Source organism: Arachis stenosperma, chromosome 6 (assembly GCF_014773155.1).
Source record: "Arachis stenosperma cultivar V10309 chromosome 6, arast.V10309.gnm1.PFL2, whole genome shotgun sequence".
Taxonomy (NCBI): Eukaryota; Viridiplantae; Streptophyta; class Magnoliopsida; order Fabales; family Fabaceae; genus Arachis; species Arachis stenosperma.
In genome coordinates, this window is record NC_080382.1 from 94,079,858 (window position 1) to 94,140,805 (window position 60,948).

The window sequence follows — 60,948 nt, forward strand, 5'->3', positions numbered from 1 at the left end:
TAAAGGCATAAAGAAAGAAAACAAGTAACAGAGTGCAGAAATTAAAAATTCAACAAGTAACTTGAACTGAATTAACAAAACAAGAAAAATGCTCAATCTAGTTAACTTCCAATTTGAGAATTGTCAATCGAAAACCAATCCCCGGCAACGGCGCCATAAACTTGATGTGCTATAAACTTGATAGCTACAATTTTAGGAAATTGCACGATCGGCAAAAATTCCTTCCGGCAAGTGCACCGGTTATCGTCAAGTAAAAACTCACAATAGAGTGAGGTCGAATCCCACAAGGATTGGTTGAGTGAGCAATTCGGATTAGAAGTGTGTTCTAGTTGAGCGGGATCAAGATTTAGATGAGAATTGCGGAATGTAAAATTGGCAGGAAACGTAAATGGCAAGAAATTAAAAGTGCAGAATCTTAAATTGCATGAATTAAAGAGCGAGAAGCTAAATTGCTGAAATTAAAAGGGGATCGGGGTGATTGCATGAATTGAATTGCGGATTGTAAAGAGAAAGTGATAGATCAGAAATGGGGAATTCATTGGGTTTCAGGAGATATTGAGATCTCCGAATCAAAACATTTTTATCCCTTCCTCAACCAATGCATTCATTGAATTTTGCTTGGCAATCTTATATGATTGGATCCCAATCCCTTGGCTCACCAATTCTCTCTAAAAACAAACAAATTCCCAATCCATTGGTTTAAATGTTCATAAGAAGAGATGATGCTCGATCACTGATTATACCACACAGTGTCATGAACCACAATTTGGTAGGATTACATGTCACAATATCCATCCAAACCCCAATCCAATTCACTGTGAGAAAGCTTCTCTAGCATGAATCCTCCATTCCTTTCCCAAGGTTCCGAAGGATTCCAATTATGGATAGTTTCTTTCCTAAGACAACTAACCAATGGAATTAGATCGAGAAGCTTTCTAACAAAATTCAAGAGAAAAGATTGAAGAAGAAGATAAAAACTATTATTGATTCATTGAATTACAATAGAGCTCCCTAACCCAATGAAAGGGGTTTAGTGAGTCATAGCTCTGAATTCAATTACAAAAAGATGAAAACTAGCAAAAATCAAAAGTTCTCCGATCAAAAGTTTTCTCAAACTTAAATTCTATCCTATTTATACACTTTCTAAATTGAGCTTCTGTTGTGTTTCTTGGGCTTTGAGGCCTTTTCCTGATTTCCTTTTGCCTTGGGTTTATGATCCATAATCCTGATGAGGCTGCTGATCCAATTCTGCAACATTCATTGAGCCAACTTAGTGATAATCAAGTAATGACACATGACTCAACAAATTGAAATTCCAGACTCATCAATTCTTCCGGCCCAATCCCATAAACCATGATATTCAATTGGGTTTCATACCAGAGTATGTTTAAGTTAATGTTTGTGCTCAAATGCTAACTTAAACTGCAATATCTTGGCCCAGAAACCTTTTTCAATTAGTGGCGTTTAAGTTGAAGTTTAAGCTTAAACTTCAACTTAAACGCCAGACACTTCCAGGAGGTAAAATTGTCGAACACGTTTAAGCTTCAGTTTAAGGTTAAACTGAAGCTTAAACGTGGAAATGAAGAAAGCAACCCCTGGAGGAAAATTGGGTCGAACACGTTTAAGCTCCAGTTTAAGGTTAAACTGGAGCTTAAACGTGGAAATGAGAAAGCAACCCTGGAGGAGAAAAAATAGTCGAACACGTTTAAGCTCCAGTTTAAGCTTAAACTTGAGCTTAAACGTGGGAATGCTCCCTGGTGCATTTCTCAATTCTGGCGTTTAACTTCCAGTTTAAGGTTAAACTGGAAGTTAAACGCCACTTTCAGCTTTCATGATTTTGGCGTTTAAGCTCCAGTTTAAGCTTAAACTGGAGCTTAAACTCCACATGTGATATTCAAACTTCCTTTATTGATTTTGTTGCTTCCTTGCCTAGCCTCTTCTTCCCTGAAATCATCCAAACAACTGCATCAAAGTCTTACAAAATTTCATGAGAAATCTTTCATTCATAGCATTCAAGTAATATAACTAAAAACTCATGAATTTTGCATCAAAATCATACTGTTTGGATGGTTCATTGCTTTGTTATTCATTTAACCATTCTTGGTTACTTTAAGCTCAAGAAAATGCATAAAACAACTAAAACTAACAGAAAAATGCTAGTGAAACTAGCCTAAGATGCCTTGGCATCACTTCGCACCATAGCTACAGAATTGGGGCACTACCACTACTTGAGCCTAAGAACTACACAAAACCAAAGCTTGGAATACTAAAAGGGAAAAGAACTATCTAAAGTCCCAATAAAAAGGTTGTGGCACCCCTCTAAAGCCATGAAAATGCCTAAACAGTCAGAACTACACTACCAAATAGTACCACTAACTAAGCAAAAGAAACAGTGGAGGAGCACTTACTTGAGCTGAGTAACGAAAAGGAGGAGCAAGAACATGCGGGAGAAGTAACAGTCAAGCACCACCAAATTAAAGCAAAAATGCAATCCCAACAGCAAGGGTGATTCTCACCAGAAAGAAAAAATGAGCGCAAAAATGGTGCGAAGTGAAGAAATAGTGAAAGAAGAAGAACAAGAAACATTAAAAATCTCGAGTATAGAGAAATGTAATTAAAAATCCCCTTTGAAACAGATGCACCCTATAAGGTGCGAATGCAGAAGGACCTAGGGGGCAAAAAGATAAAATCAGTCCCAAAGCATTAAATGAACCTTCGCATCAATAAATGTTATGCCTCAAAAAACGTGCGCATTATCGCAGAACCCCAAACCCCGAAACGACCGTTTGCTGGCAACCGACCTGGTACCACATGTGTCCAGGTCTGCGGAAATGTGTTCTCACCGACATCGGCAACGTCACATTTAGGGGGCACCATTGCGAACTCGCCTCCCAGCCCTAACAGCCCCACGGCCCAAGGAGAATTAGGTCCCCTTAGGCCCAATTCTCCCCCTTCAACCTCAAGATCTCGGACAACTTAGCAGAAATCTCTAACTGAGATCCGATTACAGATACAAATCTAATCTTGCCTAAATTAAAAATCAGAAGAGAAAAGAAATACATACATAAAAGGGAGTCTTGCATTCTCCCAAGTATGACATACAAAAAAGATCTAAACCTCAACTTCTAAGATCAATTTTGACTTGGGCGTTAAAATGTCTTTGCAGGTTCCTATCCTTCTTTCACTTAAGACTTAGAAATCGTGAAGTTCGTCAACCTTGCCAGGTCACAGATCCTATCTGTTCATACCCTGACCGGGCTCCTCCAACTCGGCAAATTCATAAAAGGTCCGACCTCGTCCTAAGGCTCACGCCTAAAGGTCGGACCTCGGACAAAAAGCAAGGAAGGCCCATCAAAAAGAACGCAGCCCAAAACCTAAAGGCCGAAAAAGGCCTAGAAGAGGCGGTTCCGCAAAGATAGAGATAAACTCCCAAAAGATAAGATAAGATAAGAAAATCTTATCCAGAGAAGATCACGGCCAACTACTATAAATACACTGGAGCACCCAGGTATGGCATTCATTCCAAATCTACATATATCTGCTTGGACCCATGCTAACTTAAGCATCGGAGTGTCATTGCAGGTACCACCACCAACCGTTCTGCACATCAAAGCTCGGGACACTGAACCCCCCACCTCGGGCCTCTCCAGACGACCGAGCTGCACGTTTCAGGCAAACCCTCGGAACATTGGCGCCGTTGCCGGGGAACCTAGAAGTCATCTCTCTACCATGGCGGACGACCCTCTCAACAACGACCACGCTGCGTCTGAACAAGAGGATGAAATTGACACCGGAGAACGACCGGACAGCCCTCTATCACCACGCACTCCAGGAGGAAACAAACAGAATCGCCCAAAAACATCACTCCCAAACAAAGATCCACAAAATTCTGAAAAAGAGAAGAGCTCGGAAATTCTAGAAGCAGTCCGAGCACAACAAGACCGACTAAAACAACTCGAAGAGGACGTAAAGAAACAGAAAGAAACTGAACAAGATCTGAGAAGGGAGACTCGAAAGCGCAGAGAATTAGAAGAAAAACAGCGGAAAATAGAGGCCAACCTGAAAGACCGGACGGAACGCGGCACCACCACCGAAGGCAACCATGATCCCTTCACGCAAGAGATCATGAAGGAGAAGGTACCGCGAAACTTCAAACCACCCGATATGGACCTCTACGACGGCACCACCGATCCCAGTCATCACCTCAGCAACTTCAGAAGCAGAATGTACCTAGTCGACGCCTCCGACGCGATTCGGTGCAAAGCCTTCCCCACCACTCTCACTAAGTCAGCCATGAAGTGGTTCGACAACCTGCCACCAAGATCAATCACCAGCTTCGAAGACTTAACCAAAAAATTCCTAACAAGATTCTCTATTCAAAAGGACAAGGCAAAACATGCCCCCAGCCTACTCGGGATCAAACAAGGTAACCAAGAAACTCTCCGAGAATACATGGAGCGATTCAACAAAGCCTGCCTGGACATACAACACTTGCCCACTGAAGCAGCCATCATGGGACTAGCAAACGGCCTAAAAGAGGGACCGTTTAGCCAATCCCTATCCAAACGATACCCGACCTCCCTATACGAGGAGCAGGAGCGGGCAGAAAAATATATCAACATGGAGGAAACCTCCCAGCTAAGAGACTCTTCTAGGAAAGAATCAACCTACCCACTCCGAGATCGAGATCGGGAACAGAAGAAGAAAGAAGAATCCAACTCGGACAAGCCACGGAAGTACCACAACTACACCCCCCTCCGAGTCTCCCTAGTGGACGTCTACAGAGAAGTATGCCACACCGAAAGGATCCCACCGCCCCGACCGCTAAAACATAAGAAAGCGGGAAGAGATCGGTCCGAATACTGTGAATATCACAAGCTCTACGGTCATTCTACTAACGACTGCTACGACCTAAAAAATGTCATAGAAAAGCTAGCCAGAGAAGGAAAACTCGACAGATACACAGCAGAGAAAGGAGAAGAGACCAAGAAGAGAAGGCGGGGAGACAACGAAGATCGGGCCGAACAAACCTCGCGAACCCCTGAAAGACATGTTCACATGATAAATGGAGGTTTCGCAGGCGGAGGAACATCCAAATCCTCGCGAAAAAGACACCTCAAAGAAATCTATCACGTCCGAGAAGACAGTCCCCTGCCCGAATTACCCACTATCTCATTTACCCAAGAAGATGCTCAAGGGATAACTCCCGGACACGATGATCCAATGGTAATCACCATTATCCTAGCAAACGCCAACTTACATCGAACCCTGATTGACCAGGGAAGCTCGGCAGATATCCTGTTCAAAACGGCCTTCGACAAGCTCGGACTTGAAGAAAAAGAACTAAAGGCCTATCCCACAGACCTATACGGACTAGGGGATACTCCGATCCATCCCTTAGGATACATCTCGCTACACACTACCTTTGGAAGAGGCGAGCAATCTAAAACATTAAGCGTAGACTACATTATAGTCGACGTCACTTCAGCATACAATGCCCTCATTGGGCGACCAACCCTAAACAGACTGGCAGCTATAGTCTCGACCCCACACCTCTGTATGAAGTTCCCTACCACAAAGGGAATCGCTACTCTAAAAGGCGACCAAAAATTAGCGCGGCGATGCTACAACGAAAGCCTGAGCCTAAAAGGGAAGGAGGTCAACACGATAGAACTCGGACGAGTTCAATCCCGAGAAGATCTTCGGCCACAACCAGAGGGAGAGACCGAAAAAGTTCAGATTGGGAACACACCAGAAAAAATAACAAACATAGGAGCAAACCTCAAAACGGGCCTAAAAGAGGAACTCATAACCCTCTTAAGGGAGAATTCCGACCTCTTCGCCTGGAAAGCCTCCGACATGCCAGGCATAAGCCCCGACCTGATGTGCCATAAGCTATCAGTTTACCCGGGATCCCGACCTGTCCAACAAAGACGTCGGAAGCTCGGACCCAAACGCATGCAAGCAATAGAAGAACAAGTACAAGCACTACTAGATGCAGGGTTCATTAGGGAAGTAAAATACCCCCTATGGCTCGCAAACGTGGTCCTGGTAAAAAAGCCCAACGGAAAATGGAGGATGTGCGTCGATTACACGGATCTCAACAAAGCCTGCCCCAAAGACCCATATCCACTACCAAACATCGACGCCTTGGTAGACGCAGCCTCAGGCTATAGATATCTCTCCTTCATGGACGCATACTCGGGATACAATCAAATCCCGATGTACGGACCCGACCAAGAAAAGACCTCGTTCATAACCCCAAGGGCAAACTACTGCTATGTAGTAATGCCCTTCGGGCTGAAGAACGCAGGGGCAACCTACCAGAGGCTAATGAACAAAGTGTTCTCAGAGCACATCGGACTACAGCTGGAGGTGTACGTCGACGACATGCTGGTAAAGACACAAGAAGACAGAAACTTGCTGACCGACCTCACCAGTATCTTCGGCACCCTCAGAAAACACAACATGAGACTTAACCCGACAAAGTGCACCTTCGCCGCAGAAGCCGGAAAGTTCTTAGGCTTCATGCTGACTCAAAGGGGCATCGAAGCAAACCCGGACAAATGCCAAGCGATACTCAATATGAAGAGCCCGACGTGTGTCAAAGAAGTACAACAACTGAATGGAAGGCTAGCCGCCCTATCAAGATTCTTGGCAGGATCAGCAATAAAGTCACTACCTCTCTACGCACTCCTAAGGAAAGGGAAACCCTTCTCATGGACCCCGGAGTGCGAAAAAGCCTTTCAAGAATTCAAGGAATTCCTCGGGCAGCCACCAATCCTAACCCGACCTTTAAAAGGAGAAGAACTCGTACTATACCTCTCGGTTGGAAATCGAGCAGTCGCTTCAGCGTTAATACGAGAAAATGACCGAGGACAACACCCCATATACTTTGTAAGCAAGGCACTACAAGGGGCCGAACTAAACTATCAGAAGATAGAAAAATTCGCCTACGCCCTAGTGTTCACAGCTCGGAGGCTCCGCCCCTACTTTCAAGCCCACACCATCAAAGTCCGGACGAACCAACCCATGAGACACATCCTCCAAAAAACAGACCTGGCAGGACGAATACTGCAATGGGCGGTGGAACTGTCCGAGTTCGACCTCCACTATGAAACCCGGACTGCCATAAAATCTCAGTATCTAGCCGACTTCATCGCAGAATACACTGAGACCCCTGGAACCCCACTCTTATGGAACCTGTATGTCGACGGGTCCTCAAACAAAACTGGAAGCGGAGCCGGGGTTATACTCGAAAGCGACCAAGGAACACGGATAGAACTATCCCTAAAATTCGAGTTCCAGGTCTCGAACAACCAAGCCGAATACGAGGCCCTACTAGCAGGTCTAAAGCTAGCCGAAGAGGTCGGAGCTCAGAAAATCACAATCTTCAGCGACTCCCAGGTCGTCACATCACAAGTAAATGGAAGCTACCAGGCCAAAGACCCAACTATGAAAAAATACCTGGACCAAACACAGGCACAATTACGCCACTTTTCAGAGATACAGATACAGCACATACCTCGGGAACAAAATGCCCGGGCAGACGCCCTCTCAAAGCTTGCCAGCACCAAGCCCGGAGGCAACAACAGGAGTCTCATCCAGGAAACCTTACAATCTCCCTCCGTGCTAAGAGAGGAAGAAACGCTAAATATATCCAACCAACAGCAAGGATGGATGACCCCCATACTCAACTACCTGAAGTCGGGAACTCTCCCCGCCGAAAGAAAGGAAGCTAAAAGACTCACAAAAGACGCCCAGAATTATACACTAATTCACGACGTATTATACAGAAGAGGATTCTCAAACCCCCTCCTTAGGTGCGTCCCGACCTCAGAAACGAAAAGCGTCCTCGAAGAAGTCCACGGAGGCATGTGTGGGAACCACCTCGGAGCTCGGGCGTTATCCAAGAAAGTAGTCCGAGCCGGGTTCTACTGGCCGACCTTGCAAAGAGACGCAACGGAATTTGTGAAAATATGCCCCCCTGCCAAAAACACGCCAATTTTCACAAGGCACCACCCGAAGACCTGATCAGCATCACCGCACCATGGCCCTTCGCAAAATGGGGACTTGACCTACTCGGCCCGTTCCCCCAAGGACCGGGGCAAGTCAAATACCTCATAGTAGGGGTCGACTACTTCACAAAGTGGATCGAGGCTGAACCCTTAGCCACCATCACGGCTCAGAAAAGCCGCAAATTCCTATACAAAAACATCGTCACAAGGTTCGGAGTCCCCTACTCCATCACAACAGACAATGGAACACAGTTCACGGACACAAGTTTTCAGAACTTGGTGGCCGAACTAAAAATCAAACAGCAATTCACCTCAGTCGAGCACCCACAAGCCAATGGACAAGCGGAGGCTGCAAATAAAGTCATCTTGGCCGGGTTAAAACGAAGACTCCAAGAGGCCAAAGGGGCATGGGCCGAGGAGCTCCCCCAGGTACTATGGGCATATCGGACAACTCCACACTCTACAACGGGAGAATCGCCATTCCGACTAGCTTATGGGATGGAGGCAATGATTCCTATCGAAATAGATGAAGGGTCACCCAGAGTCATCTTCTACAACGAAGAAGGTAACCCGCAGGCACAAAAGGAAGAACTCGACCTCCTCCCCGAAGTCCGAGAAAGAGCTCGGATCCGAGAAGAAGCCTTAAAACGGCGAACGGCCCTCAGATACAATCAGAAAGTAATTAAACGAAGCTTCTCCATTCACGACCTGATTCTAATCCGAAATGACATCGGAACACAAAAGTCGGGAGAAGGGAAGCTAGCTGCAAATTGGAAGGGACCCTACAAGGTAACAGAAGTCTTAGGAACAGGCTACTACAAAATATCCGACCTAGAAGGCAATGAGTTGCCCAGGGCCTGGCACGCCTGTAATCTAAGACGATACTACAGCTAGAAAAAACTTGACCCGAGGTGTACTCTTTTTCCCTACAAGGGTTTTTTAATGAGACACCCGGACAAGAAAAACACCCGACCTAGCCAAGGGTAAAACACTCTGTAAATACTCTTTCTTTTTTAATACTAATCGAATTTTTCTTTTTCTTTTCTTTTTCCCTTCTCGTGATAAAACAAATCCTGAAAAGTATCCCGCCAAGGCGCATTAATTTATGCTCGGCAAAACGCAAAAAATCATTTGCCAAGAGACCACACAAGGTCGGCAAAGATAAAGCGACGAGGTTCAAATTAATGTGAGAAGTTATAAAGCAACTCTGAAAAGGCTCAAAAGCCAAAATAAAAGAGGTTGCAAAAATAACTTAAAGGAACCGACCAATAACAAGGTCGGACCCAACAAAGGGAATACACCGAGGTCCGAGTAAAAGCCCGGATACAAGGATTTCGAAAAACGCTTACTAAAAGGTTGCTATACAAAAACAACTAAAAAGTACAAGCGAAAAAACGAAATCAATTGGTGAAACAAAGTTTCAAAAAGCGCTAGCTAAAAGGTTGTTATCCAAAAACAACTAAAAAGCATAAAGCGGAACTACAAGCCAAAACGCAAACAAACACCACATAATAAGCTAAAAAGTTACTACAAGTAGCTAATAGCAAGAAGGTGTTCAAAGTATTCCAAAAAGAGCCCACAGGCCGGGCACAAAACCAAAGACAAAGGATTACAGAGAATCAAGATCCTTTCCGGACTCCACATCAGTAGGAGGCTGCGGAGGAAGAACCATAGAAATCGGGACAGCCTTGACAGCACCGTCATCTCGGTTTAAAACCTCCACACCCGACTCCTCCCTGGTCGGAGGTAAGGTCGGGTTCGCAACCGGAAATTCGGGGTCAGACACCGGAACTTCATCCTCATTGGGAGCAGGGACAATCCTTCCCTCCACGACAACATTATCCATACTGAATAAACTCAGATCCAGGTCAGGGGCAAGAACCCGGACCTGAGCCTTCAAATTTTCATACATAGCATCCATACCCTTAGCCACATGCCCTTCTAGCTCGTAAAAATCATCCTGAGCGGATTGCAACTTCTCCTTTGCCTCCACAAGCTCGGCAAATGTTCGAGTATAACTCTCCTTCGCCGCCTTCGCCATCTCCTCAGATGCATTCGCTGCCGCCACAGCCGCGGTAGCATTAGCTTTCTCCTTCTCCAAAGATGCCTCCAGCTCAGTAATCCTAGCAGCCTTCAGCTTACTAAACCTCTCAAGCTCAGACTGAGCTTTCTCAAGTCGGGAACTGGTCGCACCAATGGGGGATTTCTTGAACTCCCGGGCAATAGCGGCATGAAGACCAGCCATCCGGACACAGCTCCGCGCCATATACTGAAAATGGTGCTCCATAGACACATCATCAGTAGAAATAAAGGTCTGAGGGAGAATATGCTGTTCAACCCAACCAAGAGCATCAAAATCCTTATCATTAAAACCGGCAAGCTCTTGAGAGGTCTTCTGCTTCTTGGGAGGAGGACCCAAGGACGAGGGAGGAGAAGAGCTAGCAGGTCCAGAAGTCGGAGGATCTTGATTTATAGGTCGGAACTGGGGAGTCGGAATAGTCTTCGACCGAGTAGTGACACCTACAGTAGTCTTCTTCGGAGAAAATCGGGCAGAAGCCTCCACAGCCTCAATATTTCGAGCAGCCACAGACTTCTTCGTCCGACGAAGGTACTTCATGGAATCCGCCTGAGAAGACATCTCTGCAGGAATAAAAGAAAAGGATTACCACAACAGAAATTCCACCAAAACAAGCAAAACCAAAATACTAAAAAAATGAATCTCGGAGAGGTCGGGAACTACCTAACTCGGAACGGAGAAGGCTTGGATCTCCCAACATTTTCTTCGTGTCCAAGTGAGGTGCCCGACCCCATAAACTGCTTACCACACCCACAAAAGCCTGCTCCACCTCATCTAGACTCTCAAAGGTATACTTAGTAGACACTACATTCTCCTGCCAACAAAGAGGAAAAGAAGGCTCCCCACTCTCATCTAGAAAGAAAGGTCGGACGTCTCCAGTAGCCCGGACCTTGAAATAAAAGTTCTTAAAATCATGAAAAGACTCATCATACAGGGTACAAAACTTCCTCCCCTGGTTAGCCCTAAAAGAGACCCAAGATACCTTTCCTCCACCCGACCCCGGCTTCGTCAACACAAACAAATAGGAAAAAAGAGAAATAGAGGGAGAGACGCCCAAAAACTGACACAAAAGTTGAAACAGCTTTAAAAACGCCCAAGAATTTGGATGGAGCTGCGTAGGGGCAAGGTTACAAGACCATAACACCTCGGACTCCAGATCGGTAAAGGGAAGTCGGACACTCAGCTTAGAGAAAAAACAATCATAAGCATAAAAGAAGAGCTTCTCGGAACTATCTAAGGGCGGGAAGCACACTCTCTCCTCGGAATCCGGGGCTACTAGTTCATAATCCCTCTCAGACTCTCTATTTTCACATATGCTACAGTGCCTACGGAACCTAACTAGATACTCAGAATCTACCACAGAAGGGACTCTTAGAGGAGAAGGGTCTACCCAATCAAGACCACATGGAATTTTAGTCGACATCGCTTGAAGAACCTTTCGAGACATAAAATTCTTACCTACAAAGAAGAATACAACAGCAAGCAAAAATCACATAAAGAAGACAGTGAAAACCCATTCAAGCAAATGCAAGAAACAAAGAACCCCACGAAAGAAAATGCGGCAACCCGGAACTAAAAATACCAGAGAACAAAAAAGAGCCCCCCCCCCCATATACAAACAACAAGCAATGGCGGCGCCTCTTTTTGGGGCAACCCAGGCATAAAGAAAAAGAAACAAACAAGAGCCACACAAAGAACAGAAGCATATGTGCACAAGAAAAGAGAAACATGGGAACAAACCTGGAAAAAGGAAACGAAGACGACGAGCTCCGAAGCAAGGAGAACGAAACGACGGCACAGAGAAAAACCCCAGAAAGACACACGGAGAGATTCTGAGAAACAGAGCAAAGAGAAAGAAGAAGCAGTGCTCGAAAAAGGATAAAGAAAAACAACGCAGAAAAGGAGGAAAGGGGCAAATAAATAAAGCCTTCACAGGGCCCGAACGGAAATCGAGGAAAAACGGTAAAACACAATAAATGCAGGAACGGCCATCTTTGAAATTTGAAAAACTACTATGCCCGAGCTCGACCTCCCAAAAAGGACGAACTCAGGCAGGGGCACTGTTCATACCCTGACCGGGCTCCTCCAACTCGGCAAATTCATAAAAGGTCCGACCTCGTCCTAAGGCTCACGCCTAAAGGTCGGACCTCGGACAAAAAGCAAGGAAGGCCCATCAAAAGGAACGCAGCCCAAAACCTAAAGGCCGAAAAAGGCCTAGAAGAGGCGGTTCCGCAAAGATAGAGATAAACTCCCAAAAGATAAGATAAGATAAGAAAATCTTATCCAGAGAAGATCACGGCCAACTACTATAAATACACTGGAGCACCCAGGTATGGCATTCATTCCAAATCTACATATATCTGCTTGGACCCATGCTAACTTAAGCATCGGAGTGTCATTGCAGGTACCACCACCAACCGTTCTGCACATCAAAGCTCGGGACACTGAACCCCCCACCTCGGGCCTCTCCAGACGACCGAGCTGCACGTTTCAGGCAAACCCTCGGAACACTATCGTTTCAGGTTAGTCCTAAACAATCTTTTTAAAAATCATATTATCTTTTATATGAATAAACAAACAACAATTTTATGTGTTTATTCTAAAAGTTGAAGATTTGAATCAAGAAAAAATATCCTACAACTATGAGATTGTGGTCCTAAGAACTTTGTTTCCCATGCAGTATGCCTAGTCTTGAATAACATAAAATGATCGGTATGCCTTATTTTCAATTAATTATTATGTTATGAATATTTGTGAGAATATGCATTATAGATAATGCAAATTTTTGAGACACTAGATTACTTGTTTAATCAAAAGTTGAAAATTCAATTATCATTTTTTTAATATTTAGATTTAAGACAAGTCTCTAATCTCATCAAACATGCATAAAAAATCTACCTGGCTATTAATAGTAGAAACACGAGCTAATGTGCATTCGAAAAATAAAAAATAAAACATATGGAATTTAACTTATTTTAATAAGTAATTAAAATTAAACTTAATTTTCTTAATAATTTTTTTGTTAAAAACCAATTTATAATTAATTTAATAACATGAAATTTGTTTCAAAGGCGTGAATTCTTTTTCGAAGCTCTTTTAAACTTAAAATTGCACTTTTCGTTATAACTTTTTTTTTCTTTTTATCCAAATATCACTCAGTTCAAAATAATTTTTTTTTTTCAGGAAAGCTGAAAAGGGGCTTTCGGGGTTGGGTTTGGGAAATTGGGGAGTCTAACTAGGCTGATAGCTATTTTAAAAATGTTAGGTAATCAATGATTTTTTTGAACAATATAAACAATGAATGTTTCAATTCACTAGATTTGTAGATGGTTATTCTAATATTAAGATTTAGGTGGACAATTTAGAAGTGTACTGTATTTTTATTTTATTGGACCCATTATTTACATTGTTCACAAAAACTATTATTTACCTATACTTTTTTATTTTAAGTATAATCATCATCTGCAGCTATTTTAAATATATCTTTAGTATAAATTACAATAAATCTAAATGTAAAATTATTGATGGTGAAAAAAGAGAATGAGAGATAGAGAGAGAGAATAGGTGAAAAACACCGGAAGGGGTAAAACGATAGGTCAGATCAAGGATCCTAGAGTTTGGAACCGAGAAGAGTATCGACATTTAGAGAATGAGTTTTTCTCAATTTTTGTGGATAACCTTCCAGAAGACATATCGAAGAGGGAATTATTCCATCTCTTTAGCTGGATTGGACGCGTAAATGACATATACTTATCAAGAAAACAAAAGAATGGCGGTTTATACATCTTTGCGTTCATTCGGTACACTACGAAAGGAGGAGCCTTGAAGGCTATACACATAAATCGAATGAGGTTGAGAGGCAAGGTCGTCTTCATGGGGGAAGCTAAATACAGGAGAGTATCGGATGTGAGGGATACAAACAAAGTACAGCCTCGGGAGGACAATCGAACTACTACGGATCGTCAGAAGCCACCAGAAAGAGAAGCGAACCAAAAAACTTCAACTGTCACCACTAAAGAATTGGCGAAAGAGAAAACAATCCAAAATCCACATGGAAATGGGTGGACGAAGAAGGTTGAGGTAGTGGTGGCAAAAGAAAATCTGGACTAGTTACAAAAAAGCCTTGTAGGTGGATCAACGAAGGCTATTGACTTTAGGTCATTGAAGGATTCGGTTGCAAAGAACTTTCTTTAAGTTATTAAGGTGCGTGAAATGGGAGCATATAAAGCTCTATTGACCTTTGACAATCTGTTGAATGCAGAAGAGACTTACACTTTCAAAATGAATAGCCTTCTACAATTGTTTAATAGTGTATGGAGGTGGGACGAGTCAGAGAAAAGTGAAACTCGAAGAGTATGGTTGGAGTGTTTCGGGGTTCCGTTACATGCATGGTCAGAGTATTAGGAAGCCAATGGGGTGAGGTGGTGGAGTGCGATAAAGACACAGAATCGTGCAGCTCCTTTAGTGTCGGCCGAGTACAAATTGATGCATGTGTGATGGATGTGATCAATGAACGGGTCCATATCATAATCGGTGGGACGTGAAACATATGGAAAGAAATGTAAATTGGAAACTAGTGGGTTTGATGTTCTGGTAAAAGAGGTGGGACGTGAAACATATGAAAAAAAATGTAAATTGGAAACTGTGGGAGAAGTTGCGGACAAATGTGAACAACAGAAGATGTCATCTGGAAGAGACAGTGATGATGTAGCCATATGGTTGAAAAGGACGGCAAATTCAACAAACTGTACAGATTAGGCTGTAGAGGTGATAATGGAGGGACAGTGGGATGAGGTTGAAGACGAGGCTAGATTGGTAAATTCAGAAACAATTTTGAATGAGTGGAAGTATGAATATTTAAGTTTCAATCAAATGAAATTGGTAACTTATAAAACTAATAATGATGTTATTGAAGGAGTAGCGGTTTTAGTGGGATGCCAAGAGAGCAACGAGGCTGGGTCCGAACAAATTGTGTCTTGGGAATATTCTTATAATCATAATATGCTGGCAAAGGATAATAGAAGGTATAAATTGGGTGGCCCAGCTTATAAGCCCACTAACGGCATAAGAGGAAGCAAAAACACGTTGGGTCATGTAGGCCCAAGCTCCAAGGGTCCCAAGTATCCTGGGGATGCAGACGCTGTAACCTCTAGTGGGCCGGGTGGAGTTCACTCGGGTACGGCTGGGAGACTCTTGCAGGTTGGAGACGCGCCTAATGCTGCTGCCTTGGAGTTTCTAGACCTAGGATGCAGCATGCATAGTGCGACGGGCGACCTAAAAGAAGAGGACTCCAGGTGGCGATCTCCAAATCCATGTCCTGGTACAGAACGCCATGAGGACATTGGTAATGAACCTTCACCTGAGCTGCGACTTGCTCAGTTGGAGGATGGAGGAGGACCGAACCCGAGCAGAGGACGTCGGCTTAAAGACAGCGGTGAAGGAAGGTTGAAGGCACAGGTGCACCAGTAGGAAGGTAATCGACTGGGCTTAGTTGGTGTGCTAGGATTAACCAATGGTAGTAGGGCTGTGACGGTTGGAAGCGGAAGAGTTGCAGTGGTTGAAGGGGGTCATAGAATAAACGAAAGGGATGGAGGGACTGAACAGGTACAAGGAAATGACAGGGCTGAATACAGGTATAACAGAAGGTGTAACACCCTACCATACAGAGTCTTATGCTTAAGTCATAATTCAGAGATGGCAAGGTATTACGACCTCTAAAATGAAAATTTAGTACGAATAGTATTGTGAAAAAAAATGATTATAACTAGGAGCCTTTTTAAGAAAAAGAGGTAAAACAAAAATCGTAACTTAAAAAAAACGCAACACTCCGATCGATAACGTAACAAACAAGGATAAACTAACGTGAGATTATATACATACAAAAGAGTGTCAAAAATGGGAATATCAAAACTCAAAATCTAGTTGCGAAGATAACCGGTCCGAGCATAGCAACATATATATACAAGTAAATAAAATAAGGAAACCCAAAGGAAACCCAAAGGGACACAAAGACAAAGAACCTATTCTCCAAAATCCCCTCTAAGAGGAGTCATCATAGTTTGTATTATTTAATGGAGATAAAAGTATCAAAGGAAAAACATAAAATCAAAACAGAGTCCTGAGAACAAAGGATCTTCGCTAATCCAGAAGTCTCCAGCATGCTTCAGCGAGAAGCCTCACGTCCCGCATCTGAAAACTACAAAATCCGCGTGGGTGAGAACCAAAGGTTCCCAGCATGGTAACAGTTCCCACCTATATAACATGTAATAATAGAGGAAAGCCGAAGGCAATCCTAGAACTTCCTCCAGATAAAATTAAAGCTTATAAACAAGCTAAACCATAAGTGGCAACTGACTAAAGATCCTTCAGTCTAACTAATACTTCCCTTTCCAATTCCTTCAGACCTCCCAACCACCAGCAGGAGTATAATATGGCAAACACAGTTATTTCAGACAAGAGATATACAAGTAGAAACAGATAAGGCATTTAGACAGATAGCAAGTAATATGCAGTCAAGTAGGCAATCTTAAACAATTCACATAGTATGCATATGATGAATGCCTATCCCTAATGGCTAATGATATCATCTGTCGGTTATAGAGCCAACCCGACAAGTCCTGGTAGCTACGCATTGGACTGTCCCTCTGTCGTGTCTCCCCAACTCGAGTTATACTCAATATAAACTTGATCATAATCATGATCCATATCCATCACCCTCACTGGTGAATATTTATGGGGGTGAGCTCATCCGGGGCTTTCACAGTGCCCGGCCACCCTGACGACATAGGGTCAAAAGAGTTTCGAGTCTCAACCTGGAGCACGTGGTGGCTAGCCACTGCTTCCTCCCAGGGAAAATCTTATATCCGATAGTGGAAGTGCAAACATTCACAATTCATTCAACAGCATATTTGCATTTCTACTTAGCGATAATCATGGCTCCGCCGTAACACAGTACTAATCCAGCCATCTGGCTCACGGTTAAATCCATAACCAGCCAATTCATTAACAATTACGGCCTTTCGGCCCATGGCATAACAAGCACTTCCACCGCCATCCTCCGCATCTCACATAATCATCTTTGATCCTCATTGACCATTCATTTTTCCCTTGCTTCACACGCAAGTTACCACATTCACTAGCTCCTTTTCTCATTGCTAGGCATATCATAATGATTTAAGATACAAGTGGTGAGATCGGAAGCTTAGAATTGTGAAATTTGGCTTTTAAAACTCAAAAATCAACATTGGGATGAAAACAGTGCCACGCGTACGCGTACTCCACGCGCACACGTGGATGGCCACAAAGCTCATCGACGCGTATGCATCATACATGCAGTCGCGTGGATTGAAAAATAGCCAAACGACACGTACGCGTCAGCCACGCGTACGCGCGGGTACATTTGTGACCCAAGCACAAAACCGACACAACTCTGGCACAACTCTCGGGAAAATGGCTGGGCATTGGGTGCATCACATCGACGCGCCCGTGCACACCACACGCACGCGTGGATGGTGCCTTCTTGAAGAACGACGCGTACATGCCAAGTGCGCCTACGCGCGGAGGGTCAGTCTGCTAAAAATTTTCGAAGTTAAAAGCTACAGAATTCACAAATTCAACCCCCAGTCTTCCAACGGACGTAACTTTCTCATTTTAAATCGTTTTCCGCCCGTTCTTCCAACGGCATGGACATCTCGGATCCAATTTCATTTCTAAACAAGTTTGGTACAAAACGGGGATCTGTAGTTCAAGTTATGTCCCGTCAAAGTATGCCCAAAAACCATGTTTTCATACAAAATCACAAGGTGCCATTTTCAAAACAAGTCATTTTCAACTCTTTTCAAAATCAACCAAAACATGCCAATTTCAACCCTTTTTGAAATCAATCAAAATGTACCAAAATCAACATCAAGCCTCCTCAACTCACACATCAACACTTCACCACAATCCACAAAACACCATCCCACCATTTTAACACTTCTCAATCAAATGGCTAAGAGACAAACACATAAACATGTCATACATACTTTCTCATCCCAATTTCCAATAATACTATTTCTAATTAACCATCATTACTTATACTCAATATCATACTCACCATTAACATGGTGTCCTCCACAATTCAACCTCAATTACTCATCGAGCATATATCACAACATGCATAATTCTCATACATCATACCATCAAGGCATCAATAATCATCATCACATATATGACCACATCATATATCTCAACCATTCAACAACATCAACAATTCAATGTCTATCTTAGGGCTTCTAGCCTAAGTATTTCCCACCACATTACATATTAAATACGGGAAACCGAGACCATACCTTAGCCGATTTCCCAAGCTCAACCAGAGCACTTCCAAACCACTTTTCCTCAAGCTCTCAAGGTCTCAACACCTCCAAGAACAGATTTTTGCATACAAAACCCTTTTCAAGCTTTTCAAAGTCTCAATCAAGCTCAAATATTCACATATACACAACCTAAGACACAATCATCATACCCATACACAACATCTCAATACCCAAACATCATAGAACAACAAATTACACTAGGGTTGAGAATCTTACTACACCCAAGGTCCAAGGAGACAAGATTAATCTTCTCCTTCAAGAGAGTTAGGTCCTATAACATCAAAGAGTCCAAAATCTCAACATTTTTGCTCATGAAACTCGAAAACAAGGCTGGAAATTCGAAGAGAAAAACGTGGCTTACCTCAAGATTGGTTGTATGGGTTTTGTAAAGCTCTTCACGGTGAACGCGTGGCCGCAAACGGTGCGGCGATCAAAGCTCTAGATCAAAAGTTATGCTGCTTTGAAGATCAACCAAGGGAGAGAACTTGAGAGTGTGTTCTTCCCTTCCCCTCCACCATTTCAGCGTGTGTGTGTGTCAAATGAGGAGAGAGAGTGCTGAAAACTAGGGTTTTGGTTTAGTTTAGTTGGACCAAGGGCCCACTTTGGGTCCGATTGGCCCGGTTTGGCCCGTTCGGTCCAATCTTGGTCCGAATTCCACAAAATTGATACCGAAATTCTTGTCTCAATCTCCTCTATCATATTAAGCCATAAAAATCACATTTTTGGCTTTCTATAATAAATTCTCATTCATGGGTTAATTAGCCATTAATTAACCGGGTTTTACATTCTACCCACCTAATTGGGAATTTTGCCTACAAAATTCAAATTCAATTACCTGAGAATAAGTGCAGATAATCCGTTCACATCTCCGACTCAAGTTCCCAAGTGTGTTCCTCAACACTGCCTTGACTTCATGCCACTTTGACTAATGAAACCTCTTTTCCACGCAACTGTTTGATACTAATATCATCAATTCTGACTGGAGCCACTGGAAGCATCAAATCTTCTCTTAACTGAACCGATTCAGGTTCCAACACATGGCTAGCATCAGGAGTGTACTTCCGAAGCTGTGACACGTGAAACACATCGTGCAGGTTCGAAAGATGAGGTGGTAGAGCCATCCGATATGCCACCGGTCCAATCCTCTCCAGGATCTGAAATGAACCAATGTATTGAGGATTCAACTTCTTCGCTTTAATTGCCCGACCTACTCCTGTGGTTAGAGTAATCTTAAGGAAAACATGATCTCCTTCCTCAAATTCCAAGGGTTTCCGCCTCTGATCGGCGTAACTCTTCTAACGACTCTACGCCGTAAGCATCCTATATATCTTGGATTTTCTTGATTTGTTTAGTGGTCTCAGCTATCATTTCTGGCCCCAACAAGCCTTTCTCTCCAGCTTCATACCAACACAGCGGAGATTGACATTTCCTCCCATACAAGGCCTCATACGGAGCCATTCCGATGCTCGCATGGTAACTATTATTGTATGCAAACTCCACTAACAGCATATACCAATCCCAACTCACCAGTTGGTCCAAAACACAAGCTCTCAACATATCCTCTAGTGTTTGGATCGTCCTCTCGGATTGACCATCTGTTTGAGGATGGTAAGCTATACTCAAGCTTAATCGGGTTCCAAAAGCTTTCTGAAATGCACCCCAGAACCTCGAAGTGAAACGAGGATCTCTATTAGAGATTATAGTAGCAGGCACACCATAAAGTCTCACAATCTCCTTTATGTATAACTGTGCTAGCTTCTCAAGGGTGTAAGTCATCCGACACTCTCCACTGTTTTCCTTGCTCAATAGCCGGTAACACCTTCCATAACACTTCATCATTTTCATGAGCCTTTAGGAGTTCGGACTTAAAGTCACTTGAGATTTCTAATCGGCTCAAACACAGAGTTCTAGATACTTCTTGAGCACCAATTTTCAGACTCTCGAATCCCTTGAGTAACTTCTCCTCTTGAAGCATCATCCAAGCCGCATATAACGACTTCCGACTTAACGCATCCGCCACTACATTCACCTTTCCCGGATGGTAATTCAAATCAAAGTCATAGTCCTTCAGTAATTCCATCCACCTCCTATGTCTCATATTAAGCTCTTTCTGATCAAAGAGGTATTTCAAGCTCTTATGATCGAAGAAGACTTGGAACTTAACCCCATAGAGATAATGCCTCCACACTTTCAAGGCAAACACAACCGCAGCGAGTTCCAAATCGTGCGTAGGGTAACTAACTTCATGAGGTCTCAACTGTCGTGAGGCATACGTGGTGGACGAAATTGTGATCACATCAATGTAGTACTCTTTGTTATTGTATAGAATCATTATTATGGCTCTTGACTATGTGTGGACACAACTCCGTTCAACTTAACCAGCAAGTGTACTAGGTCATCCAAGTAATACCTTACGTGAGTAAGGGTCGATCCCACAGAGATTGTTGGTATGAAGCAAGCTATGGTCACCTTGTAAATCTCAGTTAGGTAGATTAAATGGTTATGGGTTTCGAAAATTAATAATAAATAAAAAATAAAAAGGGGATAGAAATACTTATGTAAATCAATTGTGGAAATTTCAGATAGGCGTGTGGAGATGCTAGAATCCTTTCGAATCTCTATTTTCTTATTGCTTTCATCCAATCCTTCTTACTCTTTTCCATGGCAAGCTGTATGTAGGGCATCACCATCATCAATGGCTACTTTTCATCCTCTTGGGAAAATGGTCCTATGCGCTGTCACTGCACGGCTAATCGTCTGGAGGCATCACCCTTGACAATGGCTACATCCCATCCTCTCAGTGAAAATGGTCCAAATGCTCTGTCACAGCACGGCTAATCACCTGTTGGTTCTCGATCATGTTGGAATAGGATCCATTGATCCTTTTGCGTTTGTCATCACGCCCAGCAATCGCGAGTTTGAAGCCCGTCACAGTCATTCAATACCGGAATCCTACTCGGAATACCACAGACAAGGTTAGACTTTTCGGATTCCCGGGATCCTACTCGGAATACCACAGACAAGGTTAGACTTTCCGGATCCCCATGAATGCCGCCATCTATCTAGCTTTATACCACGAAGATTCTGTTGGGGAATCTAAGAGATATGCGCCCAGCCTAGAGTAGAACGGAAGTGGTTGTCAATCACGCGCGTTCATAGGTGAGAATGATGATGAGTGTCACGGATCATCACATTCATCAAAGTGTTGTGCAACGTATATCTTAGAATAAGAATAAAAGAGAATTGAATATAAGGTAATAGTAATTGTATTGAAACTTGAGGTACAGCAGAGCTCCACACCCTTAATCTATGGTGTGCAGAAACTCCACCGTTGAAAATACATAAGTGAAAGGTTCAGGCATGGCCGAATGGCCAGCCCCCATGAAGGTGATCAAAAGACTGAATGGTCAAGAGATGTTTAATACAATAGTTAAATGTCCTATATATACTAGACTAGCTACTATGGTTTACATGAGTAAGTAATTGATGCATAAATCCACTTCCGGGGCCCACTTGGTGTATGCTTGGGCTGAGCTTGATCTATCCATGAGCTGAGGCTTTTCTTGGAGTTGAACGCCGAGTTATAGCGTGTTTTGGGCGTTCAACTCCAGATCATGACGTGTTTCTGGCGTTTAACTCCAGACAGCAGCATGTACTTGGCGTTCAACGCCAATTTACGTCGTCAATTTCCGAATAAAGTATAGACTATTATATATTGCGGGAAAGCTCTGGATGTCTAATTTCCAACGCCGTTAAGAGCGCACCATTTGAAGTTCTGTAGCTCCAGAAAATCCATTTCGAGTGCAGGGAGGTCAGATTCCAACAGCATCAGCAATCTTTTTGTCAGCCTTTTTCAGAGTTTTGCTCAAGTCCCTCAATTTCAGCCAGAAATTACCTGAAATTACAGAAAAACACACAAACTCATAGTAAAGTCCAGAAATGTGAATTTAACATAAAAACTAATGAAAACATCCCTAAAAGTAGCTTGAACTTACTAAAAACTACCTAAAAACAATGCCAAAAAGCGTATAAATTATCCGCTCATCAATACGCCACCACATTATGATGCTACATCAGCACGCACCCTAGACCCTTTAATGAGGCATCATAGTACACCTCAAATGGTTCGTTCAGCTCAGGTAACACCAACACAGGTGCAGTGGCCAACTTTTTCTTCAATGCCTGAAAGCTCTCCTCGCACTCAAGAGTCCAAACAAACAGAGTGTCTTTGCGGGTTAACTTTGTCAACGACAAAGCTAATTGCGAAAAGCCTTTGATGAACCTTCGATAATAGCTAGATAAGCCTAGAAAACTCCTTATCTCCGTTACGGTGGTTTGTTGCTTCCAATCTATCATAGCCTCCACCTTAGTTGGATCTACGGCTATTCCCTTCTTACTCACCACGTGACCCAAAAACTTCACCTCACTCTTCCAAAACTCACACTTAGACAGTTTCACATAGAGTTTCTTCTCCTTTAGAATCTGCAACACGGTCCTTAGTGTTCCGCATGCTCTTCTTCAGTCTTGGAGTAAATCTGTATGTCGTCAATGAAGACAACAACGAATTTATCCAGAAATGGACGGAATACTATGTTCATATAATCCATGAATACTGCAGGAGTGTTTGTCAATCCAAAGGACATTACAGTGTACTTGTAATGACCATAACGAGTCCTAAAAGCGGTCTTAGGGATATCCTCACCCCTCACCCTTATCTGGTGATAACCGGATCGTAAATTGTTCTTGGAGAAAACCCCAGCTCCTTGTAACTAATCCATGAGATCATCAATTCTCGACAACGGGTACTTATTCTTTATCGTGACCTTGTTCAGTTGCCTGTAATCCACACAGAGCCTCATACTCCCATCTTTCTTCTTTACCAGTAGCACTGGCGCACCCCACGGTGAAACGCTTGGTCGGATAAAATTCTTACCCAACAAATCCTCTAACTGAGACTTTAGCTTGGCCATCTCTAACGATGACATTCTATAAGGAGCACTTGAGATTGGTCCCGCCCCAGGCACCAATTCAATAGCAAACTCAACCTCTCGGTTAGGTAAAAATTCATTAATGTCATCGGAAAACACCTCCGGAAACTCACACGCTACCGGAATCTATTCCAACCTTTAATCATCACCCGAAACACCTGCGGTTAACAACAGGATCCCCTGGCATTCGATTTCGGAGCAGTTCACCATCATCGAATTCAAGTAATAATTATTCACCACGACCGGCCCTTCTGTATCTTCCGATATAAAGTACACCGACTTTGTAGAACAATCAAACAAGACATGGTTCTCAGATAACCAATCCAATCCCAAGATAAGATCAAGACCGATCATCGGTAAACAGATTAAATTATGGACAAAATCACGCTACTTAAACCTAAACGAAACCCTCGGGCATCCTAGCCTAGTTACCATGGCTTCATGGGTAGCATTATACACTTTTAGGTCATAACCTAAGATTACGATCTTCAATCCTAACTCATGGGCTTTCTCAAATGCAATGAATGAATGCGATGCTCTCGAATCAAATAAAGTATTTAAAGTTTGACCAGCCATTTCACAGTTACCTCGGATAAGTGCCTCAGATCCCTCAGCACCTATAGCTGAAGTGGTGAACACCTGACCAATCTGTTGTGCTTTCCCAGCACCTTGTTTCTGCTTCTCTAGACAGTTTGCGGCCTTATGTCCTGCCTTTCCACAATTGTAACACAATCCCCATCCGGACTTGCACGGGGCTCCCGGATGATGGCTCCCACACCTAGCACAAGCTTGCTCATTCTGTGGCTGTTTTCCAAACCTTTTCCCTTAGGAGTTGTTGTTGTTGGGCCTCCTAAAAGAGCATCCCCTCTTGAAAAGCGGACCTCTAGGTGCAAAGCTCTTCCCTCGATTCGGTGGGAATGATCATTTGTGACTTCCTCTCTCAGCAACTGCCTTCTTCATGCACTCTTCAGCAACTCTACACTTGTTCACTAACTCGGAGAAAGTTCTGATCTCCATTGGTCCCACTGAGCTGAAGATATCACTCTGGAGTCCTCCTTCATACTTAATGCACTTCCACTCCTCATAGTCTCCCGGAGTCCCCTGGCACATACGGGAGAACCTGAACAACTCCTCAAACTTGTCAGTATACTCAGATACGGACATAGTATCCTGCTTCAGCTGTAGTAACTCAAGTTCCTTAGCCGTCTTAGCAGAAGTCGAAAAGTACTTCTTATAGAAATCCTCTCGGAAGACATCCTAGGTGATATAGTCATCACCCTGCTGCAGGAGACGTCGGATACCTTGCCACCAATGCGACGCTTCACGAGTGAGCAAATAGGTAGCAAACTTAATACGTTGTCCTTCAGGCACCACATGCACCTGTAGTGCTTGCTCCATAGCCTGAAACCATGTATCGGCTTCAGTCGGGCTAGTAGTTTCCTTGAACTTAGGTGGATTAACCTTCAAGAAGTTTTCCAGTATCATCGGGCCCTGAACTCCACCTCCGTCATTACCATGGTTGTTTATCTGTTGACCAAGAGCCTCAGCAATGGCTTGCATAGCAGCAGTCATGTTCTCCAATGCAGTCATAAAGTTCACCGGGTTATTAGGATTAATCTCCGGCACACGAGCATTCATACGACCTTTCCCACGACCTCTACCGCGTCCACGAGTCGCCATCTGGTCCCTATACACACCAAATAATCGATATTAAGTTGATTAGTCTCAATATCGGAAGTCTAGTGCTTCAAAGTCCCAAATGCATACTCATGAACGTTTATGCCAATTATATCAAGCAGATATACTAATAGCACATAACACACATACAGAGAATGCACAAAAGCATAGTCAATCCGTACCTCAGGATCTACAGGAACGAACTGCTCTGATAACATAATGTAACATCCTACCATACAGAGTCTTATGCTTAAGTCATAATAAAGAGATGGCAAGGTATTACGATCTCTAAAATGAAAATTTAGTACGAATAGTATTGTGAAAAAAAATGATTATAACTAGGAGCCTTTTTAAGAAAAAGGTGTAAAACAAAAATCGTAACTCAAAAAAAATGCAACACTCCGATCGATAACGTAAAGAACAAGGATAAACTAACGTGACATTATATATATACAAAAGAGTGTCAAAAATGGGAATATCAAAACTCAAAATCCGGTTGCGAAGATAACCGGTCCGAGGATAGCAACATATATATACAAGTAAATAAAATAAGGAAACCCAAAGGGACACAAAGACAAAGAACCTATTCTCCAAAATCCCTCTAAGAGAAGTCATCACAGTTTGTATTATTTAATTGAGATAAAAGTATCTAAGGGAAAACATAAAATCAAAACAGAGTCCCGAGAACAAAGGATCTTCGCTAATCCAGAAGTCTCCAGCATGCTTCAGCGAGAAGCCTCACGTCCTGCATCTGAAAACCACAAAATCTGCTTGGGTAAGAACCAGAGGTTCCCAGCATGGTAACAGTTCCCACCTATATAACATGTAATAATAGAGGAAAGTCGAAGGCAATCCTAGAACTTCCTCCAGATAAAATTAAAGCTTATAAACAAGCTAAACCATAAGTGGCAACTGACTAAAGATCCTTCAGTCTAACTAATACTTCCCTTTCCAATTCCTTCAGACCTCCCAACCACCAGCAGGAGTATAATATGGCAAACACAGTTATTTCAGACAAGAGATATACAAGTAGGAACAGATAAGACATTTAGACAAATAGCAAGTAATATGCAATCAAGTAGGCAATCTTAAACAATTCACATAGTATGCATATGATGAATGCATGTCCTTAATGGCTGATGATATCATCTGTCAGTTATAGAGCCAACCCAACAAGTCCTGGTAGCTAAGCATTGGACTTTCCCTCTGTCGTGTCTCCCCAACTCGAGTTATACTCAATATAAACTTGATCATAATCATTATCCATATCCATCACCCTCACTGGTGAATATTTATGGGGGTGAGCTCATCCGGGGCTTTCACAGAGCCTGGCCACCCTGACGACATAGGGTCAAAAGAGCTTCGAGTCTCAACCTGGAGCACATGGTAGCTAGCCACTGCTTCCTCCAAGGAAAACTCTTATCTTCGATAGTGGAAGTGCAAATATTCACAATTCATTCAACAATATATATGCATTTCTACTTAGCTATAATCATGGCTCTACCGTAACACGGTAATAATCCAGCCATTCGGCTCACGGTTAAATCTATAACCAGCCAATTCATTAATAATTACAGCCCTTCGGCCCATGGCATAACAAGCACTTCCACCGCCATCCTCCGCATCTCACATAATCATCTTTGATCCTCATTGATCATTCATTTTTCCCTTGCTTCCCTCGCAAGTTACCATATTCACTAGCTCTTTTTCTCATTGCTAGCCATATCATAATAATTTAAGACACAAGTGGTGAGATCGGAGGCTTAGAAGTGTGAAATTTGGCTTTTAAAACTCAAAAATCAACTTTGGGATGAAAATAGGGCCACGCGTACGCGTACTCCACGCGCACGCGTGGATGGCCACAAAGCTCATCGACGCGTATGCATCATACACGCGGATGCGTGGATTGAAAAACAGCCAAACGACACGTACGCGTCAGTCACCTGTACGCGCGGGTACATTTGTGTCCCTGGCACAACTCTAGCACAACTGTCGGGAAAATGACTGGGCATTGGGTGCATCACATCAACGCGCCCGTGCACACCACGCGCACGCGTGGATGGTGTCTTCTTAAAGAACGTGGCGTACGCGCCAAGTGTGCCTACACGCGGAGGGTCAGTCTGCTAAAAATTTTCTAAGTTAAAAGCTGCAGAATTCACATATTCAACCCCCAATCTTCCGACGGACATAACTTTCTCATTTTAAATCTTTTTCCACCCGTTCTTCCAACGGCATGGACATCCCGGATCCAATTTCATTTCTAAATAAGTTTGGTACAAAACGTGAATCCGTAGTCCAAGTTATGTCCCGTCAAAGTATCCCCAAAAACCATGTTTTCATACAAAACTACAAGGAGCCATTTTCAAAACAAGCCATTTTCAACTCTTTTCAAAATCAACCAAAACATGCCAATTTCAACCCTTTTTGAAATCAATCAAAATGTACCAAAATCAACATCAAGCCTCCTCAACTCACACATCAACACTTCACCACAATCAACGAAACATCATCCCACCATTTTAACACTTCTCAATCAAATGGCTAAGAGACAAACACATGAACATGTCATACATACTTTCTCATCCCAATTCCAATAATACCATTTCCAATTAACCATCATTACACATACTCAATATCATACTCACCATCAACATGGTGTCACCCACAATTCAACCTCAATTACTCATCGAGCATATATCACAACATGCATAATTCTCATACATCATACCATCAAGGCATCAATAATCATCATCACATATATGACCATATCATATATCTCAACCATTCAACAATATCAACAATTCAATGCCTATCTTAGGGCCTCTAGCCTAAGTATTTTCCACCACATTACATATTAAATATGAGAAACCGAGACCATACCTTACCCGATTTCCCAAGCTCAACCGGAGCACTTCCAAACCACTTTTCCTCAAGCTCTCAAGGTTTCAACACCTCCAAGAACAAATTTTTGCATACAAAACCCTCTTCAAGCTTTTTAAAGTCTCAATCAAGCTAAAATATCCACATATACACAACCTAAGCCACAATCATCATACCCATACACAACATCTCAATACCGAAACATCATAGAACAACAAATTACACTATAGTTGAGAATCTTACCACACCCAAGGTCCAAGGATACAAGATTAATCTTCTCCTTCAAGAGAGTTGGATCCTATAACATCAAAGAGCCCAAAATCTCAATATTTTTTCTCATGAAACTCGAAAACAAGGCTGGAAATTCGAAGAGCAAAACGTGGCTTACCTCAAGATTGGTTGTATGGGTTTTGTAAAGCTCTTCACGGTGAACGCGTGGCCGCAAACGGTGCGGCGATCAAAGCTCTAGATCAAAAGTTATGCTGCTTTGAAGATCAACCAAGGGAGAGAACTTGAGAGTGTGTTCTTCCCTTCCCCTCCACCATTTCAGCGTGTGTGTGTGTGTCAAATGAGGAGAGAGAGTGCTGAAAACTAGGGTTTTTGGTTTAGTTTAGTTGGGCCAAGGGCCCACTTTGGGTCCGGTTGGCCCGGTTTGGCCCGTTCGGTCCAATCTTGGTCCGAATTCCACAAAATTGGTACCGAAATTCTTGTCTCAATCTCCTCTATCATATTAAGCGATAAAAATCACATTTTTGGCTTTCTAGAATAAATTCACATTCATGGGTTAATTAATCATTAATTAACCGGGTTTTACAGAAGGCACAATCTTGGCAATGATGCTAGAAGAGCTGGTCGAGTTTATGAAGAAGGTACTAAAGTAGGGGGAGGAGTTGAATTGACTTGGGGCAAAATTACACAAGACCATAACAATGGAGAAGATTATGGTGATGATGAGGCCAGTGTGGGAGACAAAGCACATGCAAACAATGATGTTGAAGGTGACACCGAATATTCAAGATTAGATGAACAGTTGATAGAGAACAGAAGGACTTGGGAGCTAGCAAAAGAGTCCGAAGCAAGTTATATAATGAAGAAGATGACATCATGGCGATTCCCCAACAACAGAATGAAGAAATTGCTCAAAATAGAAGATTGGCTAAACAGAAGGCAAAAGCTAGACGAAGCAGACCCAAAACTCAAAGAAAGTTGTGCAATATTTCCTTAAAATGATCTTTAGTTCTTGGAATGTTAAGAGGTTAAGGGGTGATGGAAAATTGAGGATGGTGAAGGACCTAAAGCAAAAATATAGGTTGAACATGCTAGGCTTGGTAGAGACTAAAAGGCAATTGGTGACTAGATTTGATATTTCAAAAATTTGGGGGAATGGTTGTGCGGGTTAGGATTATGTTGAGTCTTTTGGTGCTTCTGGTGGGCTGCTACTAATATGGGATGATGAGTTTTTTAAAATTATAAATTCTTATAAAGGTGAAAGATGGTTGTGTGTTGAAGTGGTTATATTGAACAATAACTACAATTGTGCTTTTATTTTGGCTTATGGTGCACATAATAGAAATGAGAAGCTTGTTATATGGGAGGAGCTGAGCTACATAGCTGGTTTATGTCAGGTTCCCTGCTGTTTCCTGGGGGACTTTAATGAAATTGTACAGGTGGCAGAAAGACGCGACACTGATAGATTAACCCCGTCGGCGGAAGAGTTCAAGAGCTGGGTACATGACATGGGTTTGGTAGACTTGCCAATTACAGATCGTAAGTTTACATGGTTCAGAGGACGATCTTGTAGTCGTATTGATAGGGCACTGGTGAGTGTGGAATGGCTTGAGGAGTTTCCGTAGATTCGACTACGAGGTGGCCCAAGGGGTTTGTCTGACCAATGTCCTATTATAGTGGAAGATAAAAGGATCAGGATGGACCGAGACCGTTCAAAAGTCTTGACTCATGGTTTACGCATGAGGGTTTCCTAAGGATGGTAAAGGAGGAACGGAGAGGATTAGGAGACGTGCAATTCATAGATAAATTGAAGGCTCTGACAATTCCACTAGGGAGATGGCATAAAGCCAATTTTGGTGATGTGGACAAGAAAATTCTGAAGTTTGAGAAAGAGATTAAGAAGATTGACGACATGGTGGGTGAATGCATTTATCATGGAATGGTGGAGGCAAGAAGGAGGGCGCTTGTAGCATGCTGTAAGAAATGGTATGTGAGAAAAGAACTACATTGGAAACAGATGTCGCGCTCAAGACATGTGAGGGATATTGATAAGAACACGAGGTACTTCCACAACCTAGCTTCGACAAGAAGGAGAAATAACAGGATTGATGCGCTGGTCATTAATGGAAGACTGATAAGGAATCAAGCTCGGATTAAGATTGTGATTAGGAATTTCTACAAGGACTTGTATCATCAGGAGGTGGCTCTAATGGTGGGATTCAGAGACGGGCTGGTGGAAATTATCAGTGAAGAGGATGCTTTGGCTTTGGAGATGCAACCTACTATTGAGGAGGTTAGGAAAGTAGTATGGGATTGTGAATCTACCAAGGCTCCTGGAAGTGATGGGTACAACATGAACTTCATAAAGAAGTGTTGGGATGAAATTGGTACTAAGTTCACGGCAACGGTGTTGGATTTTTTCCAGTCTTCTAGGCTACCAGCGGATGCCAATCTCACTTGGGTGGCACTAGCACCAAAGTTTTCGGGGGCAAAGGAAATCAAAGATCTCAGACCAATTAGCATGGTAGGGTGTGTGTATAAAGTTATCTCAAAAATGTTGGTTAAGAGAATACGAGCGGTAATGCCAGGGGCTAGAAGGTGAGACATAAAGTGCTTTTGTGAAGGGACGAAAGATTCATGATGGGGCTCTTATTGCTTGCGAAACAGTACAGTGGATTAAAATGAGGAAGAAAGAAGCGGTGATAATAAAGTTAGACTTCCAGAAAGCATATGATAGAGTCAAGTGGAGCCTTGTGGATCTTGTGATGCAGAAGATGGGATTTGGTTGGAGATGGAGAGGGTGGGTCATGGAGTGTGTCAGTACATGTTCCATGTCTGTATTGATAAACGGTTCACCTTCTAAGCCATTCAAGATGGAAAGAGGCCTTTGGCAAGGTGATCCACTGTCTCCATTTTTATTTGTACTTGTTGTGGATGTACTACACAGGATGTTTGGGGATGCAGTTAGAAACGGCCGCATATCTCCGCTACTGGTTGGTAGAGATCATATTGAGGTGTCGCACCTACAATTTATGGATGACACGATTCTGTTCTGTCCTCCAGAGGAAGAGACTATTAAAAATTATAGGAAGATCCTCTATTGCTTTGAATTGATGTCGGGGTTAAGTATTAACTTTGACAAATCTAGCTTGATTCCAATCAACTGTGATGATCGATGGGTACAGCATATGTGCAGCGTACTGGGCTGCCAGGAAGCCTCTCTCCCAATTAAATACTTGGGGATCTCGCTAGGAGCTAACTCAAGATTGATGAAGACTTAGAAGCCAATTATAGACAAAGTGGAGGATAAACTAAGCATATGGAAAGCTAAGGTCCTCAATAAAGTCAGTAAATTAGTCATCATCAAATCTGTGTTAAATAGCCTACCTGTTTATTATCTGAGTCTATATAAGATGCCAAAGGCTGTTGCAAAGAAACTGATTTCTCTACAGAGACGATTTCTGTGGAGCAAGGAAGATGATAAAAATGGTATGGCCTTGGTCAGGTGGGAGATGGTGCAGACATCGAAAAAGTTTGGTGGTCTAGGTGTTGGGGATGCCATGGTGCGTAATACAGCCCTTTTATTTAACTGGTGGTGGCGCTTTTCTAAAGAGGAGTGCCTGCTGTGGAAGAAGGTGGTCTGCTCTTGTAATAACCTGGACCCAAATGTGATGCTGTCTTCCCATGTATTGCTTGTTCGAGGAGGCCCTTGGAAGGATATATGTCAGATATAGTTCAAGAATCAGCAAGTGAGACAGAAGATGGTTACTGGGCTGTCAATGGAGGTTGGTGATGGGAGAGGGACTCATTTTTGGGAGGATGTTTGGTTGTGTAGTGGTTCTCTGAAAGATCGGTTTCCAAGACTTTTCTCAGTTTCAAACCAAAAAGGATCCGTTATAGGGGATTGTGGGTTTTGGGATGGGGTTGAGTGGATTTGGAACTTCCAACAGAGACGAGAGTTATTCCAGTGGGAGTTGAATTTGGTGAATCAGCTACATAATACACTTAGACTGGTCAAACTTGCTAATGGCAGAGAGGATAAAGTCGTGTGAAAATTTGATAAACAAAAAGAGTATTTTCTACTAACTCTTTTGTGCAGGTTTTGCAGGCGAAAATAACTCCGGAGGATATAACAAGCTACAGTTTTACCAAGACAATTTGGAAAGGGCTAGTGCCACCAAGAGTTGAACTATTTGTCTGGTTTGTATTGACTGGAAGTATCAACACTAAGGAGAGGTTGAGTCGGTTTGGGGTCATCAACCAGGAAGATGTTATCTGCGTGTTATGTAACAAAGGTGTTGAAAATGGTCACCATTTGTTTCTTGGTTGCAAATTTTCTTGACAGGTTTGGTGTGTTTGACTATCATTTGTTGGTAGGCAATGGACGTGCCCAGGAACGTTGAGGGAGCATTTCCTAAGTTGGACTGAGATATCATATAGCAAGGAGATGCGTAAGAATTGGATGGTGTGTTTCTGTGCGATTATTTGGAATATTTGACTTGAAAGGAATATAAGAATTTTTCAGCATAAAGAAAAAGAGGTTGAAGAGGTTACCCATTTGTGTTGTACAAACTACAAGGAGTGGATAGGTGTGGATATTTGTTGTTGTTGATGACAATGCCAGAAATGACAAAGGATAAAGTTTATCGTGTTTGTGTTGCCTAGTTTTCTTTTCCTTTGATAGTTTATCTAATCTTGTTTGTTGTTCTTCATACGCTCCACTTGTTATGTTGAGCTAGTTTCTTTCAAAAAAAAATCTAAATGTGTCGATAGATACAAAAATAGTTTTGGTGAAATTAAATTTGTCAACCAACACAACTCAGTGGAAAAATACAAATAAAAAATGGTGAAAATTCAGATGCAGTCGACTTTACGTGAAGTTGGTATGTAGCTGAGAGCTATTAGATAAAAATTTAGTCAAATTATCTAACAACTCTCAAATATCAATTTTACGTAAAATTAACTGTACCTGAATTTTCACCATAAAAAATACATATATAAATAGTAACCGTACAAATAAACACTAACGATATAGATTACAGTAACTGTATACATGTATAGTATAATACAAATATGTATGTCGATGTATATAGTATACTATACAGTATACGCGAATAGCACTACACCGAAACTATTGTATGAATAGTATCTTACACAAATATTTAACGTGAAAAATCTTAAAAAGATACGGTAATTATATTCGAGATAAATATACAGTATCATTTCCATACTTTTACACTCAAAAGATACATATAGCGTTTTCTAGTGAGATCTTCTTTCTATTTGAATATCACAATTTTATGATAATTAATTATGATACCAAAAATAATAGACATAATACCCAAAAATATCCTCCTGTGTTATAATTTTTTGAGATTAATTCACACACACACCAATGTTTAATACGTTAAAACCAAACGAAACCCTCCCTATTTATAGGCAAGGTGTGGCTTCAATTCCGAACGTTGTACAGTAATTTTACTGTGCATTATTTGATTTTTCTTTTTCTTTATGCGTTTTTTAACATGTGCACAGTGCACACAATATAATCAAATCTCCTTTTTGACTTTTCAACATACGCAAAATAATCGAATTATTGTGCACAAACGTGTTTTCAATTCTTCTTCCATTTCAAAGCTCTCTAGCCACTATTTGTGAGTAAATACCCATAGTCGTCCCTCAGATTCACGCAAATATCCATAGTAATCCCTAAGATCTCCATTTTTTTATTGTAGTCCTTCAGATAGAGCTTCGAGTACTCAAAATGGTCCCTGTGTATATTTCTAGTGATGAGTCATCATTAGAGTGCTGACGTGGACTCGGTTTGCCATGCTGGAGGGCTCCCAACAATTGAGCTGGTGAGTTTTCAATTTCTACCCAGATTAGTCCCTCCTATTATATTTAACCCTAAATCCCCAAATTCTCAGACACTTCATTTCTTCTTCTTGTTCATTTCTTCTTCTTCTTTCAAGCATGTCACGTGAAACATAAATTGTCTGGCTTGTATATACCATCAAGCATCAGGTGTTGTCTTTCTATAACCCATGAATCCAAAACTTGCTGGGATATTCCCACTCAACTTGTTGTTGGCTAAATTTATCACTGATGCAGGAGAATTTTCAAGATTCTAAGGAATTTCACCTTCAAATTGATTGTTGTTGAGAAAAAGTGCATCAAAATTCTTGTAGAAGAGTTCTTGAGGGATTGTCCTGGAGAAGTAACTGTTACTGTTAAGGTGGAAAAGAGACATGTCAGTGAGTAAAGATAGCTCTTTGATAAGGGTTCTTTGGAGATTTGCATGGTTGAGATCTATGCTTGCAACTACAGGGAATGCTGATGCAGATGCACCCATTTCATCTTCAGTAAAATCACAAAAAATCCTTTGTAAGAACACACATTTGGACCAACCCATGTTCCTAGATTTTTCTTTGGGTCACCAGTGATTGCAGATTTCCATGCCTATAGCGCTGTGTAAGCTCCATCCATATTTGATTCTGAAGAAGATCCAGAGCTTTTACAACAAAATATATTGCAGTCCAAGATGAGTCGCTTTTGCAACAATCAGGCAGGACGACCCACTCCTATAGCATATATTATGAACAATTAATAATGGCAAACCACCAGCCATATCATCTTCAAATGTCAAAACCAGGCATTGCAAATTGAGTTGCAAAAGCTTCAACCCGAGCCCGGAGATCAACAACCTCCCTACTGCTATCAAGCCCCTTCAAAACTGTCTTCTGCATTTTTCCATGCTCCCTCTGCAATATGTTTGCAAGTTGCGCGGCTCTAAACAAAAATTCAGCCATTGTCTCAAAATCAGCTTCTAAACATCCTCTTGAAGTCATGGCAGGGGTACCTGAGTAATAGAAAATAAAATTCGTCCGCAGGGTAAGTATATCAGATCAAGTATGCCAAGCAAACAAAACATTCAAGATTGACATGTAATTAACCATCACTTACCTATTCTTACACCTCCGGGAATAATAACTCCATTGTCACCAAAAATAACAATCTTATTCAAAGTAATATGACATGCCTCACAGACCTTCTCATAAAATTTACCTGCAAACCAAAGAGAAAAGAAAAATAAATAAATAAATAAAAGTTAACCTGAAATTTACAAACTCTACGAGCAAAAACTTTGAGATATGCTTGAAAGAAGAAGAAGAAGATATGAACAAGAGGAAGAGATGAAGTGTATGAGAATTTGGGGATTTAGGGTTAAATATAATAGGAGGGACTAATCTGGGTACAAATTAGAAACTCGCCAGCTCAGCTAGCCGTTGGGAGCCCTCCAACGTGGCAAACCGAGTCCACGTCAACACTCCAGTGATGACTCATCACCAAAAATATACCCAGGGACCACTTTGAGTACTCGGAGCTCTATCTGGAGGACTACAATAGGAAAATCGGGATCATATGGATTATTATGGGTATTTGCGTGAATCTCAGGGACGACTATGGGTATTTACTCCACTATTTGTACAATGGCTGGATCCCACAGCTCAGATTTGGACAAATAGCAGATTTACCTGCCTCATTGAGAGATGTACTAGAGTTCAAGTCTTGAGTGAAGTTGACAAAAAAAAAAAGTCTTGAGTGAAGAATATAGAAGCCATGCACTAATAGCAGTAGTGTGTGTGAGTAAGTGTCTTATGTAAAATAATATATATATATATATATATATATATATATATATATATATATATATATATATGAGAGTTTTTTGGTGACTAAGACAATGGTGTCTAAAGATGGTCAAAGATTGACCCACAAATTGAAAATTGACATGTGGAATGATTGAACATAGTAAAAAACATTTTAAGAATATGCTTTTATGAATTATAGTAAAAATAGAAAAAGTTAAGTTATAATATATATATATATATATATATATATATATATATATATATAAAGGAAAAAAGATAAAAAAAAGATGTGAAGTAATAAAAATAATATTTTTTATTTAAATAAATTAAATAAATATTTTATTTATTAAAATAAATAATTATAAAAATTATTACAAAAATACATCTCTCAATCTTATCTCGTTTATTTACACGGTAAACGATATAATTATGAATATATTTTGTTTACACTGTAAACTAGATATATGAAGTTTGAAAAAATATATATATCTCGTTTATAGTATAAACAAGATACATTCATAATTATTTCGTTTACAATGTAAACGAGATATGTGTATTTGTAAATATAAAAATATAAACTTTAAAAATAATAAAAAATATTAATAATTTAAATGAGACCAAACTCTTAAAATGAAAGGTTTCAAATAATAGAAAAAATAGGTGGTTTCAAATAATAGAAAAGATGAACAATTTCAAAATAACAAAGAAGATAGACGGTTTTAACTAACTAATTAATTAATGGGCTATTGGACCTATCACGTAATTTTAAATTGTCCATTTAAAATCAACACATTATTTTCTTAGAAATCAACCCATTTAATTATCTTATTTATTATTTTGAAACTGTTCATCTTCTCTATTATTTGAAACCGCCTATTTTCTCTATTTTTGAAACATTTCATTTTAAGAGTTTGGTCTAATTTAAATTATTAATATTTTTTATTATTTTCAAAAATTATATTTTTATATTTACAAATACACATATCTTGTTTACACAATAAACGAATCATTTTAAATGTATCTTGTTTACACGATAAACAAAATACGTGTATTTTTTTAAATCTCATATATATCGTTTACAATATAAACGAAATATATTCATAATTATATCGTTTACAGTGTAAATAAACGAGATAAGATTGAGAGACATATTTTTGTAATATTTTTTATAATTATTTATTCTAATAAATAAAATATTTATTTAACTTATTTAAATAAATCCCATTTTTATTAACTTCACAGTTTTTTTTATCCTTTTTTTTCTTCTATGTATTTATATTTCTTTTATAACTTAGTTTTTCTCATTTTAAATATAATTCACAAAAATATATTCTTAAAATGTTTCTCACTATATTCAACCATTCCACATGTCAACTTTTAATTTATGAATCAATTTTTGACCACCTTTAAGTACCATTATCTTAGTCATCAAAAAATTATATATATATATATATATATATATATATATATATATATCATTAATGGATGGTTTGGTTAAGACATGATAAAATTTAATAAAATTTAATTATCGAGATAATAGTTAAATTGATTTTTAAATTTTTCTGTGGTGAACCAATTAATCTTTTTATTTTTAAATTAATCAAATTAGTCTTTTAATTTTAAATTGTCAATCAATACTACAAGATTTCTACTTGTTTATGAGATTTTTTTTGTGAAAGTTTTAGAAAACCTCCGTAACATATTTTATTTATGACAAAATATAAAACCCCCATAATTAAAACTAGTTTAAATTTCTAAGTCCAATCTTCTAAATCAATAGTCAGTTCCAAATTTACTCTGATTTTTTTTGGTGACTTTTAACCTACTCTGATTAAACCCAAACAAATTTAACTCCAAACAAAAATCTAACAAAAAAATTGGAAGAGAAAGAAGAGTGAGAATGAAACCCTAGCAGATCTACTCGCCGCCGCAGTATTCATCTCTTCGCCATTGTCACCATCAAGCTCGCCGTAGCGTCTAAGATCAGAGGGAGAGTAACCGGCGACGCCCGCGACGCCATCCTTGCCGAGGTCCAGGAGCAGGTTTCCATTCTTAACTCCAGTTTCTCATGGAAGGAGTCAGATCGAGCCGCCGCCAAGCGCGCCACTCATGCGCTCGCCGTTCTTGCCAAAACGGTAAATCCTCCGTTCCTCTACCTCGATCTCTTATCGTGTTTCTCCCTTAATTTCGGTTTTTGGCAAATTCGGTCGTGCATGTCTCTTGGTGTAGATCCTTCGGTGGTTGTGTCTTGTAGAGGAAGTGGTGAACGTGAATGTCGAAGAAGGAGCTATTCCTTCGGCGCGTCTCCTGAGATCACGACACGGTAACATTTGAGATCTCCTTCTGCGTTCTTTTGTGCATTCCTATGGAAGCTTCTTTTTTGTTAATTTTGTGTTTTCCTCTACATTAATTTAATTTGATTGATTACTTCTCTGATTTAGGATTTGGCTTGTTACTTTTGCGATTATTTAGTAACTTGATGGCGATACAATTAGTGTTAATATTTTTGCTTATCCTGGTTTGATTCTGATTTTTATGTTGAAATAGGCATATGGATAAGCAGAATGAGATCCTTATGGAAGCCTACAGATCAATGCTCCATGAATCGCAAAAACTTCAGGTTCTTTGCTTGCCACTACCCCTGAATTTTCCTGTCTCTAATTTAATTTGTGCTTTTTTACTATTTTAGCTATTCTCTTTGAAATAGAAATTACATTCTTCATTTAGATAGTCCTAGTTTGATGAATTTTTCAGTAACAAGTAACAAATGTGATGTTTGTAAGAGAGAAAGTACTTTCTGGTATCTATTGGAATTGTTGGAATTGTGATACTGATTTCTAGTGGCATGTATCAATGAATTTTTGAATAATGATTTATTTTTCTGTGTGACTTGTTTGTATTAATTCATCAATACTAATTCATCACTAAGTTATGGAGTTCTAATTAATAGGTCGAAGAAGAAATGCTTATGCATAAGCTCTATGATGTTATGTAAGCTCATGGTCTAACTAAAAAGGTATCTTGATCACTCATCTCATCTCATCTCTTCCATAAGAATCTCATTCTGCTTATCCTCTCCCCTGAAGAATGCAAGGTTAGGTTCCTTTTTCAGATTCTCTTGTTCGCTTCTTCCCTTCCCTTCCCTTGATTTATTCCATTGTCAGGAGCTGGAATTCATACACAAGAGTAGCAACACTAATTCATCAATTGCTTGTTGGTTGTTACTTCTTTTAAAATCTTTACCTTATTGTATTTATGAATCATCAAACAGTTGGAGCAGAGGTGCAAGCATTGGGTGTCATAGTAATGATAACAGACCCTACCTCAAACAGCGACACTTTGCAGTCAGGATTCCACTTTCCATTACTCATCTCTTTTGTTGAATTTTATTTAATACTGTTGCTGACAATTTTGGTTCATCAAAGGTGGTGTGCTATTTAAATAATTATGGCAAGGATTTCAATGGTGGACTCTTTCGTTTCTAGGATGGCCAGTCAATGTCAATTATGCCAATGGCTGGAGTGAGTTTATACTCTTTCACTATTACCACTTGTGCTTTTCTTTTCTGGTCAAATGGTTTCTGCTGCTAAATAAGGAGAGTTATTTCTCAAAATTTCATTATCGAAATGATTCAATGTAAGAGGAAATGTTTCGCTTTTTAATTTATTTTATCCTTTTTTATCTTTTAACACGATGTTCTGATGTATACTGCTGACCAGCGTAACATTCATTCTGTTGATGAGGTATATTCAATTGTGCTTGTGTTAGATATTTCCAGAATGGATTACATTTCCCAGTGCTTTTACATTGAATTAAAAATTAAAAATCTTTGAATAAGTAAACTTGATTTCACTTACTGGTGTGTACCTTGTAGAAGCTAAACTTGGTGATGATCAATTGATCGTGCTCACAAGAACTTTGATGCTTGTTTAAGAAAAAGAACCTTAGTTGTTGAGATTTGGCTGCTACTTAAAAAAAAAAAAAGACTTAATACTTCATTGACTGAAAGAAACTAAGTTTGCGGTTGAAAAGATTTGAAGTCCTCATTCATGTATGTTAAAAGGGACTTACGAGCTGTAAGGCGTATAAGATGAGCTATTAGTTTATACAAAAATAAAAGAATATAATTAAACTATTAATACTATGTTATGTTGCATAAACAAGTAACGTTTGTATCATGTTTACAAATGTCTTCCTTATTTGAAGCAGGGACCAAATCTATATTATAGTTGTCACTAATTATATTTTATTCGAAATGATATAGTGTGTAACTGAATTTAGTTCCCGAGGAAGGTGTAAATGTGATTGAGGGTAGCAACTAGCAACTAGTAAGTAGCAACAATAAGAGAAGAATACTAGATTTACTTTTGTGGCTTCATGTCTGGATTCAGCAAGAGGACTTGAATATATACATGAACACACTGTTCCTGTTTATATCCACCATGATGTGAAACCTGTTAATATATTAATATATAAAGACTTCCGTGAAAATGTTAGTTTATTGTAATATTCTTGGCAATAATCATTATTTTGCAATTTTTGTTTTTTTTTTATGAGACTAATATTAAAACTGTCTAATAAGATTTTGGAAATTCACTAGGTTGCAAATTTTGGGCTAACTAAACTTAGGGAAGTTGGAAGCTCTTTATCACTTCATACTCGTCTTGTGGGAACATTTGGATACATGCCTCCAGTGTAAGAACTTAGTTGTTAACTGTCTTAGAACATAACAGTAAATATTAGAAAATATAAAATAAGTCAATGAAAGTTGTGATTGATACAATTTATAGATTCTGAATGTCTAAGAACTTGGTTTGACATGACTGAATTTATAGATTCTTGGGTTGGTCATAATGTCAGATGTGAGCATTATCTCTACTTTAGTGACATCTCTTTTCCATTCTTGATTCAAAATGATATCTTCCTTTGATTTTGGTCATCTCTGCTTTGTATATTAATGATATTTTGTACCTAATTTAATGTTATCTCTACTTTAGTGGATCAGAATGCTTCAACCAACTAAAGGTTGTTACGGCCGCAGCACCACAGTAAGTTTTACTCTTATCATTATGATCTTGTGTTATCAGAATGTGAACTTCATATTATGTTTCTATGCAGATTGAATTTTAACAAATTGCTAAATTATGCAGATACTTCTGGCAATCAAATAAAAAAAAACAAACTACAAGAAGTCATGGTTGGATTAGCAGCAAATGTTTTCACATTCATGTCCTCTCAATGAATCAAGCTATGTATTTCAAGAAGCTGGAAAATAGGTGAAGTAATACTTCACTTTTGAACCATATTGTAAAATCAGTAATCCATGTTAACCTTGAGCAAAAATTGTAAATTTGTAACACTGTACACTGTTGTTTGTTTTGTGTAAATGTGTATTATCCCACATTAATTTTGATTTTGGTTTTTGGTTCTGATGGTTATTTATTTATTTTTCCCTCTAGATTTTGATTCTTCAGTCGAAGAATCTATGCTTTATTGATTTGTATCAGTAAGGACCAATTATTAATGAAAATCCAGGAGAAACACTTTTCAGTGCTATATTCCATGGCATCTATATTTATTAAATTTTGATATTAAAAAATAAATTTTTAATTTGAGAGTATGTAAATGAGATGAGATTAATGAATGATTTGAAATTAAAAAGAAATAAATAATAATAGGATTTGTGGAGGTTTAAAAATCTCATAAAATAGTTAATTTTTGTTAAATAAAAAAATTAATTTGTGGGGGTTTTAAACCGTCACAAAAGTGATTTAAAATTGTCACAAAAGTATAATATAAAACCTCCACTAAACACACATAAAACCCCCCACTAAATAGACTGTGGAGGTTTTTAAAAACCTCCACAAAAGACCTCGTGGCACCTCAAATTTTGGGGGTTTTGGAAACTCCCCCCCCAAACCATTTGGTGGGGGTTATAAACCTCCACAAATAGGAGAAAAAACCTCCACAAATAAACAAAAATCTTGTAGTGCAAATTAGTCCTTTTGTTATTTAAATTATTAATAATGGTTAGCAAAAACTAAAGAATTAATTTGATCAATTGAAAAATTAAAAGACTACTAATATGATCATCACGAAAAAATTGAAGAATTAATTTAATTATTTTCTCTTTGGTTGCATAAGATTTATTGAAATTTGAAATATGTCCAGTGTTTACTATTGTAGTGTATAATATAGGATGATATATGATTCTAAATAATTTTTACTTATTAAAGTTGATTAGTAAAAAAATAAGCACATCAGAACAAGTTCCTTTTATAATTTTTTTGAAAGTCCTTAGTAATGAAATGCGAATGTTTGTGATAGGAAAACATAGTCACACGTCATATGAAAGATGGCTTTTATACCAAAATTAATAAAATAAAATAATATTTAATAGATTGTCTTAAATTGAAATTTATTACATATATGTCATTTTTTATAATTTATATAAATTTTACAAGATGGTAAAAGTTACTATTTGTTGATAAATCATGTTACTCTATCATAATTTACTAAAAATATTATATTTTCTTTTAATACATAAATTATGGTAGAGTAATGTACTTTACAAGAACACAAATCGTAATTCACTATCATAATTTACTCACAAATCTAAAATTGTCTTTTAATATATAAATTGTGGTAAGATAATGTGGAATTTCAAAATTGTATATAAAATTCACTGATACAAAAAACAAAGACTCAATATCTTATCATAATTTATGCACAATTAACCAAAAACACAATACATCAAATTTTAGAGGTGAACGTGGATCGGATCGAATTGGACATGATCTAAATTTCGATCTGATCTGCACTAAAATTATTGGATTAAATTCGATTCAATATCTACAATTTTTAAGTTTGGATCCGATCTAATCGGATCTGCACATATCCGTAAAACACAAAAATATTTTTAAAAACTTATTTTTATTAAAAAATTATTAATAAAATTTATTTTTTTTACTCTTTTAAATATGTTTACTTTTTAAATAATATTAAACATATTTTTCTTAAATAATAAAATTAAAATAATACAATATATATGATACTTTTGAAATAAAGGAGCTCAACACAATAGAGTGGAGCAAACTTAAAGACAACTAGACGATCACCACCTAAAAGAAAAAACACAACATAAGACTCTCCATGTCAACTCCAGCATAGTCATCAAGAACACGAAAAGCGCACACCTTTCCACTCTTCATCACTAAGCAAGGTCATACAATATATATGATACTTATTAGTTGAAATCAAACATAAGAAAAATATTTAATTATTTATTTATTTATTTTTGTAGATCCGCGGATATGTGGATCAGATATATGGATACCTACATAAAATCCGCAATCCGATCCTATAAGTATGCGGATCGGATCCATATCCGCAATTTTCATATCGAATTCAGATAAATACTATAGATATATATGCGGATCAGATCCGATCCATGAACATCTCTATCGAATTTTATTGAGTAAAAAGTAAGAGAAACATAAAAAATATATATTACGAATAAGATTCATGCAAAAGAAAATTTATTTTATAAATTATAATAACAAAATATTAAATAATAACATAAAATTTAAATTGGTAACATAAAAATTGTCCAAATAAAAAAATGCATTTCATACATATGAAAATTATGATCCAAATGTTACATTTTTAAATTGAATTAATCGAAAAAAATATTATAATTACTTGCAAATTAGTATTTGAAAGGTATTGTTCTTTCAAATTACTGAGACACAAACTTTTTACGACCTTGTTCTTTTCTACAAACCATAAATATTTTCCTAATCATAATGTTTTTAGGATTTTAATTTGAAAAGGATCCTATAAAATTCTTATAATGATAATATCCTGGTATCATAGTAATATCTTTGTATCATAATGGTACTAATCTAAACTAAAAATAATAACAACTAGATGGGAGATTATCTTCTTTCGGTAGATAGATTGAAGATAATTTAGCTGGCAAGTTGGCGATGCTAGTTATTTCATAAAAAAAAAATGTTAAGAGGCCATTAAAATATCTTTGTTAGTTGTCTACAATATTTTTTAATTCAACAATCTAAAAATTAATCTGTCATAAATTTAAATTTTATTTAAGGATTAATTTGTCATGAATTTTGCTGGCCAATAGGTTGCTATATGCATAAGGCAGGATTCGAACTTCGACACTTACTTAAGCAGATGAGTGAGCTGACTTTTCGACCAATCTAAGTTAGTTAAAAATTTATTATTATTGACCATCACTTATCTATTAAGTATTAACTAAATATTTTTTAATTTTATAATCCAACAACATACTTTATCACATACTTTTAAATATTAACGGTTAACTAATGACAAAAAAAAAAATTTAAATAGCCCTCTACAATTTTTCTTTCATAAATTAACAATCTGAATATATGACATTTGTTGATTAGCCACCTCCGGTCATAAAAAATCTTGTTTTAGTCCTCAAAATATTAAAATAATAAAAATTATATATACTCTCACTAACCTAAAATTTAACAAATTTAAAATATCAAAATTTAATTCTCAAAATAAAAAATTAGATTAATTCTGATAAATAAAAATAGATCCTTAAAATAAAATAAATAAATTATTAAATATGAATCAAACCCTACATTATGTTCTAAATTTATAAACTCTAAATCACAAATTCTAAATTCTAAATCCTAAAATCTAACATTAAATTTTAAACTCTAAATTCGAAAGACTAAATCATATATAATTAGAGAATAACTTTTGTGGAGTTAAATTTGAGAGATATCTTTATATTTTGGTTAATTTAATAAATCAGGTATTAGAGTTGAAATTTTGGTAAGAAAGAAAAATTAGGAATATGAGTTAAGAATTAGTAAGGGAAAAAGAAAAGAAATTAAAGGTTTTAAATCAATGTGTTATATCTAATGGGACTAAAAGAATTAGGAAAACAAACAAATGGTGGCTGGAGTAACTAATAAAAGTGGTCTACTAGAATGGAGTAACTAATAAAACTAAAGTGATCTACTAGATGTATTATTCATTTTCCTTTCCAGCTCCAATATCTTGATGACAGAAGTTTTATCCAAAAACTTGATTAAAGGATATAATTAATATATCCCTCTAATGTTACTATTAATAATTTTTTTTAGTATATCTATAACAGATTTATCATATATTTTCTGTTGAAAAATTACTTTAATTAATTTATATGCAATGAATACGAGTCTAAACGCCTACCAGATGTGAGGATATGGATGAAACAGTTCTCGACGTCCTCAAAGAGTGCCATTTTGCTAAGACGGTCTGGCACCACCTTCCACAGCAAGACCATGTCAAAGAGTTCTTCAGTCTCGGCCTCAATGAATGGTTATGTAATAATCTTGCTGGGAAACTGGACTAGCCATGTCTGTTTGGAGTGGCGATATCATCTCTTTGGTATTGTGAAATAAACTCATTTTTGGAGGAAAAAACTCACTCACCCGAGTGCAGTGGTGACGTCCATTAGAATCCATAGTGCTGAAATAGCGAATGTGATGAACAAAATGAAGCCACCTGGGAAACAGAACCTGGAGCGGGAGCCTTTAATTTCCTGGGTTCCCCCTTCTTGGAAGATTCATGAAGAACTTTTCCTGCAATCTTGGAAGCTGCACCATAATGCATGCTGACCTCTGGGGCATCGTCAAAGGCCTCCATATAGCTACGGCTAGTGGTTATCAACAGCTTATTATTGCGACGGACTCGTCTATGGCAATTCGGTTCATAAAGGAGGGAAGATATCAGAATCCTCTCGAGTCGCCTATAGCATATAGAATGGGTGCACACACTTCGGGAAGCCAACTTCGCAGCTGATACTCTAGCAAGGAAGGGCCAAATGCTACCTCTCGGAACTCACATCTTTGACATGCCAAGTTGCCAACCGCTCATATCTTCTCTATACTTGCAGAGGATTGTCTAGGAACTCCCAGATCAAGGGGAACTAGTTAGCCCTGCTATTTTTCTTTTCTGGTTGCCTGTCTTGCGCTTTCTAATTTCGTATGTGCTATTTATTTCGAGTAAATTTCCATAGTGGTTCCGAGATTGGCACTGTACACCAAAATTGTTCTGAGATTCCAATTGCATTAATTAGTTTCTGAGATTGAAAAATTTGCGGCATAGTAATCCCTGACCCGTTTTCCATTAACAATGCGCTGACGTGACTTGATGACATGAACCTTCGGTGACACGTGTCACCTTATGGTTTGGCCACACATAACGGTTTGCTGACGTGTCGGTCAACGACACGTGGAATGCTGACGTGGATGTGTATGCCACGTGTCACAATGTTATTTTGCCACGTGTCATATTATGCCACGTGTTGCAATGCTATTTGTTCACGTGTCATCTACTATGTCATCGTTATATGTGCATCAAATTGGTCTCTTACTTTACATCAAATGACTCATTTTAGTCCTTGAAATTAAATGTCGTGCACCAAATTAGTCCCTTTATCAGTTTTTTCTCATTTTTTTTATAAATTTAAAATTCTCATTATATATTTGAATACACTCATTTTAATTTTATCTTTTCACAAGCTATTTAAATACAAGTGTTTTTATAAAACATTTTTAAAATATTAGTTTTAATTATACAATTTTTTTCTACAATATTTTGTTAAAAGAATTATGTGATATATTGATATTGATTTAATAAAGAGTGTAAGTTAAGAGTATAGTAATATTCCTTAATACAATTTTTTTAATATTTAACACTTTAATAAATATTTTAGGAATACTTGATAAGACACTTATTAACTAATATAAATTCATTATTCCCATTCATTTTAAGAATGTCTGATTTTCTATATAATTAACTTCTCACTAAATTAATAAGATAGATTTATACTCTCAATTATAATAATTCATTTTATCTATAACTTAGACGGCATTTTCATATATTACACTATTAATCAAGTATTCCTAACTTACACTCTTTATTAACACAAGAGATATAAATAAACACAAGACGCAATAATAAAATTTTGGTTTTAGTTAATATGTACTCTAACGATACAAGTTAACATTATTAATTAAAAAATTTATTATAAAATATGTATAATAAAATATATCATTTAAATTAGTGTATAGAAAAATATTGAAAATTTTAAATTTATAAAAAAAATGAGAAAAAACTTATGAAGGAACTAATTTGGTACACGACATTCAATTTCATGGACTAAAATGAGTCATTTAATGCAAAGTAAGAGACCAATTTAGTGCACATGTAACGACGACATAATGGATGACACGTGGACAAATAGCATTGCGACACGTGACATGCCCATCCACGTCAACATGCCACGTATCATTAACAAACATGTCATCATACCGTTACACGTGGTGAAACCATGAAGTAACACATGTCACTAAAAGTCCACATCATCAAGTCACGTCCTCGCGTTGTTAACGGAAAACGGATCAGGGACTATTATGGTACAATTTTTTCAATTTCAGGAACATAATTGGTACAATTGAAAACTTAGAAACGATTTTAGTACACGACGTTAATCTCAAAGATCACTATAAAGATTTACTCGCTTTATTTCTTCCACTTCCAAGAGAAACCTATCATAAAAATAAAAAGCTACGGCGGACTAACACGGAATAAAATTCAAATAACCAAATACATCTATGAATCTTTTGTGGCCAGTCATTAATGACATAGAAAACAAGGATTATCATAAAACAATTGATATCAAAGAATCTTAAGAATGTCAAAAAAAAAAAAATGGGGGCATTAACTGTCAGCAATAACATCCCATTAACATGTCCAGAACTCATGAGGCTTAGCCAATGCAAACTACCCATCTAAACAATCTAAAATACGCGGATTGCACTCCCTATTATCACTAACATGTCATCATACCGTTACACGTGGTGAAACCATGAAGTGACACATGTCACTAAAAGTCCACATCATCAAGTCACGTCATCGCGTTGTTAACGGAAAACGGATCAGAGACTATTATGGTGCAATTTTTTCAATCTCAGAAACATAATTGGTACAAACATAATTGGTACAATTGAAAACTTAGAAACAATTTTAGTACACGGCGTTAATCTCGAAGACCACTATAAAGATTTACTCGCTTTATTTCTTCCACTTCCAAGAGAAACCTATCATAAAAATAAAAAGCTACCGCGGACTAACACGGAATAAAATTCAAATAACCTGAAGAAAATCTCATGCCCTAAGCTGTTCAAGCTGTGATGTTGATGGTTTGATGAATCAGAAAGGATTAAGAGAGGGAGAGAGATAGGTTCTTCTCATTATTGGAGAGAATGAAAAATCCCCCTTAGAAAATATTTGTTGAGTTATTACACCTTATATACTATGTACCTTTTTTTTTATGTACTCTCACTAAAAAATAATTACAATGGTAAACCTATTATTGATAAAGAAATAATCTAGGTAACACCCTCCCGCAAGCTAGAATTGTGTAAATCTAACAATCCTAGCTTGGAAACATTGGCAAGAAAAGGACCCGGTGGCAGAGCTTTGGTAAGAAAATCAGCAAGTTGATCCTTGGAACGAACTGGCATAAGATGAATGAGACCAGACAAATGCTTTTCACGAACAATGTGGCAGTCCACTTCAATGTGTTTAGTTCTTTCATGAAAAATGGGATTATTGGCAATGTGAATGGCTGACTGGTTGTCACAGAATAGAGTGATAGACTTTTGAAGCGGCAAGCCAATGAAATCCATTAAGAAAGATAACCAACTAGCTTCACAAGTGGCAACAGCAAGAGACCTATATTCAGCTTCTGCAGAGGACTTGGCAACTGTGGTTTGCTTTTTACTCTTCCAGCTAATGAGCGAGTTCCCAAGCATGAAGCAATAACCGGAAATGGAGCGACGAGTATCGGCACAGGTAGCCCAGTCAGCATCGGCAAATCCAGTGAGATGCAGATTAGAAGTAGAGGAGAAGAAGAGACCAGTTGCAGGTCGGCCTTTTAAATATCGGAGTACACGAAAAGCAGCCTGTAGGTGAGAAGTTGTTGCACAGTCCAAAAATTGGCTCAAACGTCCAACAGCATAAGAGATATCGGGTCTAGTATTTGTGAGGTAAAGGAGTCGGCCGATGAGCTGTCTGTAAACAGTGTTGTCTGTCAAAATGGTTCCTGATTCCTTTGAAAGTTTCTGACTATAATCAAATGGAGTAGAGAGATGCTTGCAATCTAGATAACCAAAATCTCTGAGAAGGTCCATGGTGTACTTCCGCTGATAAATGTGAATTCCAGAGTTAGAGCGTGCTACTTCCATTCCCAAGAAGTATTTGAGATCACCAAGATCCTTTATTTTAAATTTGTCATCCAAATCTTGCTTGATGGAATTGATTTCACCAATGTCATTCCCGGTTAAAACCAAGTCATCAACATATACTAGAATGGCAGTGAAGCTTTGAGATTGTTTCTTAATGAAGAGTGAATGATCATCAAAAAACTGCTTATAACCAGCATCCACGAGAGTCTGAGTGAGCTTAATGTTCCATTGCCTGCTTGCTTGCTTAAGCCCATATAGAGATTTTTGCAATTTACAAACCAAACCTGGTTGTGACACAGCCAAACCGGGTGGTATCTTCATATAAACTTCTTTGTCCAAATCTCCATGAAGGAAGGCAGTGTTGACATCCAGCTGTTTCAAATGCCATTTCTTTGCCGCTGCTAATGCTAACATTACTCGTAGGGTAGTCATTTTGACAACTGGACTAAAAGTATCACCATAATCTACTCCTTGCACTTGAGTGAATCCTTTTGCAACTAGCCTCGCTTTGTGCCTTTCTATGGTGCCATCGGGATTGAATTTTACCCGAAAAACCCATTTGCAACCCACAGCCTTCTTGTCTTTTGGGAGTTCAGTGAGACACCAAGTTCTGTTCTGATCTAGAGCTGTCAATTCATCTTGTATTGCCTTTCTCCAACATTCATGTGCAGCCGCTTCCTCATAAGTGCTAGGTTCTTGATTTGAGGTGATGGCTAGAGAAAGTGACTTATATTTCGGGGTTAGTTTATCATATGACAAGTGTTGTGAGATAGGATATAAAGAGTTAGAGTTGGAAACATTGCTAGAGTGAGCTGTGTGGGTTGTCATACAATGATAGTCCTTCAAATAAGCAGGCGGTTTCTTGACTCTTTCAAACTTTCTAGTAATGCAGTCATGTGTGATGTCAGAGTGTTGTGATGCAGGTGCATTATCAGTGTGTGGTGTGGTAATGGGTGCAATGGTGTGTGAGGAAATTGGTGAGTGCATTGAGCTTGAGAAATGTTCATTTGAATCTATGAGTGTGGTATGTGTGGGTGATTGCAAATGATGTGTGGATGGTGTATCATATTGAAAAAGATCAATGCATTGTGGAGTACGAATGGGCACTACAGAAATGTCAGTGCTAGTGGAATGTAAAAATGGAAAATGAGTTTCATAAAAAATTACATTTCTAGATATGAAAATTTCCTTTGATTTTAAATCAATAAGTCGAAAACCCTTTGTTCCTAATTTAAAACCAAGAAAAGCTGTTTTTCTGGCTCTTGGGTCTAATTTTGTTCTTGAATTTGTTAATGTGGAGGCATATGCAAGAGAACCAAATACTCTTAAATATGAAAGGTCAGGTAAGTTGCCATACAAAAGCTTATAAGGACTAGCATTATTCAGGTTAGTGCTGGGCAGCCTATTAATTAGGTGAATGGCGTGAGCAACTGCGTATTGCCAAAAACAATGTGGAATTCCTGATTGAAATAGCAGTGCTCTAGCAACACCTAAAATATGCTGGTGTTTTCTCTCTACAATCCCGTTTTGCTCTGGTGTTTCTACACAAGAAGTTTGGTGTAAAATTCCAGTTGATGCAAAAAAGGATTTTAGAGTGAATTCTGGCCCATTGTCGGTCCTTATACACTTAACTTGTTTTTCAAAATGTACTCTGACGAAATTCACAAAATTAATAACCAATTGTGATGCTTCAGATTTGGTTTTCATAAAAAAAATCCAAGTGAATTTGCTCTTACCATCCACCACAGTCAAAAAATACCTATGTCCTTCATTGGAAGGGACAGAAATAGGACCCCAGATATCCATATGAACTAAATCAAAACAATCTTTTATTTTAGTTGTACTAAGATTAAAAGATAATTTCTTTTGTTTTGCAAAATGACATGAATCACAAGGAAAATTTGAAGCAATACTATCTATAAAAGGATAATGCTTCTTCAGAAAAATCAATTTATGCATGGGTATGTGTCCTAATCTAAGATGCCAAATGTTGTTGTGCTCACTGTGTGAAGGTGTGGTGGGATGAGTAGTAGTAGTAGTTACTGCCAATGAAGCTTGCTTTGTTGGAAGAGGGGGAAAATGAGAGAATTCTGGTTCTCTACTCATTGTATATAACCCTTCTATACACTCAGCAATGCCAATCATTTTTGATGTGGATCTATCTTGTATCTCACAACACTTATCATTGATTAACAATTGACAATGTAAGTTTGAAGTTAACTTTGACACAGATATCAATTTAAAATCAAAAGAAGGAATGTATAAAACATTTTTGAGAAAAAAATTTTTAGAAAATGTGATTGTGCCAATGATGGTGCTAACAGTTTTGGTTCCATTTGGCAATATCACATTGATTGGATCAATATTTTGAAAACTTGCAAAATCTTTTAAGTCAAAAGTCACATGATCTGTTGCACCGGAATCAATGATCCATAGTGCAGATTTTGGAGTGATAATGCTCATAATTCTCGCATTAAAATGTAATGCAATGGTTTTACCTGGAGTGGAAGTGTGAATGGAATTAGTCAAAATTTGATTTGCATTATGAGGTTGTTGCTGCACACTTTTGTCTTTGATCAACTCTAACAAGGCAAATCTTTGCTCTGGAGTGAATCCAGATCTTGATATTCCAATGTTCTCTTGGAGACAATTGAGCTGGAATTGTTTGTCACTGAGTATATCATCAAACTCTAACAGCTATGTTCACCAAGAAAAAATCTTGCGAAATAGCCTCTCATCAAACTCTATTGGATGAGTTTGAAGGAAGAGGTAAGAATGGGGGAAAGAAAATGTCGAAAGAGAAATTAGGGATAGAAAGAGAATGGCAAAATTGGATTCGCAACTTTTTTTTTTTGATTCACAGCTTGGTTGCTCTCCACGCTCACCGCACCATGAAGAAAATCTCATGCCCTAAGCTGTTCAAGCTGTGATGTTGATGGTTTGATGAATCAGAAAGGATTAAGAGAGGGAGAGAGATAGGTTCTTCTCATTATTGGAGAGAATGAAAAATCCCCCTTAGAAAATATTTGTTGAGTTATTACACCTTATATACTATGTACCTTTTTTTTATGTACTCTCACTAAAAAATAATTACAATGGTAAACCTATTATTGATAAAGAAATAATCTAGGTAACATAACCAAATACATCTATGAATCTTTTGTGGCCAGTCATTAATGACATAGAAAACAAGGATTATCATAAAACAATTGATATCAAAGAATCTTAAGAATGTCAAAAAAAATGGGGGCATTAACTGTCAGCAATAACATCCCGTTAACATGTCCAGAACTCATGAGGCTTAGCCAATGCAAACTACCCATCTAAACAATCTAAAATATGCGGATTGCACTCCCCATTGTACTCTTGAGGTACAAGCATCTCACCTGTTTCAACAAACAAAACATAAATGAAAAGACGGTTAACAAAAAATTAAAAAAATAAAATAACATGAAACAAAAACAGCATTCTTTTTCAAATCAAAACAAAGGTAGTTGAAAATGAGAGGTATCAAACTAAGTTAGTGCCTATTCAACATCACCCTGCCAGCATTTGGCTACAAAGACATCACTTAAAAGATGTGTGTAGTTGCTAAGTCTTTTTATGAACACATCAACTGGCAGTAATAGAACAATTTCAAATATATTCATGCTTGTTAATATAATAGAATATCACATCATGAAATAAACACATCTCACGTTGAGATTAATTAGCTTGCCTATATCTTATCTTGGAGGGAACAAACAGTTTCAAATAAGATCCAAAATTTTGTATACTTAAACCAAAAGTCAAAAGACTCTCAAACTTAATGCTCCAATATTGAGAACCTTAATAATGATCCTCATATAAGGCCTCGAACAGTCAAACTTACATTTTGCCAGTTTTTCTTCAATAATGAAACAAGGAAATTGACGCTGAGTTGTACATTCTGGAATATCTGTTTCTCATCCATTGAGCAATTTCCAACAGCAACACCCATGCAAAGAACTTTCTTAAGTTGAAACTTCACCATTGCTTTTGTTTCATTAACTTTTGACTCTAAGGATTCCTGATGTGTCACTAATGTTGGAAACTTACCTGCATTGGTAGGTTCATATAGTCAACCGATCATATGCAGAACAACATATTATCATCCGAAACCACAAAAATGAAATTTCAATCCATTGTAGCCTTGTTAAAAATAAAAAAGGTAGGGAAAATGTGAAAGGCTGCTTGAAGAACAATCAATGAGATTGCAGAGTCCCTTCAAAAGGCCTCTCTCAAAGGATCCCAAAGTTAATTGGGTTCCAATTGCTGTCTGCCCCCTAACTAAACCACATATGAAATTGATTATTTTCATAGGGCTACTCAAAGAGGCATAGGTTACATTACTTGGTTAAGAACTTCGCTATAAGAGAATTATGTTGCTGAAAACTTTTTCCATCGGCAGAAAATAGTAGGTCTTCCTAAACCCCAAAGGAGATAATAGAAAAGCAGGCAATGAAGTGAATAGTCCTATACTAAGCAATAAATTAAAATATGAAACTGCAAAAATTTTCAATCCAATGTACACTTGAATAAAAAAGTTAGACAAAATGTGAAAGGCTCCTTGAGTGATAATCAATATGAGACTAGAGAGTCCCTTCAAGAGGCCTCTCTCAAAGGACCCCAAAAGCTAATTTGGTTCCGATTGATGTCCGCCCCCTAACTAAGCCAAATATGAAACTGATTATTTTCATAAGGCTACTCAAAGAGGCATACATTCCATGAAAGTCACAAGAGAATCTACAGTGTTGAAAACTTTTTTATCAGCTTCCTAGCTCTGATTTCCGCATAATCAAGATGTTATTCCTAAATCACACAGCAGATAATAGAAAAGCTGGCAATGATGCATGATGCAAATAGTTATATATCATAATCTGAAAATGAAAGAATAATTTTCAATCTATTGAGCCTTGTAGGCAGAAGAAAATGTGAATGACTGTTTGAGGGACAATAAATATTAGATTGAAGAGTCCCTTCAAAAGGTCTTTCTCAAAGGATACCAAAAGTTAATTTGGTTCCTGTTGATGTTTGCCCCCTAACTAAGCCGCATATGGAATTCATAATTTTCATAGGGCTACTCAAAGAGGCATAAATTACACGATCTGGTTATGAACGTAACTACAGGATAATCTATGGTGCTAGAAACGTTTTCGTTGTCTTCCTAACTCTGATTACCAGATAATCAAGATGTTCTTCCTAAATCACACAGAAGATAATAGAAAAACAGGCAATGATGGCATGATGCAAATTATTTATATACTAAGCAACATATTATAACCAATGATGGCTGTGTGAGGGACAATCAATACGAGACTTGAGTCCCTTCAGCAGGCCTCTCTCAAAAGATCCCAAAAGTTAATTTGGTTCCAATTGATGTCCACCTCCCAACCACATATGAAATGGTATATTATTGTGCTACTCAAAGAGGCATGAAGTAAATGACTCAGTTAAGGACCTCTATGAAAGAGAATCTATGGTGTTGAAAACATTTTCATCAGCTTCTTAGCTATGATTTCCACACAATCAAGATGTTCTTCCAAAACCTCAAAATAGATAATAGAAAATCAGGCAATGGTTCAAAAGAATAACAAAATTTACATGCCCACTGAAACAAGGTTTCATAGAGAGAAACAATCAATAGAACCAATATCATAACAAGTGAAGTTACTTGCCTGCCTTGTTCAAACCAGGGCCTAAGAGGCGAGGAATTTGCTTGATGACAGCTTCAGAAGCTAGAAAAGCATGATACTTCTTAGCAAGCTTCTTCACAAGTTTCTTGTTCTTATTAAGCTTTTTCAGTGCCTCGACATCCATCCAATCCAGCCCAATTTTTTCAGCCTGTGTTACAACACAAATGCATCAAATTTCAAAATCACAATAACTAACCTATAACACTATCTTTACCTAACGATGAGTAACAATCGACTACACAGCACACGAAACGATTATTATGACAAGATTTAACCTCTTCGACGTGCTGAGCGTCACCAAGCATGCAGATCTTCATCTTGGGGCGAGGAATATGAGGAAGCTTAACGGAACCGCTGAAACGCTTGTCTTTCTGAGGGTCATAGTTCTTCAAACCGATCTGAAGTTCAACTGTCTCAGTGAATTTGCGCTTCTTCTCGTTCGCATTCGCAACGAGCTGAGATATGGCCTCTCTCAGTGCATCACTCTGTAGCTTACTGAAATGTAATAATTACACATTAAATTAAACACTGATTAATAGTCACTAAACAATGAAATAAGAATATCGATTGGATTGGAATAGTACCTCATTGTAAGGAGCAGAGCCGCAGAGGTTTGGTGTTTGAGGTGCCGCCACAAAAGATTATTCTGCAAATAGAACAAGCTGCTATTATAACGAAAATGCGGATAATGTGTAATGTGTTGTAGCTAACGCATTGAGAGAGCGCGCAAGTTACCGTAGCCGCCACAAACCCTAGTCAGCAGCTCAGTAACTAAGTCACAAATATACATATATATATATATGCATCATAGCTACCTTTTTTTGAGACACTCGATAATTTTTTTTGGTAGTATTATTAATTGATTAAAGGGTCCAAAATCTTTAATGAGCCAGATTACATATGTATGTTGGAGTCTCTCCCACCATATAGTATTTAGCTCAAGTTTGGATAAATAATTTAATTAATTTATTTTTAAAAAAATAGTTTAAATAATAAATTATTTTATTAAAAGTAGTTTATAAAAAAATTATTTTGTGTTTGAACTTTTAGTTCTTAAAGTATTTATTTTATAGAAATATGATAAAAAGTAATAGCATTATGAGAGAAATCATTATTTTAACTTCTCTATAAGCTCCTAAATAGCTTCTTAGAAAGAAGCAATTTAATTTTGAAAATTGCACAAGATATTAATACTATTACTTTTCATAAGTCAAAAGCTCAAAAAAATTACTTTTAAAGTTTTTCAAATGGGCCCTTAGTAGAGTAAATTCCTATAATGATTCTTGAGATTTATGTGATTATCCGTCTTGGTCTTCGAAATTTAAAATTATCTATAATGGTCTTTTAGATTCAGGTCCGAACACCAATATAGTCTCTCGACTTTTTTCGGCGATGACTGGACAAACAGAGTGCTGAAGTGACACCCTTCCTACCACGTTAGTCGCTACAACGGCTAGCTGACATAACGAGGGTTGTATTTGTAACCAATTTGTTTCCTAAAACCCTAATTTTCTCTCATTATTTATCTAACTTAGGTCCTTCTTCAACCTCCATTTTCCTTCCTCTTGTCTTTTTAGTCCTCTTTATCTTCTTCTCCTTGTTAAAGCTTAGTCACCCTTGCTATTGGTTGAGGCACCATGATGGATGGTGAAAGCACCACAACTGGAAGCTCTCTTCGCTCTCCTTAGAGCAATAACTAGGACAAGTCACAAAGCCAAAACAGAAGTGCGAGGGTGCCATAATGGTGTGAGTGTGGCTGCTGTCCAGCTCTGCGATGGTCTGAAAAACCGGCCTCCTAGTTGTCGAGCAAGGAACTACAGGTCGACCTCTTGCTACTATTCTTTCCATGCCACTTTGGCTGGTGACGTTAGGATTTTTGCTAATGAAGAATTTTACAAAACTAGTCGCGTTGTAAATATAGTTTCTAAACCAACAGAAATCCCTTCGTACAAACGTTTTGGTTGTCACAAGTAACAAACCCCTTTAAAATTGATAACCGAGTATTTAAACATCGGGTCGTCTTCTCAAGGAATTGCAGGGAGGTATGTTCTTATTATTGGCTATGAAAAAGGTAAAATTGAGGCTTTTGGAATTTGGGCAATGGGTACAAGCATATTTAAATAACAAGTAAAATAAATTAATAGTAAAATAAACTCTTGGCAAGGTATAAAGATTGGAGGTCCTATCCTAGTTATCCTTATCAATTATGAAGAGAATTGGATTCTTCTCCCACCTTGTTAACCTCTAACTATGAAGGTAAGTTAAATGGATGAATTAATTCAAATCCTCAAGTTCTAGTCTTTCCTTGGGAAAGGCTAGAGTTACTGGAATATGAATTAATGAAATAAAGAAATCCAATTTTCAATCAATAATGAGTTTGATAACTATAGAGTTACCAATTATTTAACCAAGACCAAAAGGAAAGGAAATTGAAGCTGCTGGAATAAAAATGCTTTTAGATGGGAAGTAATAATCATGTAAATAAAAGAAAGCAATATTAAACTGAAATACCTCAAATAACATTAATTTAAAAGAGTAATCTGTAACATGGAAGAGTTCATAAATTCAATAAAAATAAAGAACCTGTGATTGAGAGTCACTCGTAAAACTAAGAGAAATCCTAAATCCTAATCCTAAGAGAGAGAGGAGAGAATCTCCCTCAAAACTAGATCTAAATCATGGAAAAGTAACCGAAAATTCGGAGTCTCTCCCCATGGATGCATTCCTCCACATCATAACCTCTGCTCTATGACTTCTGGACTTGGATTTGGGCCAAAAAGGCTTCAGAATCCGCTATGAACGTTTTCTGCAATTTCTGGTTCGTGGCCTCTGTCACGCGTCCACGTGGGTCACGCGGTCGCGTCATTCGGAGTTCTCCTTGTCGCGCGGTCGCGTTGGTCACGCGTCCGCGTCATATGCGATTTGCTCAAGTCACGCGGTTGCGTCAGTCATGCGGCCGCGTCGTTGCCTCTTCGCTTCTGGCACGCGATCGCGTCGTCCATGCGATCGCGTGGATGCCAGTTCCTTCAGAAACTCCATTTTGCACTTTCCTTCCATTTTTGTATGTTTCCTTTTCCATCCTTTAAGTCATTCCTGCCTTAGAAGATCTGAAACTACTCAACACACTAATCACGGCATCGAATGGAATTAAAGGTGATTAAAATAATTAATTTAAAAGCATAGGAAACATGTTTTTCACATACATCACATACTAAGGAAGGAGAAGTAAAACCATACAATTAATATGAATAAGTGGGTGAAGGATTGAATAAATCACTCAGATTAAGCATAAAATATATCATAAAATATGGGTTTATCAACCTCTCCACACTTAAACAATAGCATGTTCTCATGCTAAGCTCAAGAGAAGCTATAAAGGAATGAAGAGGAATGATAGAATGTATGAGATGCAACCTATGATGCAACTAAATGCAAAATATTTCTACCTACTTGGTTAAAAATAAATAAGTTCTTCAAGACAAATATGAACTGGATTTCACTAATTCAAATCACAAAATACAATACAAATAACTTGCAAGAAGAAGATAGCTAATGAAAGCAGGGAACATAGAATTGAGCACTGAACCCTTACTGGTAGTGTATATCATTCTAACTCTCAAGTGTCTAGGGTCAATTCTCTCAATTCTCTACTAATCTTGCTTTCTATAGCTTGCTCTTTATCTAATAATCAATGAAAATTTAATGCACCAATACATAAATCAAGAGGTCTTTTAAGGATTGTAATGGGGTTAGGGTCAAGGTAGGATTGTATTTGGCCAAGTGGACTAAAATTTGAATCCTTAATTAACTGGAACTTTCCCACCTAACTTAAACAATCCATGTAATCATAATACAACATCTAACCATCCATTAACCATGTTTTCCACATATTCATGCATTCTAATTTCAAGTACAGTACATATGCATTGCCTTCACTACTTACTTTGGGGCATTTTGTCCCCTTTTTCTTATTTGCTCTTTTTCTTTATATATATATATATATATATATATATATATATATATATATATATATATATATATATATATATATATATATATATATATTGTTTTTCTCAATGCATATGATCAATTTATTGAATGCATGAACATGTCCTAAACATTTCTTTCACATTTTCAGAAAATTCTAACATACTCAATTCTCAAACCAGATGTTTCCAAACCCACTCTTCCCCACACTTAATTCATAAGCATTCTCACTAGTCTAAGCTAACCAAGGATTCAAATTAAGGACATTATTGTTTTTCGCTTAGAGTTAATGATGTGCTAAAATAAAGAACAAAGGGGTAAAATAGGCTCAAAATTGGTTTGCAATAGATAATGAAAAGGTTAAGGCCATATGGGTATGTAAGCTCAGTGAAACAAGGCCTCAATCATATAAGTGTATGCATACATTAAACAATGGAGATATAGAATCAAGCAAGATAAAGATCACAATTTTAGAGAGAAAAACACACACCAAAATTTAAATATTGGTTGATAAAATGCAACCAATCAAATAGGCTCAAAATCTCACTGGTTTTGTGTGTTCAAGCTTTAAACCATGTTCCAAAATAAAATTTCTTCATACAAGTTATTCAAAAAGTTTTATTCAAATTAGTGAAATACTCTAAAAAGTCTCTTGAAAAAAAAAATATTACTTCAACCAAGTGGTAAAATATGCACAAATAAAACAGACATGCAATCAAATATGCAAATACAACAATGAAAAACAAAGATTGGTGTTAAGAAGGGACTAACTGACCCGCGGAGATCGGTATCGACCTCCCCACACTTAAAGATTGCACCGTCCTCGGTGCATGCAAAACTGTACAGGGCGGGGGTTGTTGTGCCTCAGTTGGTGCTATCTTTGTTCCTTTCCTTGCCGGTGGTTTGGGAGTCGCTTCCTCTTTACCCTTCTTGGTGGCCATCCTGAAAAGGAAAAAGAAAGTAACTTTTGGAGCTAAGGGTTAGAGCAAGGAAGAGAGCGGGAAAGGTGGTAATCAATGCACAGAAAGAAAAATGACGTTAGCACATGGTCATGACTACATGTGAAAAGTCATCAATGGAAATATAGTAAGTGCATGTGCGGACAGTTAATATGCAAGATGTTTATTGGCATGCTGGCAAAGGCATGAGTAGCATAGATCAAGCATTCAATGTCCAAGTTAGATTACCAAGTCTTTCAAACTAACAATCATGTTTGTAATAACAATTATATTTAATTAATAAAATATAAAAAGGGTTTTGTGAAAAGCAAGCATTTATAGTAATAGATTAAAAGAAATCTTAAAAATAGTGCACAATGCCGTACGGGCATTTTCACAAACACATAGCATGCGTGGTAAATGAGCTATTTGAAAATAATAAATTGAACATGCAAGCAACCCTTTAAAAAGTAATATATAATTGTCAAACAATTCACAAAAATATAGAAAATAATGACCCAAATAAATTTCTAACACCAATGAAAATAATGCAATGAATGAAAGTATACAAATAAATTAAATAAAATAAGAGATAAGAAGAATGAGAAGTGAAAGAAAGGAAGAAGAGATAAGTAAGAAAGAAGAAAGAAGAAAAAGATAGAAGAAATTAGGATTGGGAAAAAAAAGATAAGATATTTGGTAAATTAGGATAAGCTGTGCGGCGCAAACGACGCGGACGCGTGGGGCACGCGGTCGCGCGACTTGCGCTGTAAGTTAATCAATGCGGTCGCGTCGGTCACGCGGTCGCGTGACTCAATTTATGCTACTGGCGCGAGGGCAGCCTCGCGCTCGCACAACTCTCTGTTCAAAATCTTATTTTGCCAAATTTTGGGTGACGCGATCGCGTGGGTGACGCGATCGCGTGGATGGCCATTTTTGAAAAATGACGCGGCCGCGTGGGGCATGCGTTCGCGTGGGAGGGCTTGGGCTTCTAGCACGAGTCCAGCCCAATTCCAGCACAACTTTCGGCCATGCACCTTTTTTACGTCGATTTTCAGGGCACGCGGCTGCGTGGGTGACGCGGTCGCGTGGGACGATTTGTGCCATTGGCACGCCTCCAGCCACGCTCTCGCG

The 60,948-nt window shown here is 38.4% G+C and overlaps 2 protein-coding genes and 3 non-coding genes across 10 annotated transcripts; 1 reads left to right on the forward strand and 4 right to left on the reverse strand.

The window, feature by feature from the left end:
• The first annotated feature begins 37,631 nt into the window (after window positions 1-37,631).
• LOC130935972 (uncharacterized) lies at window positions 37,632-41,290 on the forward strand. 6 transcript variants are annotated; one of them, XR_009068017.1, is made up of 9 exons: window positions 37,635-38,012; window positions 38,107-38,200; window positions 38,425-38,497; window positions 38,828-38,971; window positions 39,149-39,221; window positions 39,303-39,398; window positions 40,478-40,572; window positions 40,875-40,925; window positions 41,028-41,290. XR_009068017.1 is itself a non-coding variant. In XM_057865918.1 (4 exons), exons 1-4 carry the CDS (start codon window positions 39,579-39,581, stop codon window positions 41,155-41,157), a joined length of 318 nt encoding a protein of 105 aa, XP_057721901.1. In that variant the 5' UTR covers window positions 39,405-39,578; the 3' UTR covers window positions 41,158-41,290. The 6 variants fall into 6 exon arrangements, 1 of the variants encoding a protein (XP_057721901.1); XR_009068019.1 differs by lacking the exon at window positions 40,478-40,572 and having other exon boundaries at window positions 37,633-38,012; XR_009068016.1 differs by having other exon boundaries at window positions 39,149-39,398.
• Window positions 41,291-52,133: 10,843 nt separating this feature from the next.
• LOC130932459 (60S ribosomal protein L10a-like) lies at window positions 52,134-55,645 on the reverse strand. Its single transcript, XM_057861786.1, has 6 exons — window positions 55,625-55,645; window positions 55,474-55,535; window positions 55,165-55,384; window positions 54,872-55,037; window positions 53,047-53,252; window positions 52,134-52,561 (listed from the first exon to the last, which is right to left on the reverse strand). Exons 2-6 carry the CDS (start codon window positions 55,476-55,478, stop codon window positions 52,508-52,510), a joined length of 651 nt encoding a protein of 216 aa, XP_057717769.1. The 5' UTR covers window positions 55,479-55,535; window positions 55,625-55,645; the 3' UTR covers window positions 52,134-52,507.
• LOC130938691 (small nucleolar RNA U19) lies at window positions 53,372-53,494 on the reverse strand. The gene has a single exon (XR_009069847.1). It is a non-coding gene; the product is annotated as a small nucleolar RNA U19 (small nucleolar RNA).
• On the reverse strand, window positions 53,748-53,873 carry LOC130938692 (small nucleolar RNA U19). The gene has a single exon (XR_009069848.1). It is a non-coding gene; the product is annotated as a small nucleolar RNA U19 (small nucleolar RNA).
• Window positions 54,124-54,249, reverse strand: LOC130938690 (small nucleolar RNA U19). The gene has a single exon (XR_009069846.1). It is a non-coding gene; the product is annotated as a small nucleolar RNA U19 (small nucleolar RNA).
• Window positions 55,646-60,948: the final 5,303 nt, after the last annotated feature.

Excerpts from the sequence above, each read along its gene's own strand:
- LOC130932459 (XM_057861786.1), bottom strand. Across the intron at positions 55,038-55,164 it reads ACGCTCAGCACGTCGAAGAG|GCTGAAAAAATTGGGCTGGA; the intron begins GTTAAATCTTGT and ends GTTGTAACACAG. Across the intron at positions 52,562-53,046 it reads TGAAGAAAAACTGGCAAAAT|GTGAGATGCTTGTACCTCAA; the intron begins GTAAGTTTGACT and ends TTGTTGAAACAG.
- LOC130935972 (XM_057865918.1), top strand. The coding sequence starts at position 39,579 with ATGTATACTGCTGACCAGCGTAACATTCATTCTGTTGATGAG. Across the intron at positions 39,621-40,477 it reads ACATTCATTCTGTTGATGAG|GTTGCAAATTTTGGGCTAAC; the intron begins GTATATTCAATT and ends GAAATTCACTAG. Across the intron at positions 40,573-40,874 it reads TTTGGATACATGCCTCCAGT|TGGATCAGAATGCTTCAACC; the intron begins GTAAGAACTTAG and ends TCTCTACTTTAG.